The sequence below is a fragment of the Lissotriton vulgaris genome, chromosome 1_1, assembly GCF_964263255.1.
Source record: "Lissotriton vulgaris chromosome 1_1, aLisVul1.2, whole genome shotgun sequence".
Lineage (NCBI taxonomy): Eukaryota > Metazoa > Chordata > Amphibia > Caudata > Salamandridae > Lissotriton > Lissotriton vulgaris.
The window spans coordinates 1,443,635,094-1,443,707,182 of record NC_141685.1 but is presented as its reverse complement, the minus strand read 5'-3'; positions in this window follow the sequence as shown (position 1 = coordinate 1,443,707,182).

The following is a 72,089-nucleotide window of genomic DNA, read 5'->3' as shown; positions in this document are numbered from 1 at the left end:
TCGGTAGGATTGAGAGGCAAGAGGAGAGAAAAACAAAGGGGGAATTTAATGAAAGGGGGCAAGGTAGACTCTTCTTGACCCCCTAGGAATGATGTTGGGGTTATTAAAGGGTCCCGTGGGGCAAATAAATTTTTTTTAAAAAAAATTAGATTTTTTGTGGTAGAAGCGCTTCCCGGTCGCGAAATGGGAATTCTCCATTTTGTGTTTCGTTTTAATTAAATTACAAAATGGAGGAAAAACAATGTGAGAAGTCGGTATAAGGGGGTACGGGAGACGTATCCTGACCCCGTATGTTTTCTGAGGGTGGCTGAGGATGCTCATATATGTTGATACTTGTCTTCCAGCGGCTGCGTGACGTCTGTTAACGTTCGATTCGAAGAAAATCAGGAAGTGTTGACCGCCATTTTGACACTTCGAGTAAATATATTGTTAAAAATAATTGTTATAAATTAATCCGTATTGATAAACATTGTCTGCGCCATCTTGCTTTTTTTCCAATGCCACACTTTTGTCGTGCACGGCAGCCATTTTAGATGCCTTGACCAGACCCACTCTCTGCACGCCGCCGATCCTCAGCATGGCTCCCCACCCTCGCAAGCATCTCCCCCATGCACTGGTCACCCCCGCTCTCTCTCTCATGCATGGGCCATAAACCTCCCCCCATCTGCGCTGTTCTTCCCTGAGAATCACACCCCGTGCCCGCCCGACACCTCCCTTTCACCCTATTCACTACCACACCCTCTGACACTCCTCTTCCTCTGTGTCCGATTGTCCAGGCTGGTCCCAGGCTATCACCTAGCCCTGCGGAAGTAGTTTATGGCCCCAACTGTAAAGAATCACCCCTCTTCAAAGGAGTTACAGTAGATCAAGGCCCCCACCCCATGAGATCCATCACACCACACGCGTTCCTACTATCTGATAACGATCCTGTATTGTGATTGGGGAGGGGATTCTCACTGTGAGGGTGTGTGGGACCGAGCCTGAAGCGGAAGATTCCAGGGATGCCTTTTTGTACATCAAAGTCTTCACAATTATGTGTCACATTAAAAATATATAGCACTCCAACAAAGTAGTAGGATTATAACACTTTAATAACTTATAAATATATACAACGCTCCAACAAAGTAAACACGTTAAAATAAAAATTTAAAACAAAGAAACAATGGGCTGCTGTGAGATGGCGTCAGTAGCGGTCTGTTGTGCGAATAGTCCGAAGGCAGCACAACGCGCTGAGATCTGGACGGCACCCAGGTTATGTCCTTTACTTGCCGCACTGGTCTTGGCATCCTACAATGCTGCGCCGAAAAACGGTGTGGGGCGCCCCATGGGGGGGGGGTGGCGGCGTGAACGGGCCTCCCCAGGTGGAGGCTCCTCTGCTGCAATGGGGTGCCCCTTTAGCGTTTCAGTTGCCATTCAGCGGTTTTCCGCCCGCTTTTGCTGCACTGTGACTCATCCGCCATTCAGCGGTTTACCGCCCGCTCTTGCGGCTACAGCGTCTCGCCCACCATCCAGTTGAGTTGCGCCCGCTCTTGCGGCTACAGCGTCTCGCTCACCATCTAGTTGAATTGCGCCCACTCTTGCGGTGCAGCGATAGGCGGCTGCCACAGGACTCTTAAAATGGCGGCCGGCTCTTCGGATTTGGGCCTGGTCCACTAAAATGGCCCTGGGACACCTTGGAACTCGGATGCTTGTCTTCTAGGGCTTGGGCCCCATTCTCGAAAGTGTCCCCTCAGCCTTGAAGATTCTACAAAAGTCTTGGGGGCCCCCGACTCCCGCAGGCTTCCGGTGGGGAGCGGCTGCCATGATTGCTTGCGGAATGGCCACGACGGAGCTACGAGATGGTGGTGCTCTCATGCTGACGCCAGCTTCAGTCTGAAACATCCAGAAACACTGTAGACTATCAATTCGATGACTTCCGGTGGAGCCTCAACGTGACCCGGTAGGGAAGAACTTGCCCTCCCCTCTTTTGACTGATGGTTCTTGTTGCCTGTCCCCTCTGTTGTCATCTAAAGGAACCTTTTTGGATTACCGAGTGAGAAAAAAAAAGGTGGGGCTTTCATCGTTTTGGAAAAAAAATGTTTTAATCCAATGAAAAGTGTTATTTTTAGGTCATATGATCAAGCATTTCATCATTAGGAAACCAAAAGTAAAATGAACCAACAAAAAGTTTTATAAACAAGTCACATGACCTGTTATGCGGCTTTGGGTTATAAAAAGCCTACAAAATCCGTTGGCCTGTGAGGCGGCGTCAGTAGCGGACCAATGTGCGAATAGGCCGAAGGCAGCACAACGCGCTGAAATCCGGATGGCACTGAGGTGGTGTCCAGCAAGTTGCCGCACTGGTGTGGCCATCCTACAATGCTGCGCCGAAACACAGCGTGGGGTGCCCGGGGGGGGGGGAGGCGGCGCAAACTGGCCTCTCTTGCCTCCCCTGGTGGAGGCACCTGATGTGCAGTGGGGCGCCCCATATCGTTTCACTCGCCGTCCAGCAGAGTTGCGCCCGCAATTGCTGCTACAGTAGGCCGAAGGCAGCACAACGCACCGAGATCCGGATGGCACCGAGGTGGTGTCCAGCAAGTTTCACTTGTGTGGCCATCCTACAATGCTGCGCTGAAAGACGGCGTGGGGTGCCCGGGGGGGGGAGGCGGCGTAAACGGGCCTCTCCTGCCTCCCCAGGTGAAGGCACCTCATCTGCAGTGGGGCGCCTCTTAGCGTTTCACTCGCCTTCCAGCTGAGTACTGCCCGCTCTTGCGGCACAGTGCCTCACCCTCCATCCAGCTGAGTTCCGCCCGCTCTTGCGGTAGTGACTCGAACGCGCCGAGATCCGGATGGCACCGAGGTGGTGTCCAGCAAGTTTCACTGGTGTGGCCATCCTACAATGCTGCGCCGAAAGACGGCGTGGGGTGCCCGGGGGGGGGGAGGGGGAAGGCGGCGCAAACGGGCCTCTCCCTCCTCCCCAGGTGGAGGCACCTCATCTGCAGTGGGGCGCCTCTTAGCGTTTCACTCGCCTTCCAGCTGAGTTCTGCCCGCTCTTGCGGTACAGTGACTCACCCGCCATCTAGCTGAATTGCGGCTACTCTTGTGGTGCAGCGATAGCCGGCTGCAACAGGACTCTCAAAATGGTGGCCAGCTCTTTGGATTTGGGCCTGGTCCACTAAAATGGCCCTGTGACACCTTGGAACTCGGACGCTTGCCTGCTAGTGCATGGGCCCCATTCACGAAAGCATCCCCTCTTTTGACTGATTGTTCTTGTTGCCTATTTCTTCTGTTGTCATTTAACGGAACCTTTTTGAACTGCCGAAAGGGGTTCTGGTCCGACCGCTGGTTGGTGGAGACATTTTGACTATTTCCTGGACCTGCCCGGCCTCGCCCAAAATGGCGCAGGTATAAATGGGACTCGTAACTCCTTGTTGTGTACTGGTTGCCCAACCTTGATATCACGAGATACGTATGCAGTTTTGAAGCACATGGCGGGCGGGGACGAGAATTGATTGAACATTTGGACATCCCTATTGATATTAAGTTCTGATGTGTTATTGATTACTGTACTATTGAAAGTTCGAATTAACGTCGCCCATGGTACTTGCCCGCAAATGTATATCTAGATAATTTTATTGTAACTGGCCCTGTCGTACTTTAATTATAAAATGTACGTCCACCGATTCCGCAAATGTTAGACACCTTAGTTCTTGCAACCTAATGGGTCGCCCGTTACGTTCTTCTACAGTGTAAATGTCCCCTCATCATATACGATTCCAGTTTGCTCCGTGGCCGGCCCACGTGGTTATAGGCCTGTATTTGTATACTGACATTTTCACAATAAAGGTTTTTAAAACAAAACATGGTAGTAGTACCTTTTTTGGTAAAGTTTTGAATAATAGCCACTGTTTTCGAATCAGTAAAAGGCAAGTGAAATAAAGCAGTCCAATCACATGACGGTTAAAAGGTATAATACGCAGGAACGCAGTAAGGATAAATGGTCAAGGGCTGTTGTGTTTTCCACTCCTGCAACATAAAGTGATCGATAAGAATCCTTTGCTTTACAAGTCAGAGTGAGAAAAAAAAGGTGGAGCTTTCATCATTTGGGAAAAAAAAATATTCGAAAGCAATGAAAAGTGTTATTTTTAGGTCATATGACCAAGCCTTTCATCATTAGAATAACAAAAGTAAAATGAACCAATGAAAAGTTTTATTAACAAGTCACATGACCTGTTATGCTTACGTTACGCGCTGCGCGCCGCACTCTGGATCGTTTCCGGGAAGCTGCGCCTCGCGCACCGGAGCACTTCCGGGTGCGCTAACGCGGCGCGTCATATGACGCATTACGCGACAACGCAGGTCCAGAATATAGTCAAAATGTCTCCACCAACCAGCGGTCGGAACACAACCTGTTTCAGCATTCCAAAAAGTTCTGTTAAATGACAAGAGAAGGGACAGGCAACAAGAACTATCAATCAAAGAGGGGAGGGCAAGTTCTTCTCTACCAGGTCACGTTGGGGCTCCACCGGAACTGATGGAATTGGTAGTCTACAGTGTTTCTGGATGTTTCAGACTGAAGCTGGCGTTAGCATGAGAGCACCACCATCTCGTGGCTACGTTGTGGCCATTCCGCGAGCAATCATGGCAGTCGCTCCCCACCGGTAGTCTACGGGAGTCGGGGTCCCGGTGACTGTTGTAGAATCTTCAAGGCTGAGGGGACTCTTTTGGGAATGGGGCCCATGCCCTAGCAGTCAAGCGTCCGAGTTCCACGGTTGCCCAGAGCCATCTTTGCAGGCCAGGCCCAAGTCTGTGGAGCCAACCGCCATTTCGTGAGCTCCGTAGCAGCCGCCTGTCGCTGTACCGCAAGATTGGTTGCAATTCCGTTGGATGGCGGGTGAGACGTTGTAATAGCAAGAGCAGGCGCAATTCAGCTGGCCGAGCAAGGCACTGTGTCGCAAGAGCGGGCGCAAGTCAGCTGGTCGAGTGAAGCGCTGGGGTGTAGCTGAGAAACCTCCACCTGGGGAGGTGGGGGAGGCTCTTTCGCGCCGCCTCTCCTTCTACTGCACCCCACGCCGTCTCCTAGCGCAGGTATATGTGATGGTCGGACCAGGGCACCGCAGGACGTGTCTTCAGGTCAAACGGATTGTGGGACAAGGTGTGGAGCAGGCGCAATTATCTTGGGGGCCTCCGTCAAGCGGTTCAGGGAGGCACCGCATCACATTGTTTTCCAATGCAGTCAGGTCCACAAACAGCCCCCACTTACTTTGAGAATAGTGAAGCTGCAGCAGGTGCAAATAAGCTTCAGACAGTGTTACAAGCGCTGCTCCGAACCCTCAACTATGGCACCCAACATCCAGGACTTATGCCATTTGTGCAAGGCAGTGACATCGAAGCATCTCAGGGACCAAGCAACATACCATATCCAGAGTCCTTCCCACAACCTCAGCCTTCCTTCTTACCTAGTTATTGTTCTTTCACTCCCACTCCAGGCTTTTAGTCTGTGGATGGAAAACCATGAACCTACACTCACCTATGAAAATCTTACTATTGATGGTTTATTTTGAGTCCAAAATACAAAGGCTTGTTTGGATCGATGTTGCAGCAGGCTGCCATGTAAATAGTTATTTAATAAAACGTTTTACCCTGTTACTTTGCTGGTGTGTTGTATATATTTATAATATTTGCATAGTGTTTGTCGTTATTTTTGATGGGGTGGGCGGCGGAGCCGAGCTGTCTTGCAGCCATCAGGGTGTCGAGCTCAGTTCATCTCACTAGTTTCGTATTTGTCATGAGGGGTTGTTCATAATGTTTCTGTTTTAGCGAGGTCAAAAAGAGATCCCATTAGTGGCCTACTGATTTTGCTTGATTCCTTTTGTTTTTTAACGATTTTTCACTATCTGCAAAGACTAAACAGAGTATTGCGACTCTGTGCTTGTTTGTAAATAGAGAATGAACCAAAGAGAACCAATTCCAAAACAATAAATGCTAGGATAACAATCAATCAAATGGAGAGGGAATCTGGCACGACGGATTACAACGGGGGCAAAGGCCTGTGTTACCTACCCTTCACTATCTGCAAAGAGAGAATATTCCTAAAAGAAAAGAGGAGGGGGGGGCAGCGTTCAAAGCACATCAGCGTGCATAAATACGAAAATGTTTTTACCTACCAAGTACTTGACATTTTACAGCTTTTGATATTTGCTATTAAAAAACCATTGAAATTCACTGAAAAAACCATAGGTTATAGACCATATATAGTTAGGAATTAGCATTTACAAAACCTTGAAAATTCACTGAAAAAACCATAGGTTATAGACCATATATAGTTAGGGATTAGCATTTACAAAACCTTAATTTACTCGCACAAAACCATTGAAATTCGCATATATAGTTAGTTGCACTAACTATATATCGCGCACCCGCAATCCACTGCTGATGATGTCACATATTACATCATTCATGACATGGTCAGTGACATCACTGATGACATCACTGATGACATCTCAAATGACATCACTGATGACATCACTGATGACAACATCCAGTGACTGTATGTTTCTGTAAAGTTAAAATATGTCTTACATATTGAAGAATGAGTGGATGTATAAGTGTCTGGATGAAGGATTTAGTAGGTGCATGACTGACTGTATGAGTGAGTGATTTAATGTGTCTCACTGAGTGCATGGGTTAGTGACTAAACTGTCTTAATTTGTGCATTATTATGTCTGTTCTGTAAACTGCTGCATGTGTTGATCAGTAGCTATATGAGTAACTATATGGGTTATTGATTGGTTGTCCAAGTATTTGTATGGGAGACTGAGTGTGTGTGTGGGTGGCTGGGAGGTGTGTGACTCTGTGCATAGATGTGTGAGTAGTTGATTCACTATATGTATGGGTTCAAAAGTGCATGTGGAAACAGCTGTATGGGCGGTTGACTGTCTGCATGAGTGTATTGCTGAGTGAATGGATTTGTAAAACACAGTACATGTGAGAGTTGACATATATAAATAACTGTGCATAAGAGCCAGTGAATGTGTTAGTGGCTGTATGGATCATTGTGAACATGTATCAGGGATTGTATAAGAAAGTAAATATGTGTTAGTATATGTTTGAATAAGTAAGGTGTGTATAACTGTATAGTTGAGAAAATGGAGGTGTGATTGATTCTTTGCATGACTGACTAGGTGTGTGAGTAACTCCATGGATAAGTGACAGTCTGTGAGTGTCTGTTTATACTGAATGTATCTAAGGTTATATTAGAGTCTGAAGATGTTCATTGTATTATCACATAAATGATATCATCAGTGATGTGATCAGTAATGTCAAATGAGATGTCATCAGTGATGTCATCAGTGATATCATTTGAAATGTCATCAGTGATGTCATCAGCGATGTCATTTGATATGTCATCAGTGATGTCATCAGTGATGTCATCAGTGATGTCACTGACCATGTCATGAATGATGTAATATGTGACATCATCAGCAGTGGATTGCGGGTGCGCGATATATAGTTAGTGCAACTAACTATATATGCGAATTTCAATGGTTTTGTGCGAGTAAATTAAGGTTTTGTAAATGCTAATCCCTAACTATATATGGTCTATAATCTATGGTTTTTTCAGTGAATTTTCAAGGTTTTGTAAATGCTAATTCCTAACCACATATGGTCTATAACCTATGGTTTTTTCAGTGAATATATATATATATATATATATATATATATATATATATATATATATATATATATATATATACACATACCCACCTGGTTGGGCCGCTACTGCTACGAAGATCTCAGGCTGCCACAGGGCACATGCACACAGCGTCGCTGAGTCTCCCTTGAGGTTGGGGTGCACGACCACAGGCACTCCACATGAAGGTCTCAGGCTGCACGATGAACACGCATGCAGAGTCTCTGAGACTCACTTTAACTGCGGGTGCACGTTAACAAGGCAATCCTCACGAAGGTGTCATGCTGCACAAAGCACACGCACACATTGTCCTTGAGACTCACTTGAATTCCGGGTGCATGATACAAGGGAATCCTCATGAAAGTCTCACACTGCACAAAGCACATGCACACAGTGTTGTTGAGACTCACTTGGATCCTGGCAGCATGATAACAAGGCAATCCTAGCGCCATGAAGCCTTCGGGCGTACGAGCGCTCAATAAATTCAAACTAACATTAACATTAACATCCTCATGAAGGTCTCAAGCTGCACAAAGCACAAGCTCACAGCGCCGTTGAGACTCATTTGGATTCCGGTGCACACAATAACTGGACAATCCTCACAAAAGGTTCAGGCTCTAAAAAGTACAGGCACACAACATCGCTGATCTTCGCTTGGACTCCAGGTACCCACGGTCACAGGGCACGTCTTACGAGAGTCTCAGGCTGCACAAAGCACACACATGCAGACTCGCTGAGACTCTCTTGGAAACTTTTGTGTTTCTAAGTTTCCGCAACCGGGAGCCAGCTCATCAAGGGCCCTTGGGGATAAGTTACTTCAGGACACAGTACAGCAAAGTTCTTTCAAGCAAGGGGACTCAGCGCACAGCAAAGTCCCTTCAGGCTTTACTTGGTTAAAACAGCAAACTGCAGGCGAGTTCCAGAACACACAGCTAGGGTCAGTCCTTTCCTTCAGTCTCTTCAGTTGTTTCTTCCTTGGCAAAGGTTCCTCTTGACCATGAAGTAGCTCCAGTCTTGTTCAATCTTGATCAAGCCCTTCTCCAAAGTTCAGGGGCTCCAGCTCTCCTAGTTACATCCCTCAATGTCTTTGAAGTCTTTGTGTTCAGGGGGCACGGACCCCTGTTCAACTCAGTTCTGGGTGCCTCCCTGCCAGTGACACCTCCTTCCTTTGATTAGTGGGGGTCTGGATTCTTAATCACTCAGCAAGAGATGGGACAATTGTTTTATAGCAGCAACCCAGGCCTCTTCGCCTCTAGGGGCTACTCCTCCCCCTACACTCCAGATGCAGGTCAGCCTGTTGCTGTCCCACCTCCTCTCTTGGGTCAAGACATTCCCCAGATCCTATCACTTTCAAATCCAGATAGTCAATCCACAACCAGGCAGAGACACACAGAAATGTTAGAGCACAAAAACCCAGCCACTTCTAAAAGAGTGGCTTGCAAACACACAATGCAAAAACCGCCTTCATAGAAAGATGTGTTATTACATTGTGAGTTCAGGCATACTAAACTTCACCTTTCCATCTTAAGCCTTTGGGAAGATAGGCTAGAAAACATATTACACAGTCTTACCATTCTATCCTATGGGCAAGATGGCCTTTCAACAGTGAAAAACGAAATGGAGATTATTTCACTATCAGGACATGTTACACTCCTTAGTACCTGCCCTACCTTTCACATGCACTGCACCCTGCCCAGGGGGTACTCTCGACCTACCATAGGGGTGTCTGATGTTCATAGAAAGGGAAGGGTAAGGTCTGGCAAGTGAGTGCACTTGTCAGAACAACATGGCAGTTTAACAAACTGTGCGCAGGCACTACAATGGCAGGTCAGAGTTCTCTTTTTGAGGGTACTTTTGTGGGCGGCACAATTAGTGCTGCAGGCCCACTAGTAGCATTTGCATTACCAGCCCTGGCACACATAGTGCACTTTACTAGGGACTTTATAAGTAAGGCAAACATGCAAACATACCAATCATGGACAACCAATTGCCATTACACTTTATACAGGGAGCAATTGCACTTTGACACTGTTTAGCAGTGGCAAAGTGTCCAAAGCATCTAAGTTGCCAACACCATGTCAGAACAAAGGTCTAGGGGGAAAGCAAAAAGATTTAGGAATTTTAGCCAAAAAGGGCCAAGTCCTACAGCCATGCGCAGCAGGGGCTGGCCAGATAGCCTGGACTTCAACCAAGGTCTGTGCCCAACACACCCATAGCTAGCTAACCCCAACTAAGCCACTTCCATCCAACTACCCACTGAGGATGCCCTTCGGTTGAGTATTACAACAAGTAAAATTGAAACCATAAGAAAGGAAAGATAAGATGCCATCCATTGTTGATGTCTATATGATATTAACCTATTATGAAAAAATAGTTGCACTTTGAAGCATGGGCACTAGTTAGATGCAGCAAAGCTGGTGAAGAATGTTTTTGTCTTAGGATTCATAGTTTTTTTATAATGGGCATTTATATTTAGCTCCATAGATCAAATCAATTTATGTATTTATCTTGAAGTCCTGAAGAGGTTTTGGTACAAGGAACAGGACACTCTGGATGGCTGTTTTTCTGGGAAATTGTAGCAAACAAAAGAGTAATGGTATATATTTAGAACTTGCCCTGGTCAACTGTAGATTATATATACATTGTATGTTATTTGCGAAAACTGGAGTTTAAGTGTGACATTAAACATTGAGATACTGTAATCCTACTTTCTTTATATTCTTATCGTAGGACTCTCCTATGTGTATTCCTTGTGTTTCTCATATTCTTCCTCCATTCCATTCTTTTCGCATGTGATAGCAAAGCACAATTTGATTTTATTTTAATGTTCAAAAATGTCTTCTGTGTATATCTCTGTCTGTTATGGTTTGAAATATTAATATTGTGCACTCACTGCCTCCACTTTTATTTTTTACAACATATTGTTTTGTGGTCTGCTATAGTGCAAAAGTAGATCTGTTTAAGTCACTCAATCTCACTTCATCTCCACTTTACAACTCTGCGTTCAGTAGGGCTGGAGCAGCAGATTTGTACTTATTCTTCTGGGAGGCATGGTCTAATGTGCAGCCAAGAATGCAACAATGTTTTGAGCTCCACGGACTTCTCAATATGCAGACACTCATCCTAAAGGTGTTCCAGTGAAATGCGCTGGATCATGAATGCCTGAAACTCCCTACCAACTGACGAACCAGTGTGTAGATGTGAGTTCCTCTCCACGGAAAGTCCAAGTTGGGACAGCAACTCCAGCTGCTAACACAAAACCAAGAGATGGCATTCTTATGCTAAGTTAAATTACTAGTAAGTCGGTCCCATAGATATGTGGCACTGGCTAAATGGAGAGTGGCATGGCATTGGTACGGGGTGACAGTCTTAAGTAAAGAAAAGTGGTCATGAGACCGGATTCATTGTAACAACAGATCCGAGGTATACACCTCCCTTCAACCTATAACCTCTAGACCCAAAGATATATAGGGTCCCCTGACTGCATATCTCATACGCTTAGATGCGAACAACTCTGAAGATCAAGAAGTATTGACAACCAAAGATAGGGTGCATGAAGTAGAGTAGTCTGATAGACGAATGATGGAATCTTGTCCATGACACCCTCAATTGATAGTCACACCTGTAAGATATTAATTGCTATGTCCTAAGACAGAAAAATTGCTGGATATTGCATATCTGTTGCATCGTGATGTACCATTTGCAATTGATGTTGTATTTGTATCAATATTTACTTGTATTGTGATGTGCTGTTATAATCTCAAGAATGTTTTTTTTCATTATTTTTTTAAAAGAACTTGTTTAAGTTGTATAATATGCTCATTGATGTGCTGGCCATGACACATTCAAATAAAGGTCCTATTTCTTGTCAACATCATTAATTAATATGTTCAGTTCTGGTTCTCTGAACCTAAATGTCCTCTGCTGCCATGCTGACATCCAGCTGACAACTTGGGGAGGGGCAGAGCAGAGGACAATATCTTTTTTTACTTGGTGTTTCAGTTGTGATAAAGGACTGTGCATGTTCCTTCTGAATTATTAATCTCCTTTTCATCCTTAGATGTTTTATAGTATGTATTTTAATGGTGGTTCCTCAGTTCCTGTAAGCATTGTCTTCCTCATTTATATGTTCATGCAACCACCCTTTCTTTGAGTCTTTTCAGTGATCCCATTAATAATGGACCAATCACATGCTATATTCGTTTTTATGTACACAGATGTGTTGAGTGTATATTACTTGTTATAGCTGTGTTTGAAGATCGCTGTCTTTTGCTGAATGTAGATATTTCCATAGATAATGGACTAGATACGTGTTAAATTCGTTTTTTAGCAATGGACTATTCATGTGCCAAACTTGGTTATACACAGATATATTGTGTGTACACACCTTGATGTAGATACCTCCATAATTAATTGATTACGTGTTTAATTTGTTTATAAACACAGATCTCAACTGTGTATACACCTTGATGCATTCAATGTCATGCATGCTTCTGTGGGTTTTTTTTTACATTACACCCTATATAGCAAAAAAATGTGGCTTCCCGGAACAGTACTGTGCAGTTTAAAGGCACTACAGTAACATATGGCAAGGAAAGCATCATCGCCAAGTAGAAAAAAAAGGAGTTTTATATTTTAATAGGGCACCCTAAAGTCTGCCTTGTAAGCCCATAAAGCAAGGTGCCTGAGATATACATAAACGTAGCACATCATATATTTTTAAAATGTGACCTCACAGTGACTAACGACTCACCATTTTAAATGTCACCCTTCCACAACCGAAACTCTTTTCCACCTTTATACTGCCTCCCTTTACGACATTATCTTGTCATTTTATTTCTTCTACTTCGTTTGTGCACATGAGATCCAAATCTTTTTCTCAGCCACCTGTCAATGGAGAGCTCTCCATTTTATAACCTCTTCCAAAACAATTCATGATCAGCCTCAATAAACTCTGCACCTCACACAACCGGATCCAAATTCCCATAAATCTAATTTTCCCCTTTTCCCTTGAAAGATCGCCAGGATGTTTGCCCTACAACATGGTGAAAGTTGTTCATATCCACTTCAGGGTTACAGATGAGCTACGAAATGTAGACCTAAAGAACCACCATGCAGCAATAGACCATAAAGAGCACAAAAACGTATTTGGCTTTAGGTACAGGACTGATAGTAACAGATTCTGGTCACGTGCTACAGCAACACAATTATTTGAATTCAAATTGTTGCTGCTTAAGTGCTCTTGGCTAGGCGCTGGGGATATGATCCCTTGTTACAAGGCCTGTCATTTAAATAGCTGCCGAACATTACTCTTCGTGACTATTTACCTTCATAAAAACTGAAGTGCTACACACAGCAAAGGACTCAGCCGCTGCTGCATTATTTACTATTCTGCACAGCAATTTCAGAATGTGTCTTTTTCAAATGTGCAATTTTCCTGCGACACATGAGCAATGATATAAAACGATACAAGATCTGTAGTGCAAAGGGAGAGCAGAGAGTGCAAACACAAGTAAAGGCTAGATACAAATGTATTTATTATTGAAGTTAGACTTTGGAATGTGGACAGTGCAGTTTTTGGATGTGGTTAAGGTTTTCCATATACACCACAGCTAAAGTTTCCAGACTCAAGATACTCAGGGAACGATTTATTAATTTTAGTGGAATGCAATCCAGCAAATGAAAGTAGCTGTACTTCGTTGCACAAGGGAAAGAAACCAGATCAGAGCCATATTTAAAATAAAATTTAAAAAAAACTGCTGCTGCTCTCATCCCCTTACTAATTTCAAAATCAAGGGAAACCCAAGGATCATTAGGGACCAAGGGTAATACGTAATAAAGAAACAGTGGTCCCTAATAATTCAAATTTTGAAAACAATATTCGTAGAAAAATAATATTTCCCATGAAAGTTCCAATTACTATAAACAATTCAATTTATTTCCAAAATAAAAACTATCAAAACAACGTTAAGAAATGTAGTCCCGCCAGGTGAAGTCCAAAACAGGTGTTGAAAGAGGACAAAAAGATGCAACATACAGGCAAAAGGCAAGGTGTGAACAACAATTACGTAAGAAAATAGCGTCACTTATTTAGAAAACAGTTCACTTCTGCACCCAAAAAGGACATTTATTCATAATCTAGTGAGTCAGAGTGCGTGTAGATGGCGTTTCGAACCTTTATCAATATGGGATCATCATCAGGACAAATAATCATATGCCTGAGACCGAACTAAATAGTACAATTATACATTAAACACCTGTAATGTTGAAAAGGGGGGCGAAAGAGGAGGGATAGAAAAAAGATAATTATTAAATGAAGCCACTCCATCCAGGAGTAATTACCAGACAGGACGAACTGTGGCAAATGCAAGGACATAAAGATCATGCAAAAATTAATGTGACAATTAATACAAAGTACATGTGGAAGGCTATGCTTGAACTGAACATGTCCAGTGACAGGTCCGTGAAAGGTGGTGGCAATTATAAATATTGTGAGCAGGATCAATGCATTTTTTAATCCCCCTTGATGGAGCACAAACAGTGTGCGAAGTGCCATGTAAAATGTTTGCACCATAGTGCAACATATGTGAGTTATGTTTAGTATGTGATTTCTACTGGAAAAGGTATGAGGGTGGGAAGCATAGCGCGTTCTCAAAATGCCTTATTTGTAATTGGACCTCTTTTTTTTAATTACTATTTTTCAAATAGGCTCTGTGATTCTCCAAAGATTATTTCTCCGAAATGTTTAACCCATTGAGAATAGAAGCTTTTCTTTTAAATATTATAATTGATTATTTCATAAATGACCTAACTATCAAGATGGCTCAGTGAGATAAATGCATTTCTGGTTACAAATTCAATACTGAGGCAAGAGCAAATTAGACTTCTAATCTAGGTGTAGGAATTTCGGTTACTGGTTGACGTAGGTGAAACCCTACTCAAGCAGCAACTACAGTTTTTGTCAAGGTGAAACACAAGCCAACTCCAAATTTACCTGTGCAATCAGGCTTAACTTAGAGGCAGTTTGTAAAGTACACATACAGCACTTCAAACAGTAATAAAGTGAATACAAAACACAAGAAAAATTCCACACTAATTTAGAAAAATGGAGTAACATTTATTAAAATAATTGAGACCAAAATGACAAAGATACAAACAGCAGAACTGCAGAAATGCAATTTTAAAGATTTAGGTGTAGATATTGCTTAAAGCACAAAGCAGCAACTGTTTATCTGGTCGCACTGGACCGGAGCAAAGTCACAAGTTCAGGCCGACCTCAATAGATCGCAGGCTGTGTACAGGACCAAGGTAAGCATGCAAAACAAAGTACCTTATATCCCTGGTGCACATTCTGTGTGGCATGTCTTTGCGAGAATTGGGGACATCTTACTTCGATTTTGATGAAGCTGTGCAATGAAGCTTTGCAACGCTGTGTCAGTACCAGTGAACTTGGCAGGGCTTTGCATTACTCTGTATTGGTTCCGATGAAGCTTGCAGCTGTGTGGTGAGGCTTTGTGGGTCTTTGTGTACTTCTGCTTTGGTTCTAGTGAGCTGTACAGTGAAACTTGGGGCTTTGCATCGCTCTGCATTGGTGCCATTGAAGCTGGCAGCTGTGTGGCAATGCTTTGAGGGAATTTGTGTTGCTTGGTGTCAATTCTGATGAGGCTGGCAGCTATGCAGCAAGCATTTGCAAGGCATTGTGTTGCTTCCCGTTGGTTCTGATGGGGACCACAGCTGATTTGGCAGAGCACCTTTATCCCCACTTCCAAGGGTTAAGGACATGGGAGGCATCACTTGGGGGATTGGGACTATCAGCAGGCGGAGTTCAGGTGCAGGTACAAGACGGTTGGAGTCTTCTGTCCTGAGGCTCAGATGAGTAGGTCAGCCAACTATCCCTTGGAGTCAATCTGGAGGTCATGGGGTCATGATATAGGGCCAGCCCTTTTCACTCAGGCAGCAGGGGAGCAGAGTAATAGTGCTGCAGAGTAGCAGTCCTTCTTGCAGGAGAGCAGTACAGCAGTCATTCTTCTGAGCCTTGCACTGGTCCAGATGAGTACTGAAGGGCTGGGTCTGAGGATCCAATATTTAAACTTTGTGTACGTTTTGAAATAGGCAAACCTTTTAAAGATTTCCACCCCAAAAGTGTTTGGAACCTCATTTCTACCTCACCTGGCCCCAGCTTGTCTGGCGGCATAATAAGGGTGTGAGAGTTGGTAGGTGACAGCTCTTCCCCTTAACAAGGGATGGCCAATCCTGCCAATGCATATTCTAAATGCAGTAAAGTGCTTAGAAGCAAGTAGCACTAAAAAGCTTACTTTAGGTTGTGCTGGACTGGGGCAAAGTCAAAGTTCGGGCCTACTACAATGGAGTGCCAGCTCCCTACAGGACCCACGCAGGTTCTGGTGAACAAAGTACCTTTCATGGTCGCAAACAGCAAGATGTGTTAATTTCTCCATGCAGTAAAGGTGATGCATCAGGTCCAAAGATGGCTCTAAGAATACAGGGAAATGGAGCCATGCGCTGGATTCTACCACTCAGTCTAGGGGATAGGACAATCTCACAGAGCTACATCATCGGTGATACGCTGTCTGATATCATTGATCTCTGGAGGCAAAGTGCTGGTTCCTATACAATACACAGATTTTACTTCCGTAACCAAGTCGATGCACTGGTTCTGCTACATTCAGACAGGAGATACATTGAAATCCATGTTGCAATTATCTGCGCAACTTACAGTGTTCAATACACAGGAGCAGGGGTAGAGACTTTGATATCCTTGTATCTCAAGCAATAGGTGACAAGCCAACAAGGACTTGGAGATCACTTGGAGTGAAGGCAAAGTCCAGCACACCTTCAGTAGAGTCAGAGAGCGGTAGGCAGCAGGGCAACACATAGAAAAGTAGTCTAGTCCATTTGAGTCATTTAAGCAGCACAGCTGTTCTTCCGGCAGAGCTTAGTTACAAGCCCCCTCTACTGGCACCCCCAGACCCCCCTTTTCCCAGTCCCCCCTCCTTGGTCCCTTACTCGGCCCTGGTCCAAGCTCCCCTGGGAGAAATGGACCCAGGAACTGAGGAAACATATACCCCGACACACCACATGCCGCTGACCATGTACCAAAACATCTGCACCTGGTTAGATGTATCACTCAACACCGTCCTTCCCAAAGCTTGGATCACAAAAAAAACTGGCGCCACCAGATCGCCTTGGTACACAGCCGAACTACGCACCCTGAAACAGAGATGTAAAGTCCTAGTAAGGAGATGGAGGAAAGATTTCTCAGCTGAAAGCAAGCGTACTTATAGGGAAACCATACATAAATACAAGGAGAAAATAAGGAAAGCCCAGTCAAGCTACTATGAGGAAAAGATCAAACGGGTTGCCAACTCCCCTAAAGAGACCTTCTCCATTATAAACAGACTACTCAAATGCCCAGTAACACCCGCCCCGGCGGACCCCCCTGGTACCCAGTGCGAAGACCAGGCCGAGTTCTTTGAAAAGAAAATACAGAACATTCTAAAAACCATTCCCCCCCCATTGTTCTGCCTGCGTCTCCCCCCACAGCCCCCCCCCCACAGCTGACAGCCTGTTGGAACAGTTTCCCTCTTTATCACTAGAGTTGCTACGCTCACTCCTGCCCACAGTAAAGAGTGGTTCACCCAGTGACCCCGTGCCCATGCACATCCTAGCCAAAGTTGGCCCCACCGTTGGTCCCTCAATCGCTGACACCATCAATGCCTCCCTCGTCTCAGGAGTAGTTTCCCCCTTGTGGTCAGGACCCTCCTCAAGAAACCCCACCTCGATCCAACTGACCTGGGCAACTACCGCCCGATCTCACTCCTCCCGGGAATTTAAAAAATCGCCGAGAAATATGTGAACCATATTCTCTCTTCATTCCTGGAAACCGGTAACTGCTAACACCCCTCACAGACAGGCTTCCGCCCCGGTCAGAGCACAGAGACTGCCTTGTTGGCAGTCGTGGAGGAAAGCCGGACACTTCTAGATGCAGGAGGTGCAGTGGCCATCATCCTCCTGGACCTAAGCGCAGCCTTCGACCTGGTGAATCACCAAGTCCTGATTCATCAGCTGGGCAGGCTGGGCATTGCTGGCACACGCCTTGAACTGGTTTCGCTCCTTCTTGGAAGGCCGCACATTCCAAGTCATCGAAAATGTCAGGAGCTCCAAACTAAAGCAAAGAGTCGTGGATACCAAACAGAAATCAACACATGCAGAAGCTATTGTGGACAGGCATGAGGCTCAGATAGTGAGTATGTAGACCAAACTCGAGGACATGGAAAATCGGCAACGTCAACAGAGTCTCAGACTTTTCGGGATTGCCGAAGGGGCCGAAGGAGCCGATCCAAGGGCATATGTGGTACAATTATTCCAGAAGGCATTCCCTGATCTTTCCGACTGGGACTGGGACTGGGATTCTCAGATCCAACGGGCCCAGAGACTGCCGCTGATACAAAGAAATAAGGGGGGTCAATACCCTTGGCCTCTTCTGATTAATCTAGGAAATTTCCTATTGCGACTGGCTATTTCATTAAAAGCAAGACCTAATACTCCAGTCACAATAGAATCTGTCACATTTTTCAGACTTGAGCAAAGCCACAATGGAAAGGTGCTGGAAATTGCACCAATGTATCGATCCATTAAAGGCTCTTGGCAGGCAAATCTTTTTGCAAGAACGTGCACGGCTAAAAGTCTTCAAGAATGATTGTATATATTTTTTTTCTTACGAAAAAGAAGCCAAACAATTTGCAAATAAATGGCAAACTGAAAAATGCGAATTAAGAGACAATCATTTTTTTTGTCAATCACTGGAACTGGATTAAAAAAAAAAGATACCTGGGGTGCTGACCCTGATAATTGACTTGTGAAAATACACTTGCTTTCTTTTCTCTTTCTTTTTCTTTTCTTGTTCCTCTTCTGCTCTCTGAGACGTGGCAATTTTGAAATTGTATTGCTTATATTTTTCTTTTGTCTAGGCAGAATAACTTGCGTAGTTTAGACGCTGGTTTGATTAATTATGAAATTGAAGTATACATTTTTTTTTCTTGTTTCTTCTTTGGCAGTGCAACGTGTGTTGAATAGGCGCAGGTCTGATCCCCATAGCTGTGACTCTGTTTGGCTGCCCAAGACAGCGGCAGCTGGGTTCAAAGAGGAGGTCTCCTCATGGGGAAACGGGGTGGTTTGTAGGGGGTGGATCAAGTGAGGGTAGAGGGTGGGTTTTAGGGAGGGACAGGAGTAAGCGGTGGAAAAAAGCAGCATGAGGATAACTAGCATAAAGAAAATAATTAGCAAGATTTTTTCGTATCAATTGTGTAAGGGTTGGAAACGAAATTACATAAGATGTATAGGTTGAGATGTTTGGCGTGGAAGGTGGCCGGCTTGAAATGCAGGAATAAAAGAAGATTAATTTTGGAAGAGCTAAAGATGTAAAACCCACAAATAGCTCTAATATCGGAGACTCATATTGAATATAAAGATCGTAATCTGGTTAAACAACTGGGTTACAATGTCCTTGTTTGTACTGATTTAAATGCATCAATACGAGGAGTAGCCATCCTTAAACAAAGACAATTTAGAGCAGATATCAGTAAAACCTCTGTTGATATGGCAGGGAGATGGGCGATAACTCCGTTGATACACGAAGGCTGCAAATACACGTTCTGTGGCATATATGGTTCAAATATAGACGAACCATCAATTTTTGATCAAGTCAATATGGAACTGCTGGGTTGGGAGGGAGAGCACATAATAATGGGGGATTTTATTTGTATTATGAGCTATGATATCGATACCACCAGACGGAGGTCATTTCAGAGAATGCGAAAGACACAAGCTGCTATTATGGATCTTGCCTGTATACATGCTGTAAAAGATGCTTGGGGGGTATTATACCCAAACATACCTGGTAATGCTTATTATTCACCGGCACATAAATTAGGTTCGCGCATAGACATGGCCTGGGTATCGGACAGGATTCTCGAGTTAAGCACTATGGCAATCTGCCCAAGAGTTACCTCCGATCATAATCCTATTCTCCTTTCCTTCAATATTACTGCAGAGAGACAAGGTCCCAGGTCTTTTTCATTTCCTCGATATTTACTTTTAAATGCAGATTTTTTGCGACAAATAAAGGAACATCTGAAAGAATTTATCAATATAAATATTGATTCTGTCTCATTAATAGTTGTATGGGACTTGTAAGGCTAGCATACGGGGTTTTGCACAACAATTTATATGGAGACAGAATAGGGAACGTAAGAAAGAAAATGAGAAAATTATTGCCAACATAACTGCAATTGAGAATCAATTAGCTGAAGCACTTCTCTCGGGGTCAGCACAGATAACAGACTGATAGACCTTAAATCTGCTTTGAAAAATACTTTTAGGGAAAAAAGTGTTGCCAAACTCAAAAAGTATCAACTGTCACAGTACGAAAGCGGAGATAAGATAGGCAAGATTCTGGCATATAAAGTTGCAGAGGATAGGGCCAAAACTGCTATAAAAGAAATCAAGGGGCCCAATCATCAGGTTTTTAACAACTTTAGGCTGATCTTGCAACAATTTGTTAATTATTATCAAGAACTTTACACCCCTGAGAAACAGGTAACCAAAGATGAGATACTTAGCTATATCAATGGGAGTATAATTAGAAAAATGGGAGATGAATTCTCGTATTTATTAACAAACGATATTACAAGCGCAGAAATCAGAATTGCTATCAATTCACTGCCATCTGGCAAAGCAACAGGGGAGGATTCGATACCTCTGGAACTATATAAAACATGCATGGAAGAGTTAATCCCACTATTTAGCCGTTCTATAGGGGTAGGAAAAAAGGCCCCTAAATCTTGGAACTCTACTCAAATTAGTTTTTTTTTTACACAAGCCAGCTGACGAGTGTGGGTCTTATAGGCCCATTTCAGTCATAAATAACAACGCTAAAATATTCGCCAACATTTTGGCGACACGATTGGCACCAATAATGTCAAGCTTGGTTTCACCTCAACAACATGGGTTCATCCCAAAGAGGGATACTACATCTCATATTAATATGGCTGTGAAGGCGTTTGATGTTGCTCAGATCGAATGAACCCCACTCGGTATCATATTATTAGACGCTGAAAAAGCATTCGACCGAGTGCGGTGGGACTTCCTATGGGCGACGCTATCAGCATTTGGTTTTAAAGGACAATTTCTGAGCTGGATTCAGGTCTTATACGACAACCCGACTGCCAAAATTAGCTATGCAGGGATGTATTCTTCTACATTCTCAATACTTCAAGGCACACGACAATGGTGCCCTCTCTCACCCTTGCATTTTGCGTTAACTATGGAGCCATTTTTACCAGCTCTACAGAAACAATCCCGGATAGCCCTTTTACATTTATCTCAAACTCTCTTAAAATTACAGCCTATGCGGATGATATCGCAATATACTCGAAGGTCCCTGAAGCCATGAAAGGAATTATAGAGGAGGCTCAAAGGTTTGGGGCTGTCTCTGGATACAGACTAAACACCAACAAGACCCAAATTCTAATGAATTGTAAACCTTTGGCCTCTATACAGGGAGTGTTCAATGCTGCTATCTATCTAGCGGTCAGAATTTCTGCACAATAAACAAAATATTTGCATTAAACTATGAGACACTTTTAAAGGAAACTGCTATCTCACTTAAAAAAATGGCATAAGGTGCCGCTAGGTATTTGTGGTCGAATAAACCTAATAAAAATGAAGATCTTGCCCAAATACCTTTATCTATTCCGCTCTATCCCTCTACGGGTGGACAACCTTTACTTTGAACGGCTAGATGGGATTCTTAGCAGCTTCATCTGGGGGTACAAAAAAGCTCGCCGAGCAATTGCCTTATTAAAACTTCCATTTAACCATAGAGGTCTTGATTTTCCAGATTTTAAACTGTATTTTTGGTCAACCTTTTTTAGCCGTTTCCGTAGTTTACTAAATCCAAATAACAGCCTTTTTTTCATAAATTTATATTGGGCGAAGATTCAAATAGGTTTTTCTTTCGACTTAATGACCCAAACTACTTTAAGCGGTTTAAGTTCAAAACGGCACGTGATACTGTAATTATTTGGCGTGCATGTCTTACCTACTGTAAAACATCAATTTATCACTGCAGACTGCCCCTGTGGGGCAACCCAGGTCTTCCAGAAATTTTTCACGACAAAGCCTGTAAAGATCTACACAACCTGGGTATAAAAACTCTGGGGGATATATACGACCATAATGGTTTTACAACATTTCAAACACTGAAGGTCGTTTACAATCTTACAGAAGGTGCGCCCCTCAAGTATTATCAGATGCGCAATTATTTCACACGTAGGCTAAATCTTACAGTCATTGCCGACTCTGATATCCGGAACTGTTTATACGCTGAAAAGGTTAAATCACTAATCAGTGTTGGATATAAAAGTCTTAATGGCCTTAAAAATGATGATTGTGTGAAACTAGCAGAGAAGTGGAACAAAAAGTTGGATACTGATGTTACAGCAACTATCATCTCCTCAGCTCTTAGTAGTATAAGTAGATCAGTGCACTCTTCTAGTCTTAGGTTGCAACAGTATAGAATCATATGCCAGCTATATTATACCGCTAAACTAAATGGTCGTCAAACCATAATAACAGTGATCGTACAAAATGCTCAAAATGTGACCATAGGGCTGCAGATCTGAAACACATGTTCTTCCTGTGTCCATTACTCAAAAAATTCTGGGAAGGAGTTAATAAAGTCTTATCTCAGAAAATCGGTCGACCTGTTACACTTACAGTTTCAGCTGCCGCCAGCTAAAATGCATTCCTTTATTTATAGGGAAGTGTCATCCCTCTGGACCTTTAATAAATCAATACTACAAGAATATAGTACAGTCCTTGTATAGGAGTACTACTCTAGGTAAGAAAATAAAATGCATACAACCATGGAATTAGTCAGTTAATTATAGTAAGGGTTAATATAGAAGATAGATATAAAACATTACTAGTATTTTTCCGTCTTCTCTTTCTATCTTTTGCCTATTCTTGTGCCCAGAAGCTGATAGGTTTTTGTTACGATAAGAGTCATATGGAAATTGATGAAATTCGAATGAGTAAATGTATCATGAAAAAAGAATAATCAAACACAATACTATTTCTCTGATTCTGTGATTGTGAAATTTGTCTTTATCATTGTTAAATCACATTGAGATGTATCATGTTGAAAAGGTAAAAGTTTGAACAATGTGAATATATTGCCATGAAGTGAATCTCCCTGTCAGCACACACCAAACATAATAGGGCTTATTCTAGAGTTTTTAGGTATACGCATAGGTGTCTGATAATTAGTTATAAAAAGCGGTATATCATAAATTTTAAAATACCTTTCTTACCAATAGAATTCTGTGAACAAACATGAAACTAGTACAGTTATATCATTTGACGATAGGAAATTAATATATTAAAACATTGTTATGATCTTTTTTACAGAAATTGATGGTAAAGTCCTGATGAAGGCATATTCTTAATGTCGAAACGCGTCGACTGGATGCCATCTTACCTTTTTAAACTTTTTGTGAATACACATGTATCACCATATTGTTATTTTATCAAGTCTGACTAAATTGCACTGAATTTTATTATTCAACTTTTAATTATATTAAAAATGTATTTTTTCTAAACTGCACTAGTTTGTTTGTTTAATCTATTGTGTAATTCATTGTATGCCTGGGAGCGTTACTTCACACATACTGTTTACCCTGTCCCAGGATATTAATCCTTATCAGGGGGTCCTTGTTACTAACATAGTATTACCCACGGTTTTCCGTGTGGGACCGTTTTTGTTACTCGTATATTATCCTACCGCTACCCTATACCTATGCATTAGTGTTTTTCTTCTATTACTTCTAACTTTACTTTTCCTACTGGTTTTATTATTAAAACTCTTGCCCCAGATCCCAAATGGCCCACATGGAAACCTTTGGTTTTTCTGACGAGGATTTCGCTACCTTGGTTGGTACTACTGTACCATCTGGTTCAAACTTCATGTCCAAACCACAAAGTAATAGTGACTTAGTTAAGCTATCAAATTTGAAAAAGAAACTAATAAGGATTGAGGCACACGGCGAGTTTATGTTAAATTACTTGAAAGCTGCTATCATTCCACTGGGACTACGGGTTAGGAATATCCCGGGGTTATTTGTAGACATAAAAACTTTTCTGCACAAGTGGAGCATGATAGCCAGTAGGTGTTCTAGGGACCTTATGATACTTATTATCTCCACCTCTAAAGAGTTGGCCTCGGAGATAAAAAAAGAAATAGAAGAACTAGAAAATAAAATTAAAACATCCACAGTAATAACAGATGCTGAGAAGCAACTAGAATCCCTAAACAAAGATATTATGTCCTTTGCTGAATATCTGACTAAGAGGAAGCAAGAAAAATTTACTAAGGATAAAAGATTCTACACCTTAGAGCGAGCATATCCCTATTTAGGAGAAAACTTCTATAAACCAGAAAGTCAACAAGGGGAAGGAAGTTATAACCAACAGAGAATAAACAATTTCTCCGACTCCTCGGACCCTGAATCTGACAATGAACAAAATTACCAGGAGGATGGACATTACAATCCTCAAAATGGCCGCAGAAATATGCGCCAACCTTTTTTAGGGTATCGAGGAGGGAAACGGGGATGGCAGAGAGTTCGCTTTCAGCCATCATCCCGAGGACAACACCAGACATATCAACACCCTATGGAATCTCAACCCCAACACTACCTGGAAACTCGCAGCAGGCAATATCAGAGGCAGTGGATGTGATCCCTATCTTCAATCTTTCAAAGCATAACCTAGAAGCCTCAGATATATCCTTACTTTCAAAGGGCTTAACCTTTGTCCCACATGCCAATGTAAACCTATTTGAACTGTTTCAAGACATACATTCCTTTTTCAGAAAAATAAGACTACAGAAATTTTTCATGGACAAAATAGAAATAGATCAGGATAACACCACTAATAATATTGTGGCCCTCCCGTCAACATTCACACCATCACTGGACCAACTTGGCCCGGAGGTGGCTATGTTTGAAAAAGTTGTTTTAGCAAAATTAGATCAAGCTCTGAGATATGTTCCCAAACCAAAGTATAATATCTCCAAAGAGGAACATAATTCTTTGCTGAACTTGAAGAATAATAAATCCCTGATAATAAAAAGCAGCGATAAGGTAGGCGGTATTGTCCTCATTGACTCTGATGCATATGAAGCAAATATGCTGAATATGCTAAATGACTCTATGTTCTATAAAGAAGTTACCAACAACCCAATAGATAAGGTAGTTAAAAAGATTCAGAAGATAACGAAGAGAGCATTAGACAGGAACATTATAACCAGAAAGGAACATGAGTTCCTAAATAAATCGCAGGGTAAAGTAGCATGTATTTATGGCCTCCCAAAAATGCACAAAAATCAACAGGACCCACCCTACCGACCCATAGTCTCGACTATAGGCACTCCGACGGAAGCCCTTTCAAAATATGTGGACAATATATTGAGACCTTACATCTCACTATCTCCATCTTATATTAAAGATACTGGAGAAATGATTGCAAAGGTGGAAAATCTTAAATTTAATGAAAATAATGACCTATTGGTTACACTTGATGTGGAAGCGCTATATAGCAATATCCCACAGAAAGGAGCTTTGGATGCCACAATGTGGTTTATAGACTTACACCAGATACCCTGTAACAAACAGTTTGTTTATGAATGCCTATTAATAGTATTGCAGGAAAATGTCTTCCAGTTTGGAGACAATTTATATCAACAAATAAAGGGCGTGAGCATGGGGGCAGCCATGGCTCCGTCCATAGCAAATATATATGTGGCTTTGTTTGAGGCATGCAATATATACAATGAGATGGCCCCCTTCTATGAGTCTGTTTCCCACTGGTACAGGTTCATTGATGATATTTTTTTCATCTGGACCAGTGGGGAACAGACTCTGGGAGAATTCCTGGCATGGATCAACCTTGCAGATGAAAATCTTCATTTCACTGCCCACGTCAACACCACCAAAGTTGAGTTCCTGGATATATATATCAGAAATGCAAATGACAAACTAGAAGTGGATTTATACTCCAAGCCCACATCAAGAAACACCCTGCTTCATTTCTCGAGTTATCACCCTAGGACTCAGAAAGATGGGATTCCCTTCTCCCAGTTCCTTAGGGTGAGACGAAATTGTACAAATATCAAAGACTACGATATACAATCAGAAAGGATGAAGCAGAAATTCCTCGATAGAGGATACCCACATCGCTTAGTTCGTGATGCCTACAAGAGGGCCCGATACTATGACCGGGATGCACTCTTAGGTTCGAAAAAAGAAGCGCAGGAACCAAAATTAGTGTGTGTCACACGACATTCAACACTAAATGCAACTATTAGGCAGGTAGTGAATGCCAACTGGCACCTACTAAACATAGAACCATCCAAACCTAAGCTGAAGAAACCAATGTACGCACATCGGAGAAATAAGAACTTAAAAGACCTTGTGGTCAGATCTAGATATATCGGCACCTCTGAAAGACCTCCATTCGTACAAAAATCAATACATGGTTCGAACCCAGTGAAAGGTACCTCAAGATGTGGGTCCTGCCACTCTTGTGATGGTATAATACCAGGGCAGACATTTCAACTGAATGGATACAATATCACAGCTAATGAACTGTGGACGTGCAACACAAGTAATGTAATCTATCTGCTCACATGCCCTTGTAATTTAGGATATGTGGGCGAAACCTCGAGGACAATTAGAACACGGCTAACCGAACACAGGTCAGCTATCAAAACTAAAAAAGTGGCAGCCCCACTTGTTGCACACTTCATGGATTTTCACCATGCCCCATCGGACATACGGTGGCGCATTTTGGAAAAAATTCACATACCTAGCACAAAGGGAGGAGAGAAGATACGAAAAAAATGTGAAGTTTTTTGGATTTTCTCCCTTAAAACCTTTAGCCATGGCCTTAACAATGATTTGCCCTGGGAAAATGCAATTTTATGATACCTCCAATAATTACGGATGCACTAGAACCTGTGGCTCAACTCTTTCAGCCAAAATAAATGAAGTAGTCCCAGGAATAATCAAGGCCTGATGTACCCAAAAAGAATAGGCGTAGTTACCCTGGATGCCTATCCAAATCCCACTATCAGAGATGAAACATACATTGTAACTAATATTAGGGTGTCACCAGCAATTTGTTATGGAAATTAAAGGTCTTAACCACATTGAAATGCTCGTCATTCTTTAGGTGGTAATTTGAGGATAAAACCATAAACAAATAGTTAAATACACACTTGTGATCTCCTTGGTCTCAATTATTGTGGAACATATTGTCTTGAGGTTGAACAATAATGGGAAGCACAATGAGGATTCGAACCGATTAGATTAAATAAAAAATATGCGGAAATACTCTCTGTTCCTTTAAAAAAATTTAGCTCTCACGTGAACCAATAATATCGGCCCCCTTTAAAAGGACCGCGAGGTCAACTAATCAGGGCTGCCGTTCCTGAAAGCTGACTCGCTGGAAGAGAAACTTTTATCGACAATACCCTCGCCTGTCCCGGTAAGACATCATGTCTGTTGCGCCACCTTAGATTGAGAGTATATTTGGTATATGCGCAAAACTTAAAATCTGCTCCTTTCCTGCTAGGAGTAACGTGCGTACGGCGCTAAACAGTAAAAAAGCGAAGGTGACGCCACCGCAGTATACTGCAAACTGTGACTACGAGGGGAGAACGGATTTAAAAAGAACCAGCGTCCTTTTGCTAAAATAAAGGTAAACAGGCTCCAAATACGGAACGCTTTGAAAGCGAGAGGGGTTCTTAACACGGAGGGCTCTAAATACGGAACGCGTTTTGTAGACAGAGGGGCTCTTAACACGGAGCATTCTTTAAGCGTAAGCGTCTTGTTAATTAGGCAGGCTGTCAAATTTCAGTCCCACGCTAATAGCAATAACGGTCATATGAAGAACAGGTGTGGCGCTGCAAAACAGCGGTGGAAAGCTTCCACCTTAAAACAAAAATGGCGCAAATGTTGAAAAGAAAAAGGTTTTAAACCCATTGCCCTCTCTCTTTGTTATCAGGAGCAATAAGCAAAACGGCAGTCTAACTGAGCAGTAGACACTACGCCTATAAGAAATATACACATATAAATGGTTAAATACCACATCATGAGGAATAAGTGGCAACTTTAAGAAACAGCGCTTAAATAATCCCTGGTAAGCATAAACATTAGCTGTATCTAGCCTGTAAAAATTAAGGAAGCTTCATTGAGAATATAAGTTCTTTTCTTTGCATTTTTGTTTTATAATATTAGGTTTCTATCTGTTTAAAACTATAGTAGTCGTGCCATACCGAAAAACAGACCCCAGATGAGGAACGTACCATAACTCTTTAGGGGTAAGTTATTATAATCATGTCCACCCCCATACATTACATAAGTATTCAGCTGCCACCAGCTAAAATGCATTCCTTTATTTATAGGGAAGTGTCATCCCTCTGGACCTTTAATAAATCAATACTACAAGAATATAGTACAGTCCTTGTATAGGAGTACTACTCTAGGTAAGAAAATAAAATGCATACAACCATGGAATTAGTCAGTTAATTATAGTAAGGGTTAATATAGAAGATAGATATAAAACATTACTAGTATTTTTCCGTCTTCTCTTTCTATCTTTTGCCTATTCTTGTGCCCAGAAGCTGATAGGTTTTTGTTACAATAAGAGTCATATGGAAATTGATGAAATTCGAATGAGTAAATGTATCATGAAAAAAGAATAATCAAACACAATACTATTTCTCTGATTCTGTGATTGTGAAATTTGTCTTTATCATTGTTAAATCACATTGAGATGTATCATGTTGAAAAGGTATAAGTTTGAACAATGTGAATATATTGCCATGAAGTGAATCTCCCTGTCAGCACACACCAAACATAATAGGGCTTATTCTAGAGTTTTTAGGTATACGCATAGGTGTCTGATAATTAGTTATAAAAAGCGGTATATCATAAATTTTAAAATACCTTTCTTACCAATAGAATTCTGTGAACAAACATGAAACTAGTACAGTTATATCATTTGACGATAGGAAATTAATATATTAAAACATTGTTATGATGGATCACTGAAATAATATCGACTGACAAAATATCGACTTGCCAAAATATCGTGGACAAAATATCGACAGTCAAAATATCGAGTTTGTATCTACAAACAGGTAAGTACAAAAATATTGAGTACAAAATATCGTTAACAAAAATATAGATGTAAAAAATATCGACTTTATTAAAAACAGTGTTAAATTAAATTAATATTAAATTTTAATTACTAAAATATACTTAAAACGACTTAAATTAAATTATAATAATTAAATAATAAATGAAAATAATAAAAATAATTTTTTTAAATCTTATTTGTCGACCCTGAACCCTAAAAATACCCCTTTACCCAAAAACCCAAAACTGACCCTGAACCCTAAAAATACCCCTTTACCCAAAAACCCAAAACTGACCCTGAACCCTAAAAATACCCCTTTACCCAAAAACTGAAAACTGACCCTGAACCCTAAAAATGCCCCTTTACCCAAAAACTGAAAACTGACCCTGAACCCTAAAAATACCCCTTTACCCAAAAACTGAAAACTGACCCTGAACCCTAAAAATACCCCTTTACCCATGAACTGAAAACTGACCCTGAACTCTAAAAATACCCCTTTACCCATGAACTGAAAACTGACCCTGAACCCTAAAAATACCCCTTTACCCATGAACTGAAAACTGACCCTGAACCCTAAAAATACCCCTTTACCCATGAACTGAAAACTGACCCTGAACCCTAAAAATACCCCTTTACCCATGAACTGAAAGCTGACCCTGAACCCTAAAAATACCCCTTTACCCATGAACTGAAAACTGACCCTGAACCCTAAAAATACCCCTTTCCCCATGAACTGAAAACTGACCCTGAACCCTAACAATGCTCCTTTACCCAAGATTTAACAATATTACTTAATTACCAATTAATTATTAATTAACAATAACAATAAAATAAATATATTAGAACATTAGGTGTAATTATTTTAATAATTAATATTATTATTTGAAAATTAATTACTTAAAAATAACACAAAATTATATATATTAAAAATGTACTCTAATTAATGTAATTAACTAATTACAATTAATTAATTAACAATTATTTACTAATACAAAATATATTCAAAATTATATTAATTAATTAACTAATTAATATTAATTAATTATCAAATAATTATTAATTAAAAATATTAACACACATATATTAATTAATTAATTATTATTAAATTACTTCCCACCCTATTCCCCTATAAACCCACAACCCGCTACAGAATTACATTACGCAATCATTAACAAAACAAAATTCATGTAATAAAATATTTTATAACATTAATACACACTATTCACACATATTATTACATAAAAATACACTATAAAATATTATATATTATTAAAAAATCGATATTTTTGCTATCTATATTTTATACAGTCGATATTACTTCACTTACCTGAAAAACGATATTTTTGTAGTCGATATTATGTCCAGTCGATATTTTGTCCAGTCTATATTTAAAACTCGATATTATGTCCAGTCGATATTTTGGAGTCGATATTTTGTCTCTATACCGTTATGATCTTTTTTACAGAAATTGATGGTAAAGTCCTGATGAAGGCATATTCTTAATGTCGAAACGCGTCGACTGGATGCCATCTTACCTTTTTAAACTTTTTGTGAATACACATGTATCACCATATTGTTATTTTATCAAGTCTGACTAAATTGCACTGAATTTTATTATTCAACTTTTAATTATATTAAAAATGTATTTTTTCTAAACTGCACTAGTTTGTTTGTTTAATCTATTGTGTAATTCATTGTATGCCTGGGAGCGTTACTTCACACATACTGTTTACCCTGTCCCAGGATATTAATCCTTATCAGGGGGTCCTTGTTACTAACATAATACACTTACAGTTTCAGACATATTAGTGGGAGGGTTTAATCGGAATATCTGGCAGACTGATTTAATAACAATTCTAATTGCTTGTGCTAGATTGGCAATAGCCCGGGTTTGGATATTGCAGAGCCCACCAACAGTTTTAGAATGGTGGAGTCTGGTCGAGGACACATATGATATGGAATATGCCCTGGCCAAAACAAGGGGGATAGTATCAATGGGGTAACTGGAGGAAATTCGGAGACCGATAATATGAACTTTTCCTTCTCTTATGCTATATTTGAAACTTTTAATCTTGCCTATTTATTTCTATGGAAAAACTCTCATCTATTCTTTTTTTTTCCTTTAAGTATGATTACATTTATATAACTGGATTCTCTATTTTCTCATGCAGTCAATAAAAACCATTAAAAAAAAAATACAAAACCAACATAAATTATTAACATTTCGACCATCTCTGTGTTTCATTAAATATATATCTTCTGCTTTTAGATCCTAGTCCTAGCTGCCCATTTAGTACAGCATTTTCATGTCACAACGTGCTTCTGGTTTACAAGGTGCTCACATTTCTATAGGAGGCGCTTTCTCTCCTGGCGGAAGTTTCTACAAAGTTAAACAAGCATTAAGTTACTCATGGGATAAACAAACAAAGGTGCAATACCTCGATCCTGAAAGAAGGGCATGTTAAGTCTGTAGTCTTTCTAATCTAATGCCACCTGTATATAGGAGCCTGGAAGGTAAAAATCCCATCTTTACCATGTGAGAGGTGTCACTCAGAGGCAGAAAATACAACTTTTTTTAACAACATCTCATTCAGCCATAGGAAAACGTCCCCGGGGCACTCTGGAGTGGGGTTTAATTACAAGCCTCAAAATAATGTCTATCAGCACTAAAGTTACCCAATCCATTACTGTGGAAGTCATCTATTCCCGGGCACAAGGCAGCATTTGTTTCAAGCAAAGAAATGGCTCAGAGAAACACTGCCAGTAACATAAACTGTGCTTCCAAAGAATCTGCAATGCAAACAATACTAGGGGGTCCTTTGTATTAATCCACATAGATCCCGCCCCTATGCTAAACTCCAAGTAGCCTTTCTTGCAGCAGGGAATCGTCGCTCCGCTCTTTCAGGTCCTTTGGCCCCAGGCACTTGGTGTCGCCTGTAATGGCACCCTCACCCGTCAGAATAGAAGCACACTTCAACAAGAATCTACATGCACTTGGCTGTTCAGCAACATCACAGAATGACTAGAGCGTCAGACTTTGAAGCTGGGGAACTTGGTTTGAGCCTGGCTGGAGGCTCAAACATCCTGTGATTCCCAGCAAATCCCTCAATCTGCTCATGCCTAAAACTAATGTGTCTGTGTGTAATGCAACTAGTGCTTGCATAATGTGCTCTGATACCTTCCGGTCTAGTTACTGCTATATAAAAAAGCAACAACAAAAAAGGCGCTCTTAGGGTTTTTCCATGGAAAAGCATTGTTTATTAAAATCCACCAGAGAGAACCAATGGGAATTGGTGGGTGTAACAAAAGCCCACTGAAGAGATACACCAGGTCTTGCAGACAGCACAAGCACTGTTGAGGCTCGACCTAAAAAAGGAAGGTTTTGGTCTGGCAAAAAGTTTACTTTGCCAGATCAAAATGGCTGTTTAAATCTGCACAAACAGGGTGCTATGGCAGGGTTGAGACATGCTTAAAAGGCTACTTAAGTGGATGGCACAATCAGTTCTCCCCGCCCACTAGTATCATATATTTTAATGGTCCTGGGTACATTTAGTATCACTTTATTAGGGACCTATAAACAAATTAAATGAGCCGATTGAGTGGAAGCCAATGCTACAATGTTTTAGGGAGAGAGACCCTGTTTTAGGAAGAAAGGGCAAGCACTTTAGCACTGGTTAGCAGTCATAAGGCCAACATAAACAGAGTGAGCAAACAGGAGGATTAAAGGCAAAAAGTTGGAGGAAAACAACATCTTTGATGTCAAGTCCAACATTAGGGGGGCAAGTACGATATCGTTGAGAAAAGCACTGAATCAGATTCGGTATTGCAAAATCCCATTCGGAACCCTTCTTTCCGACCAAATCGTACACATTTCCAGACAAACGATTAAGATGCCCGGAAACCGTTTGGGCAGTCCGAATCCGTTCGGAAAGGCATTCAGATAGACCGAGTCTTTCTGAGCCAAATCATACTGCTCTATGGACGATTATGATGACCGATTCGGACAGCGATTTCAATACGGTCTGCCCAACACAAAACGGCTGTCGGAATCTGTCTTTGGGGGCCTGTTGTGGTCCCCCCTTCACCCTGAGGTGTCCCACTGGGGCCCATGGAGGTACCCAAGGGACCCCTCTTCCCAAGCCTGCACAATATGGCACGCACCATGGGGTGCCCAACGCAGGGTGCAAGGTTTTCCAACCCCACCCCCCCTTTTTTCAATGGGAGCCTGTGTTCTAGTTCATAACACAGGCTCCCATTGAAGTCAGTGCGAGTCCAACGGAACAATGTTGGAAGCATCATAATGACCCCTAGGTAACTAGAGTACTTTTACAATTCACAACTTTTATTAACAGCACTTGGAGATGGGAAAACCTGAAGTATGCATCGCTATGCACAAACACATATTATTTTTATTATTATGTAACACAAGAAAGCTCAGCAGCAATTTATGAGGTAACGTTACTTGGCATTGCTGTTTAATGTTCTCAATATTAAAAATGTCAAACGACTTACAAAAGGTGTTTTTCTAAGACTAAAGTTCTTTTGTTCATCATGTTTTTTTATTCATAAACTTCTTTTACCATGGTTCTTTGATGTCGCTCTCATTCTTTCTACTCTTGGACAATTGTAATCACGACGCAGGCAGGTTTGCTCATCTTGGGCCTTATTTATGAAGGCCTTGCGCCGCCGGTGCGTCACTTTTAAAATGGGAAAAAGTGACGCACCGGTAGCGCAAGGCCTTCATAAATAAGGCCCCTGGGGCCTTATTTATTAAGGCCTTGCGCCGCCGGTGCGTCACTTTTTCCCATTTTAAAAGTGGCGCACCGGCGGCGCAAGGCCTTCATAAATAAGGCCCCTTGTCTTTTTGTTAAATTCCGTAAATCTCAGATCAGAAGCCTGGCATCGCAGGGACGTCACGTTAAGTGTAGTGAGCTCTGTGCTCATATCAAAAACTAGTGGCACGTGCTGCAATATGACAAACATGTCTCGTACAAACATGTCCTGCTGAAAAAAAAACAACGGCAAGGGCTTAGTCATTACTCACGAGGACATCTCCTCTTGTTCAAGCCCTTGGGCCTGTTATGAAGTAAAACACAGACATCAAAATAATACGTAAGCGGTGACACCTTCTTAGCAACAGCCGTACGCCAAGAACTGAAGGTTTGGAGCATTTCCTTTGAAGAGAACATTTCCTCCCAAAATGGCAGAACCGACATCATCGTTAATAATTAAGAAATAGCTTTGCCGTTTATAATACCAATCTTAAATATCAAATGCAAGAAGCAATGACCTTTTCAAGGAGCAGAAATCAATAAGTTGCTATTCGGGGTTTTAGTCACAATAATTTGAGTTATGGTCAACCTTTGCGCAGATATATGCCTGGCATTTGACTCGAGTAGAGCTGAAATTGCACTTTTGAATAAGAATTTAAGGAGCATGTTCATCACGTGACCAATGGAACTTAACATTATATTATGAGACACCAGTACTTGATGTCATGCTTAAGCTTGCACGAGCAGATATCTAATAGGAGTCATCCATCTTGGAACATCAGCACCCGCCGAGCTCTAAAATGCACGGCACTGCTCAGGCCAAGGGTATCCAGTTACCAAAACGACAGGGGTAGGGAAAGTAACGACAGAGCAGGTAAGGAGGAGGGGAGGTAAGGTAGCGCTTCACTTCGTCTCCAAAAACATAACAGGCTGAGCCCTTCTACCACCCACTACTGTCTTAAATCTTCTGGTTACAGGCAGGAAGGGTAAAGTGTATACACTACAGAAAGAAAGCAGGCCTCCAAGGTTGCCATTCTGTGGGCAGGTTTAAAACGACGATTGAATACAGCATGAGGTATTGTTAACAATGAACTTTGGTTTTCCCCCAGTTGAGTTAATACTGCGTCACTGCGAGTTCCGCAGGGTGAAATTTGTGATTAGATAGTGCCACCACAGTTCCAAACCTCAAATGTTGAACTGTAGCTTTTTTGGGCCAAATGCGTGGTCTCAGGTCTCTTTGGCAAAATATGGGCCAGTAAAAATAAATAGTCGGTGCAATATTACCGCACAAACTGCAATCTCCCGTTTGTGCCGATTTGGGAGTATGGCATTCCTCACAATGAAAGAATAAAACTAATTTGCATTCCCTTCCTGCCACTGCCTTCATGAACCTGAGAGCGGGGTAATAGTACTCTATGGGCCAAGAAAAGGCAAATCATGTGCCGTAAGGCATCTATCAGGCAAATGTAAGTAATTCCAGTATCCTAATCATAGGGGAAAAAAAGCTATCGGCATGTAACACACGTGAATTTTTTAAGTTCACAGAAAGGAGTAAGGGCTGCTGTTTACATTAATATTTTACAGTAGGTCAGTGGTAGTTAAATAAAAAATGGCCCATACTACCCTTTATCGAGTTTCCCTACCTCGTTCAGGTAAGGGAGAGAAAAAAAATGGCAAGAAAAAAATGGCTAAAGTTTGTTTTTCACAAAACAAGCACCCGAATCTCCAAGAAATCTACGAGGCAGTGGTGTGCAGGGGCGCAGATAGCAGTTGTGCAGCAGGTGCCGTGGAACTGGGGCTAAAGGACGTGATTGCAGACTAGTTCTGTTTTCTATTGCAAAACCAGGGAATGGCTCGCATTTCCTTTGCTTACAGTATTTCCCACGGCCATTGGATTTGTGCTATACACATTTTGGTAATTCAAGACAATAAACAACGCAGTGTTCCTGTAAACAAAAGCACCACAGGTGAAAGCTATCCAGACGAATAGCCAATGGGTAAGAAGTGCTATCCTTAATTTATTATTGGGTGAGTGTCCTGTAGGCGGAATAATTTCTAGACATAGGCCACATGAGCAGTGACCTATTGGGACCCCTACTGGCGGTAGCGTTCATCAGCATATTATAAGCAGCATATGGCACATGGAAGCCAAATAAAGGGTGGTGGAGTATAAAAATGTATGCCGTCCAAAGTATTAAAAATATTTTTTGCAAAACTTCCAGAGGGTTGGTTTAAGTTTTTTTTGTCTAGATTTTGCTTAGAAAAGAACTAATATTTTGCAGGGCAGTCAGCAACTGCAGCCAAAAGAAATGGTGTAAACACATGTCCATATAAAGCCACTCAATCAATAAGGGAATTGTAAGCGTCCTACTCACCCTTTTGGTTACGTGAAAGTTGATTCTGTCGTTGAGGTATTTGGGTCTGTTGTTATGTAGGCATTTGTAGGCATGAGTGAGGATTTTGAAAGTGACTCTTTTCTCAACATTGAGTCTGTGGACACTTCGTAGGTTTTGGCTGATGTGTTTGTGTTGGGGGCTGCCGAGGACGAGTCTGGCGGCCATGTTCAGTATTGTCCGGAGTTTGCGGAGTAGGGATTTTGTTGATGCCGGCATAGAGTGCGTTTCCATAGTCCAGTCTGCTGGTGATGAATGCTTGAGTGATTGTCTTCCTTGACTCAGGGGGGATCCACTTGAAGGTTTTGCGGAGGATGCAGAGGGTGTTGAAGCAGCTGAAGGTGAAGGTGTTGACCTGTCTGTTCTTGGTGAGTGATGAGTCGAGTATGCTGAGGTTCTTGGCATGGTGTGAGGGGGTCTGTGAGCCTCCAAGGGAAGTCGGCCACTAGGTGCTTTCCCATGCAGAAGGGGTGGGACCGAGGACAAGGAGCTCTGTCTTCTCCAGTTGAGCTTCAGGCAGCTGTTGGAAACCCAGACTGCGACCTCTTGCATTCCTTTCTGGAAGTTGAGTTTGGCAGTGGTGGGGTCTTTCTTCCGGTGAGGAATGAGAGGATCCAGTACAGGGCTGTTCCTTGTATGCCTGCATCGTGCAGTCTGCTGAATAGTGTGCGGTGGAAGACGGTGTTGATGGCCACTGATAGGTCGAGTAGGATGAGGGCTGTTGAGTGGCCTTGGTCCAGGAGGTTGCGGATGTTGTCTGTGGTGGCAAATAGGGCAGTCTCTCTTCAATGAATCGTGTGAGTGTCCTGCTGACTATTTTCTCTGCAACTTTGGCTGCAAAGGGGAGGAATGAGATGGGCTTATAGTTCTTGAGGTCGGGGGGGGGGGGGTCAGCTGTGGGCTTCTTGAGCAAGAGTCTGACTTTTGTGCACTTCCAGACAGTTCTGTGAAGGTGCCTGTTTTGAAGGTGGTGTTGATAGTGCATTGTAGTTCGGGTGCTATGGCGGCTGCGGCTCTGTGGTAGATGTAGACTCAGCAAGAAAGATTTTCACTTTTTTGCTACTTCCTCCTATGTTGGTATGAAGGATTTGTAATTTGCAATTGAAATGCATGTGCTGCTTCTTTTCATCAATTTTAAATATCTAGAAGAAGATAATAATGAGAGTTCTGAGTGTTAACAGGCGGGACTTTATGAGTGACAACATGTAAAAATAAGAAAAACCACGAGCAGTCAAGGAGAACTGTATGTAACGATTAAGCAATAATCTGTTTGGGTATGCGGTCCTTCAGGTGCCAGATGCATTCAAAGAAGATGGCTGCCAACTCCTCACAAAGACTGCTGCAGCCTCATTACAGTCCTGTACTACAGACATGTGAAACAGGAGCCCATATTACTATCGATGCCCGGGCTGCTGGCGCAAGCCGCCTCTTAGTTCCCATTCCGAATAGTTACCAAATAAAGAGACGGGCGCTGGGAGCAGGGATCACAAGAACAGGATTTATTACTCATGAGGAGAGCCTGTCACTTCGGACACGAAACACAGTGTCTTTCGGGAGGTGCTCTAACAAGTGTTCTGAGACATCGCCTTTTATACCTTACAAGGCACTCCTTATTACAATAATGACATTGTGAAACAAGGAAAAGACATTCCCGTAATCCTCGTGTCAATCCCACCCCACATGTAACCACAATGGAGACCCTTGAACTGCCGATAAGAGGAGGGGCAATCACGCAGCTGAGTGTTCCGCTGATTATTAGGATGTGTGCCCCTGATCGTATCCCAAGGGGTGGGGAAGCCAGGATCAAAAGTGGGTCCTTTGAAGAGGAGTGACTCCATGCAATAAGGGGCAGTAAACAGTATCTCCCGGCTTAGGCGATGGCCTCGGACCTGTGTGGACAGTCAACCGTGGAGGGAGGATTTACCAACAGAGGGGTTATTCATGAGGGGAAAAGAATTGTTGATCAGGCGCGGTCGTGACTCCCAAGGACAGAGTCGCACAGAGAGAGAGAGGTCTTATTGACTCGTGCATGAGAGAGCGGGGGCAGTCAGTACAGCTGGGGAGGGTTATGTCAGCTGAGGCGAAGGATGCCTCTTCAAGAGGAAATGGGGGGGTTTTGCGTGGGTCAAGCAGGAGGGTTGCCTTTCAGAGCAGGGTCGCGCAGAGGGAGAGGGTTTCATGGTCTATGCATGTGAGAGGGGGGGGGGTGTTCAAATACGCGTAGAAGGGAAGCCGGTGATTCCAATGAGCGGGCAAAAGGCCATGGTGCCTAAAATGGCTATCAGGTGCATGTGGGCACGGGCTTTTACCGGCGGAGTGGTGCGGTTAACGTACAGGGAAGGGAATGGGAAAAGACAAATGAACGCCGCTTATGTACATCAATTTCGTGATTTTCCACAGTCGCCGCTTTTTACATAACAAAGTTCATTTCCTAATTGATGGGTGTACATATAAACAGGTGTGGTTGAAGAATTAGCATTTGTCAATACTAACATATGGCATATAATCATGGACAGTTGATGTGATTGGCAGAATGCAGCACATAGGAAATTGCATTTGTTGAGTTCCTAACGTTCAAACGTACTACATAGCATAAATGCTTCTGACTTTCTCAAAAAATGTGACCAATGAACATTTTGACCAAGCAGTTGAGGGCGGAATTCAGTCCAATACATAAGATCTCTACGTCACAGTGTCTTTTTAGCAGTGAGCCATCACTGGTAGGCTCTCGTCCGTATCTTTTCGTTGGCGCTGTTGAGCACCGGCGGTGGAGCTATAGGTCCAGCTCGGATCTATCCTTACGCGTTGCAGGGTGCGGTCAGTCCTCTGCTGTTAGACCAGAGTCCTGTTCCCTAACCAATCCCTTTGGTGGTGCCTTATGCTCGGCACCTATATTTCCGTGGCACAACCCTATTTCCACCTAAATGCTGTTCTTCCTTTTGGCAAGAAGTCACGTGAAAAAGAGGGTGTGTGGTTCAATAGTCGATAGGAGAGAGGACGGAGTGGGGTCAAATTTCCTGGGACACACCAAAAAGGGACCAAGGGAGCAAACGATAACAAGCAAGCAGGCCCATCAGTCGGGCTTGAAAAGGGGGACGGAGGCTTCAGGCACACGTGGGTTAGCGGACAGAGAGCTTCAGGACAGCCCTTCATCCTTTCGTTTATCGCGTTTGAGAGTGCTGCCTCGTCCCGTATTTTGTTGCGCTGCGGCTCCACCTTTGGTCGAGGTCACATGTGTCTCATGATCTGCAGCCAGGCTGTGCGTCACGTCCGACCCTCCTCCTCCGGTGATCGTATATCTTTGAATGGGTAAAAACAAGTTTTAGAGAACTGACAGGAGAAGAGATTTTTACATTTGAAATCCACTCGCAATCCTAACACCTGGGTGTTATGCTCATTGGTCATAGTCAGAAGTCTATTATCATGAAGTAAGCATGTGGGTATTTCTACTGTGTTCGTACTAAGCCTAATCGGCGTTCATTCATGACAAATATGGACAGAAGTCAGACTCTTATCACTTCCGTATTTCATCAAAAACTCCAAAATTGGATAAATATTCAGGGGAGACTCGTCCTTCTAACCCGAGCCTTAATAGTCTTACATTTCCCTTTAGAGCTGGCTAACTCTTTCAAACAGAGCGGGGGTGCAATCATTGATACATCGAGGACAGCAGTTGGGGTCAATCAAGTGGGGCGGGGACGCTTCGGGCATTCGCGCTTGGGTGAAAAGGGGCGGGGCAATCTGGGCATTAGGGGTCAATCTAGACGTTGGCGCTTATCTCTGATGAACTGAAAAATAGGGTGCCATTGACATATAGTTCCCCTATAAAAGGCCAGATTGGGGGACCTTAGTCGTCTTACCTGTCCTTTCTTTCTTAGGCAATTCGAGTTCATTCATTTTGCAGAAAGGAGAGGTAGTAGTATGGCGAGATACAATCATTTTAGTTTCTGTCAATTTCGCTGAACACCTTCGCGTTCAATAAGTATCCAATCAGACTGGTGCCAGCGAGGCACAATTTTACCACAAAAAGGAAGATGGAACAGGGGGACTCTCGTAGAGAGTGAGAGTCGTCCGCAGTCTAAACGAGCCATTCGGTACACGTATGACATGTAGGGAGAGAGAGAGAGGGAGAGAGAGAGAGAGAGATATAGATAGGGGGAGAGAGAGAAAGAGAGAGAGAGAGAGAGAGAGAGAGAGGCGTGTACGAAAATAGGTCATTTAATGCGCTCACAACACAGAACAGCAGGGGTCAGGTAAAAAGAGACGCGAACAGAGGGGAGACATAAACCCATACAGTACATACGCACAAACTCAGACGAAGGAAGACAGTACATGTATTACGTACAAAGATATTTACGACAAAACATAGAACAGTTATTGGCCAAAGAAAAAAAAAATCTCTTTTTGCATGCTGCGCATCTTAAATATCTTATTTATCTACGGGCTGAGCTCTTTTTACCTTTTTCCTCCTTTTTCCTCTCGCTTGCTATCTTTTCGAGCGTTCTCGTTGCTAATACTTACACCTTGGCCAGTTGGTCAGGAATTAACCTGGTTGTGCTACTACTCACGGTGGGATCTTTGAGTAATTTTTCCTTTTCTCCCTTTGGCGGAAGGGTTCTCCAGGCTGAGGCAATGGAGGGCATTAATCGGGAGAACAGTCGGACAGCTTAGCTATATCTATAAAAGTGCGAGAAGGAGGTGGTACATTTTTGAACATAAACATCATTCCTACTTTTCCAGACGGGTGGTGCCTAGGTAAACCTTACCCCGGAACTTTTCCTTGTCCTTTCCCTATCTAGTAAAACGTCATAGTTGCACTATCTGGCGTGCTGGTTCGAGTCAAATTCTGTCATACAGTACTAACCCGTCAAGTTTCTATGTCAGTCCATCCTCCCAGTTGCTACTTTCTAAGGAGGCACAGTCATATCTAAGTCTACGCCTTTCAAGGCTTCGTTAGCATAAGTACTATGCTCAGATCCCCTTTTTCTCCTTCTGTCGGTCGTTCGACCATCGCTCTTCCATACTTCAACCGATGTTCCGACGTGACCTGCAGAAGGGAGGAGAAAGAAGGGGGTGGGGGCAGCATTCAAAACACATCAGCGCGCAATAGTCCGAAAAATGTTTTTACCTACCACATACTCGACCTATCTCCACGGGGTGCATTCTCTACCATCTCGGCGTTTAAGCCCAGAGGGACCAATAGTGTTAGATAGATAATCATCGATGGTCTGCGTATCTACATGAATCACTTGATCGTGACCTTTTAGGTCGTGTGCAAGGGTGGTGGTCAGGTGGTATTTCTGTGGTGTCGCTTAAGGGCGTCTAAAAACACTTTTCCGGCTGCCTGTGACACATAATGTAGCTGCTAAATATCGGGCCTTTTTACCCTTCAACCTTAATAAAGCTGCTCATTTTTTGCTTATATTGGAGACAGTAGTAACACATTCAAAAACTCATTAATGCAACCACTACAATTATACTTTCCTTTTCAAAATACCTTTAATTAATAATGTTGGCGCACAAATACGGGCCTACAACCCAGTGGGCCGGCCACGGAGCAGACTGGAACCGTGCATAAGAGGAACGAAGTCGGTGATCATTTATTTCATAAAGTGCAGCAGTGCAATAAAATCGTATCGAACTTTCCTACAGGGCGAGTATGATGTATGTCAAGAATTCAAGCTTTCAATAATATTACCTCATTGTCTACCTATTTACTCAAGGCCTAACGTTTATCAATTCATTGTCCAAATGCTCAATCAGTGCTTATTTCATACCAATTCATTGCTTCCAAACATAATTAGTACCCACCCTAAATCAGTTCACTGTCTCAACACATAATCAATATCCATCTTATATCGCTTTCTTTTCCAAGCACATAATCACTATCCATCTTATCGACTTTCATTGTCCAAAAAATGCATACATATCTCGGAGCATCAATGTTTGAGCAATCCGGGTGAACAAGGAGTTTGAAAGTTTCATTTTTGTATCGGCGCCATTTTGGGTGAGGTCAGGCAGGTCCCAGTATAGTCAGAATGCCTCCACTGACTCGTGGTTGGATCAGAACCTCTTTTGGCAGTTCAAAAAAGTTTTTCGCAATGGGGTAACAGACTAGCGATATGAACTATCAGTCAAAAGTGGGGAGGGAGGCAATAATCTTTCCTACCGGGTCATTCTGGTGTTCCACCGGAACTGGACAAATCTGTATCCTTGCAGGATTTTAGTCATTTCCAAACTGAGGCTGGCGCCGGCAGGAGTGCACCGGCGTCTCGTGGCTCCATCGGAGGACAGGGCGGGGGCACCTCGTGGAGAGGTCGGCCCCCCCGGCTCTTTTAGAATCTTCAAGGTTGAGGAGTACAGGGCGTGTGCCCGTCCCGGGCAAGGAAACCCGCTTTTTGATATGGACCCTCTTCAAGCAGGAGCGTTGGGGTGTCGCTGGAAGCCTCCACCTGGAGGGAGGTGGGGGAGGCTCGTTCGCGCCGCCTCCCCCTTCCAGCGACCCCGCGCCGTTCTTCGGCTCCAGCGCTTTGGTACAGCCGTGCCAGGCAATGAAGATGGGGGGGGTCGGAGACAGCAAGACATCCCCCCCTTGTCATGTGGCGGGACTACCTGCAACTCAAGCGTTGTCATGTGGCGGGACTACCTGTCACTCTCAGGGGTTGCCGCTGGCGGGGCTACCTGCAACTATCCAGGGCCGTTCAGGACATAAGTGAAAAGAAAGAAGTGTTGTTGCAGCCATTATAGCTGAAAGAAGCGCTGCCGACCTCGCCTTGGCTTCGGACTTTGATGTTGGCTGGATCAGGCAAGCGAAAGAAGGGGGGGGGGTCGGTGGCTGAGGCAAGACATCCCCCCCCCCCGGGGCCCGCAGGGCAGAAGGAAGGAAGGGAATGGGGAGACCATCACGACCTCCGGGCCGTCCGCCCCACAGTCCCCCCCTCCGACGGCGGCCAGCCAGGCCCTGCTCTGCACGCGCCAAGGCCTCGCCTTCCGGATGGGCGTAACCGCGGGCCTGTTGCACGCCGGGAGCTTCCGGAATGGGGGTAGGTGTCTATGGATTTGTATCTATTTCATGTTACCGTTATTTGGGCGTGGTGGGCAATGAGGCAGACATATTTGAAGCAGGAATAGGCAGCGGAGCCTAGCTACCTCGTGGCTGTCTTGCTGTCAAGCTTTCGCCATTTTATATTTCTTATTATGAACTATTCCTAATGTTTCTTATTTTTAGTGAAGTCGAAAGCTCATCAGGGGGTTACTGACTTAGCCCGATTTCTTTTATTTTTCCTTCCTTTCCTTAGCGTGTTTCAAGCTAAAGTTTCTGTTAACAGGGTACGGTGATCACTTCATATTTTTATATGTCTTTTTTTTATTAGGGGTACTCCTGGACGGACCAGATGAGTTACCTCCAATAAATGGTCCGGGGTGGAACTAGATTATCAATCAGTGGGGAACACATGTCCCTTCATTAGGGTATCATCCTGGACGGACCAAATGATGTACCTCCAATTACTAGGGTAGCCTCCTGCATGGACCAGATGGGCTACCTCCAATAAATGGTCAATGAGTGGGGAGCATATGTCCCTCCATTAGGGTAGCCTCCTGGGCGGACTAGGTGAGCTACCCCCAATAAATAGTCAATCAGTGGGGAGTGGGTAGGCCTGACGAATCATAAAGGGGCATAACCTACCCTTTACTATTTGCAAAGACTAGACAGAATATTTCTATTCCACGTTGTTTGCAAACAGAAAATACCTCAAACAAACAATTCCTTGGACAACAATGTCCAGTCAATCAATCAATCAGTCGGGAGAAAAACAGGCATGACAAATTACAACGGGGACAAACGTCTGCATTACCTGCCCTTCGCTATCTGCAAAGGGAGACAGAATATTCCTATTCGTCTCTGTTTGTGGACAGGGAAGATCTCAAAGAGCAACAATCGATTATTAATCGATATCAAACAATCAGTGGGGAGAAAGGTAGGCCTGACGAATCATAAAGGGGCATAACCTACCCTTCTCCATCTGCAAAGAGAGACGAACGTTCCTATTCGCCGCTGTTTGCAAACAGAGAATGTCTCGTTCTCAAGAAGAGAACCAATATTTCAAGTAGCCACCAAAGCTAAATGAACCAATAACAACAATATCAGTATTTAAATACCGATTCCAATACAATCAATCAATCAATCAGATGGATAAAACCACCCTACCAATCAGGCGTAAAAACACCCTACTTAATCTTACCCGGACCGGACCATGCGGATAGTTCTTCGTCTTCCCCCTCCAGCGCCCGATCGTTCTCTTACTCTATGCAGCATTCCTGTGGGATTCCAGTCAGGACAGTAGGTCACTCGAGAGAGGTCCGTTCAGAATCGGTGAAGTTCATTCAATCGGCAGCCGGACGAGGGCCCTCTCAAGGCAGGTATACTCCGATCATTTAGATGTTCACCTCATCGTCTGGATCTCTCTTACTGGACCTTATGTCACTGATGGGCCCCGCGTTGGGACGCCAATTGTGAAACAGGAGCCCATATTACTATCGATGCCCGGGCTGCTGGTGCAAGTCGCCTCTTAGTTCCCATTCCGAATAGTTACCAAATAAAGAGACGGGCGCTGGGAGCAGGGATCACAAGAACAGGATTTATTACTCATGAGGAGAGCCTGTCATTTCGGACACGAAACACAGTGTCTTTCGGGAGGTGCTCTAACAAGTGTTCTGAGACATCGCCTTTTATACCTTACAAGGCACTCCTTATTACAATAATGACATTGTGAAACAAGGAAAAGACATTCCCGTAATCCTCGTGTCAATCCCACCCCACATGTAACCACAATGGAGACCCTTGAACTGCCGATAAGAGGAGGGGCAATCACGCAGCTGAGTGTTCCGCTGATTATTAGGATGTGTGCGCCTGATCGTATCCCAAGGGGTGGGGAAGCCAGGATCAATAGTGGGTCCTTTGAAGAGGAGTGACTCCATGCAATAAGGGGCAGTAAACAGTATCTCCCGGCTTAGGCGATGGCCTCGGACCTGTGTGGACAGTCAACCGTGGAGGGAGGATTTACCAACAGAGTGGTTATTCATGAGGGGAAAGGAATTGTTGATCAGGCGCGGTCGTGACTCCCAAGGACAGAGTCGCACAGAGAGAGAGAGGTCTTATTGACTCGTGCATGAGAGAGCGGGGGCAGTCAGGTACAGCTGGGGAGGGTTATGTCAGCTGAGGCGAAGGATGCCTCTTCAAGAGGAAATGGGGGGGTTTTGCGTGGGTCAAGCAGGAGGGTTGCCTTTCAGAGCAGGGTCGCGCAGAGGGAGAGGGTTTCATGGTCTATGCATGTGAGAGGGGGGGGGGTGTTCAAATACGCGTAGAAGGGAAGCCGGTGATTCCAATGAGCGGGCAAAAGGCCATGGTGCCTAAAATGGCTATCAGGTGCATGTGGGCACGGGCTTTTACCGGCGGAGTGGTGCGGTTAACGTACAGGGAAGGGAATGGGAAAAGACAAATGAACGCCGCTTATGTACATCAATTTCGTGATTTTCCACAGACAGACCAGTCTCCAGAGGAAATAGAAGTCGTATTGGGGGGGAAGAAAGAAAGAGAGAGAGAGAGAGATATCCTCTGCTTAGCCTGGAGACCCTCAGCATAGCTGTGTCTCTGGCGGGTTGCCTTCAGTGGTGGTGTGGCGAGTGTTAGTGTGTGTTACTACATATGTAAAGTAGATGTTAGAACTACTGAGAGCTAAACTGTAGTTTCATACCGATCTTCCCTAATTAACATACTCCTACTTACTTATTAATTCCCTCTTTGTAGCAGGTCGGTGGGGTCCTTAAGTTTCAGCATGGGGTTTGCACAGTAAATATTTCCAATCAAAGGAAAGGTGCTGTGATTATTCCTAGAGTTCCATGGAATCCATTTCCTGACCTTTTCTAGGAACCCCCAAACTCATTTTTGGAATAAAATCTATTATTAAAGTAAGACAAAACAACTTTACACAATAACAATGTTTTAATCAATTGAGCAAATCAGCCAGTCTCAAAACTAGACCAAAGTCTGAAGTTCAAAGTTCTGGATTACAGGCAGTAGTATAAATTCTGCAAAATGTGCAAAGAGACACAGGTTAGAAATTCCTACATGATGCAAACAGCAGGCTTTCTAGATACAATACTGCCAAACACGTAATTTTGTACACGTCGATGTTTAGCAGAAGCCCCCTCTTGTGGGTTAGTTCATAAAATAAAGGTGAGATAATATAAAAATAAAATTTTGGTTTTCTCCATAGCGACTGATTATTTGCATCAATGGGCCCAACCCAACCTATCAGACCGTAATATATTCCTCTGCAAAGGCAGAATCCACAATTGTTTAGAGTGCTCTATGACAGTGTAAAAATTGTTTCTACTGTTGGCCTCTCGTTGTGCTAGCTTCACAGATAGAAATGTGGTGGCTTTTTCTGTGATATCTGTTCTATTTTTGAGGCCCTGTCAAGTTTGAATCTGCAAAGAAGTATAATCCATTTATGTATTTACAAATAGCTAGGTCGACCATACAACATTGTATGTGTGTTTCCTAAAATTAATGTGCACTGTGACCTATGTATTTCTGTAGAACCAATACATATCTTTTTCAAAACGTCCATGAATTAGTCTAGGTCAGTTCGCTACTTACATAGATTTTAAACTACCCCTAACCTGAAATGTTTGTATTGGGATTTGAGATTTTATACTTGTGTGTATCTGTATATAAAATGTATTCCTATTATTTTCATACATCACATTCCAGGTGTTTGCTCTAGTTTATAAATCAAGGACTTACATTAAATCCTTAAAACACTGTTATTCAACATAACGCTCGAAAATCAAAATATGTGTCAGCAAATTGTTTAGAAGGCAAGGCAAAGGATATTCAAACAAATCCTAAAAATCACAAAAAAATATATTTTTTCACTATAATGTGGAATAAGGTCCGTAATTTTGTAAAATCTGTAATTCACTGAGTAACTCATCTTGTGTCTTTCCAGAGGAATTTCAAAGTCCGAGTACAATCTCCCTTGTCAGTGTGTAATGTAATTTACTTCATAGTCCATGCACACATTATCATTGTGCCTATGCAGGTGTCTGTTGGTAAACAGTTTTCTTTATTTTTCATTTTAATCCCTTGTTAAAAAGGGGGGTCTCTAGTTGGGAGAGGTATACACCTTTGTCCAAGTAGGGACCCTTGCTTCTAGTCAGGGTAAGGGGGATAAACACTTTAGATAACCCCTGCTCACCCCCTTGGTAGCTGGCACAAACAGACAGGCTTATTCCAACTGGCAATGTGTAAAGTATTTGTACTCAAAACACACAGTGAAAACACCACGAATGGACATCACACTAGTTCAGAAAAATTGTTTGAAAGATAGAGAGTAGGTTAGACCCGCTGTGAGTGAATTTTTAATTAGTTGAGAGAAACTGGGCATTTGAATACACAAACATGATTATAAAAGTCGAGTTTTGTGAGGGATGAATAATATTCCCAATTGTAAGCGCACTGTATCGAAGTGATAGTAACATTGTGATTTGAAATTTTGTGAAAATATTGAAAAATAAGTGATTGTAAATGTGTGTTTTATTGTTTATTTATTGACAGTTTTCCCTGACGAAGAACCCATGCGTGGGTTGGAAATGAATTGGACAAGAAATAAACTGCTCAAACAAAGAACCATGCTTCAGCATGTGTTTTGGGGAGAGAGGTTCTTATGGCCCACCAAAGCATAAGAAACTTAGTAAATTTGCATTTCCTTGCTTGGGGATAAATCAAGGAGGATAATCTAACGAGATAAAAGGAATAAAATAGAGAGTTACAGACTGGTTAAAAATGTTGAAAAACAAATACTTGAGAAGAGAATGATGCAAAAGCAATGTAAACAAAGGCTGTCGCCACTGGAGTGGGGCTAAAAAGAAGCTCCACAATCTGGATGTTCATGTTCGTCACATGCTGGTGGGTTTGGCATGTCTAGCAGTGAGCACGCCGCACGAGAAGAAGATTGAGATTAATAGAGTTCAAAAACATTTGATGAAAAACAGTTGTGCAACCCATTATTTCTTTAAAACGTCCACAGCAAGTGAAATTCCTCCCACCCCTCTAAATGCAGCCAGGTCTATTCAGCTCAACTATGAGTCACCTAGGAAAGGTAGGACACGTCAACCCCCCTTGTAGCTGTTGACAGTGAATGTACATCCCCAACTCCTGACACTCCGACACGAGGCACTTAATACCCAAAACAGCAGAGGCACACAGAATGGTTAAACATGAACATGCCGACTGGCTAAAAGTGACATTTTCAAACACACACGTTAAAAACCATCTTTCAAAGAAGGTGTGGTATTAACTATCTGGTCCCACTGGAAAGTTACACGTGTAAGATGTTGCAACCTAACTCCTATGTTAGCCTATGGTACAGATATCCTTTTAATAGTGAAAGAGTAAATAGGCAGTATTTCACTATCAGGACATGTAAAACACACTAGCACATCCTAACTTTTAAATACACTGCACCCTGGCTATGGGGGTACCTTGGGCCTACCTAATTGTGCCGTACATGTAAAAAAGAAATGGCGGGTCCTGGCAATTGGATGCACTTGCCAGGTCGACATGGGGGTTTATAACTGCCCACAGATACTTCAGTGGCATGTCTGTGATGCCTTTATGGGACTACTCATGCAGGTGGCCCCATCAGCGCTGCAGGCCCACTAGTAGCATTTGATTAACAGGCCCTGGCACATTCAGTATTCTTTACCAGGGACTTACCAGTAAATGAAATAGACCAATAATGGATATCCAATTATAATAACACTTTCCCTAGGGAGCACTTGCACTTTGACATGGATTAGCACTAACAAAGTGCCTAAAGCATCTAAGCCAGCAAAAACAAAATCCATCATTGCATCAATATTACAGGTGGTAGATGCAAAAAGTCTGTGGAAAAAATGCCAAGAATGCCCACTCTAACACCCCTTTAGTGTGGGTGTAGGCCAATGGGCGACACCAGCACACCCTCCCCAGTGAGTGTACTTGTTATTGACGGTTACTCTGTAGTTATTCAAGCAATCCTCTGGTGCTTACGCTAGAGGATTCCTTTTTTAAACAAAATGGCTGGGTCGTCGTGGAATCACTACCATGTCAGTCGCTTCCCCCCTCCAACCCATATGCGACATTGCTGCCCCATGAGACTTGTGGACATTTTGCAACCAACTATTGAAGATTACTTTAAATTCTCTCCAAAGAGTAAAAAGGAACCGGCCGTGGCCTGGTGCCAATGGAGTGAGTAGCTCTCACCGCAAGCTCCCTTGGGCCAGCTGCCATCTCCGATAATACTGATCCTCCATGAGGAGCACGGCACCCCACGGCACACGCCCACAACTGAGACCGATGATGGGGCGTACAGGAGGTGGTGCCTTCCCCGCAGCTGCAAACCGCAGAAACTCGATTGCAGCAAGTGCGGCCGAGTGCCGAGTTAAGATAGCTGCGCCTAGCGGGAACTGAGGGAGACGAGATAAACACTGGCTGCATGCCGCATGCTACGAGGCTTGAGCGCTGGAGCGCCTCTTCTTCCGCCCCTGCAGGAAGCGGCCCCACGGGCCGGTGGACCCCGGAGAAGCTCTCAGTACACCAGCGTCCGAGAGACCAGATGCACCTCCAGCGGAGGTGAACGGTGGTAAGATGGCTGCACGGGTGACAATTGCCGAGCCAGCGCCACCTTGACTGACGCAGCTCCGCCTGAGCCCTAGAGTGATGCCCCCCTCCTGCTCATGCAGAAGCAACCAGAGAAGCGTGGGCCTGCCAGAAAAATTGAAAGCCGCAGCATTACGGACTATCTCGAAAAATGGCTCAGGACGTCAACGGACTGTCAAAATTTTTCACCCTGGAAAGAGCGCACCATAGCCCAGTGAAACTGCCCCTGCCAGGAACCCCACCAAGAGTGGTGATAGCAAAACTCCTACACTACAGGAACAGAGATCACATTCTGACCCAGGCACGCATCAATGGCAACACACAGGTGCACAATTCCGTGGTGCGCATCTTCCTAGACTTTTCGCGGGAAGTGCAGCCACGGCGGAGTTCCTACCGGGATGTGAAACAAAGGTTGCAGCAACTGGATCACAAATACACAATGCAACATGCTGCGAGTTGTGACAACTGGGGGCACGGAGTGCTTCAGAACCCCTCAAGAAGTGTCCGACTGGTTGAACCAGAATGGTGCGTAGCAGTCTCAGAACACAGCAAACGGGGGACGACGGGACGATGACCCACTGCTTGCTCACCTACTACCATGCTCTCACTCATACATTGTTCCCTAAAAGGCTTTTTAATTGTTAGTTTTAACAGCATAGTGCAACTTTATCAGTATTTCTTCATGATAGACCCTTTTTGCTTTCCAGATTTTTTTCTTATATGTTTTTGCCAGGTTTGCCAATAGTTTATTTTGAGATCTTGTTCTTTTTTGGCCAAATTGGGTTGCAGCCGCCAATTGTTTTGGTGGGGGTGGAGGACTGCTAGTGAGGAACGTAGACCGGGCCAAATTACCACAATTGGATTTCCAACTGAAATTTCTGAGAGCCAGTTCTTTAGTTTCTGCAAAGGCCAAGAACTTTGATTGGTTGTCTGCATGCCATATCATTCTTCTTAAGTTAAATGCAGTTGGCAATTGGTCAAGATTTCAGTTCTTCTGTAGGTATTCAGTTGATTAAGCTAATTATATTTTTGGGGGATTATGGTTGCACTCTACTTGAACAGCAACATGGTACCCCTCAATTTCAAGTGTTAATCGCTTAGAGACAATAGTGCAGTTGGTCATCGAATTTGTCTGGAATTTTAAAAAGTTGGTACACCTACTTTTTTTGGTTGATGTTCTTCCTGTAACAGTATAAGCTCATATTTTTGAAAATGATAACAGCAACTCTGACATATCATTGTTTAGCTTATACGAAAAGGACCTATTGACCATGTGCATGTTGAAATCCCCTGAAATGATTAGGCCCATATTAGGGTATTGATGTATCAAAAGTATCGATCACTTCCCAGATAGTACTAAGCTGTGTTATTTTGACTGACATTTTTGTGCTGAGATATACATTTTATAAGATTATTGGCAATTGAAGGAATATTTTAATACATTGTAGCTATGTGAGTTGAAAGTCAATTTCCTCATGCTTTGTGCATAGTCCTGAAGCAAAGTATGTAGACAACATGCCTTTTGCCCAATCAAAGGTGGATGAGCGTGTTGCAGTGGTAAAATATTCCTCATAAGCAATAATCACTTCCTTGTCTATTTTCAATGTTTCTTGGAACATAAGAATTTTTAACTTCTGTAAGAAGTTTATTGTTTCTTGGTCTTGTAGCAGTCTTGAAAGGCCATGTAAAATCCAAGAACTAATATCCATAGTGTTTAGCATACTATCCTAAATTCCAGTTTACATAGCTTATATTTTTCTGAAGAGCTTGCCTCTATAGTGTTTTGATCATAGCTCAGCAGTAGAGAAAAGTTTGCTGACTTTGATGGATTATTCATGAAATCTGATATTTCTGTTTCACCTTGTTCCTGCGAAGTAGATGTAATCTCAATACATTTTTTACCGGGATCATAATCATTTTTAGATCTTGATCAATTCTTCCTATAACTGGAATCGGACTAAAAGGGTCTATTTCTCTTCCTTTCTTTAGGTCATTAGGGATTTGAATTTCAAGTATTTTGTATGCATGATCGGTGCAGTACTCTGGTTTAGATGACCCTTTGTGTGAATTTGGGGACATTGATGGCCTAGGCTGGTCTCAGTAGCGGATGTTGGATTGATCACAGGGTACTTTAAATTTAGGCCAGAATCTTGATCTATAGTATTACCGTAGTTTTCGATGCTACTGTTTTTAGATTCTCTTTCATTGGATGGGACTTTTGATTGAGCCGTAATTGGCAAATTAGATACAGTTGATAATCCTTTCTGAGCTTTCAATACTTCTCCCATAATAGATTTCTCATTTGGTAGAGCCGCCAGAGTTAAGTTGCAGGGAGCATGTACTTGTGCTTACACAAATATTGTGGCAGGACTTACACTAGTGACATTAAATATTGTTGTAGTTTTGATCAGATTTGCTTTTGTAACAGGTTCCTTTTTACTTTTTTTTAACCATATTTTATTGGCATTGAGTCAGTACATAAACTCACATTGTTGCAATCTGACAATCTTCTCCACATTTGTAATTGTTGCTCTTTAAACATCTGTGGTTAGAGAGCAGTACTATACCCATAAACTAAAAAGTCCCCCCTCCCCTCTTGAGTTGCTTTAAAACAATTAGGATGTGACCTCTGCTTATCAGCAGCTACCTATGTAGGTGGGTCTCAAAGGTCGTGCAGTGTAGTGCCAGAATGCTGGGGTCAGTTTAGGCCTGCTGGTCCTCTTGACCAATTTCCGGGTCTGCGTCTACTGCTTTAAGAGTGCCCAGCATCACTAGTGTCCTCCCGTCCAGATGCTATTAGCTCATCCACCAGGGTGGCCGAAGCTCTAGCTTTGTCCATCATGCCTATTCCCCAGCTGGTCTCTCAAAATAATGTTCTGTTTTCTGTTCCTGCCATCTCTCTAGCTCTCTTTTCTAGGTGGTAATCTGTGGTCCTCTTGGGTCCTTCCAGTTCCTAGCTATTTCCCTCTAGGCTAGGACATAGGCACGGTCGTGAAACTTCCCTGTCACCTTATTCTTGGCTGTATGAGGAAACCACCCCAATAGGAAATGTTACGGTGTGTGTGGAAGCTCTTTGTGAACTAGGTCACGTATGCACTGCTGTATGTCCTCCCAGAACGTCTGCAATAGCGGGCAGTCCCAGAACATATGGTGTATTTGTGCCTCCCTGTTCCTGTATCTCGGGCAGGCCACTGACTCCAAACCAAAGTATTTCCTTATTCGGGTTGGCGTCAGATAGGGTCTGTAGCCTATCTGACGCCAACTATCCAGCCATATTAGGATGGTCTGGGGGAATGCCTTTCCGTGGCGGCAATGCAATGCAATGCTGCCACGAAAAGGCATGCAGTTCCTGCTTTGGGGGCCACTTGCGGGCCCCCAGGGTGAAGGGGGTAGGGGGTGCACATGGAGGGTACCTATGGTATCCCCGTGCATTTGCATGCACAATGCGGCAGGCACCGCGCGGTGCCTGCTGCTTTGTGCATGCAAATGCACAGCATGCATTTTTAACTTTGCGGCGGGCCCCAAAGCAGGAACCGTATGCCTTTTTATGGCGGCATTGCCGCCACGGAAAGGCATTCCCCCAGGCCATCCTAATATGACTGGCAGTGTCTGATAGACACCGCCATCATATCAGGCCTTTTCCCCGCAGTAGCAAGGCGACCGTGGTGGAAAAGAGGTGGACGGTATTCCCCCCGCCAAGGTCCCCCCTGCCATTGTAATATGGCGGGGGAAGAAAGGTGGGCGGATGGGCAAGGATGGCGGATGAATCGCCACCGCCTGCATGGCGGTGGCGATCCGTCCGCCATCCTAATGGACTCCTTGGTGTGGAAACCTTATGTGGAAAAAAATTATGAAGCCTTAAGCGATAAATAGAAAAAATAGCAAAAAAAGGGCTCAGAATGGCAGTGGGGAGACAGGCCCAGCAGTTAAGGGGCTAAAGGTTCATGGGGAAGCAGGGTTCTCAATGCAGCCTGCGATCATGCAGCAAGAAGGCCTCACCACAGGCAGGATCAAGGTAAAGGAGCGAATCTCAGTTGCAGAGCAGGAAACTTTTGTTAAAGGAAGAAAAACTGACACCTGTAGAAGACACCTGTAAAGCAAAACAGGTAAGTTTAGACAATAACAGCCACTCTTGGTCGGGTGCATGCAGCTTTTTTAAACAGCAGCATCCCCATATTGAATTTCCATCAGCTAAACAATAATTTCAAATCAAGATGATGATGATAGTGCCATTATAGCAAAATAGTCTAATTAGGAGTAGTCCCTCATTTCCAGTGGGCATAGTTACCCGTAGGATCTAGCTGCTCAATTTCTGAACAGAAATAGATATAACTTAAGGAATTGAATGTGGCAAATACAACTTCTGTGCTTATTCCCTGTTCTGGACCCTCACAGCCCAACTTGAAATTGGATGTTTTTTCTGACTTCCAGATCAGCGGATAATGGTATTCCAAGTCACCAAAATTACCTGACTAAATAACAAGTCCCTTGTATTAAGTGTCGAAGGACTGACCCAAGCTGCAAAAATAATTAGGGGTCCATTAGGATGTTGGGCGGTGGCACCACTGCTGTGCTGGCGGGGTGGAAAAATGTATTTCTCTGCCCTCGAGCAGCAGGAAACAACTCCGCTATAATAGTATTGCAAAACATAGGTCAATTCCCATCTGCCATGGTGCAACGCGCACCGCCATCAAAGTGTGCCCACCAATGCGGCGGTATTGGCCAATGGAGACTCACTGCCGTGCGGAATGACGTCTGCCCCGCTCCACAAATTAGGATGGCTCAAACAAGCAGATGCACCGCAGCGGAAACACCGCCCAACCAGAGACGGTGGAAACTCGACAGTGGAGCGCGATACCAGAGTCCCGGTCCACACCACCCGGTCACAACTGCCATGGACCCAGCTCTACATGTGTTCCCGGTGCTGTACCTGCTACATCACTACCAACTCATGGGCCGCCCCGGACGGCGCCGCAGGTACGCAACTACACAAATACAACACACAACACACGGGCACACACAGGGTGCTAATCTTCAACAAACACCCTGCTGGGGGCAACAACACATCCACAAGGGCACCCACACATGACCCACATGCCACCAAGTCACCCCTCTGCATCCTGGACACACATCAACTGCGAGATTGCAGCAATGTCCCGGTCACATCCCCTCAGCAGTGAATACATGTGCACAATGTATTGGCAGGGCCAGTCCAAGGCATGGACAGGGCACAAAGACCCCAGGGAAACACCTCCACCCACCACACATGAACACACCCCATGAAGGCACAGGCCAGGTGCACATCCTGTGCACTCCCATGCACAGCAACAAGTCAGGTCAATCCACACCCTGCACCACACAACAAACAACCAGGGAGACAGCCACTACAGGAGTGGCTGCATAGGAACACACAACACACAACACAGTGCCAGGAAACACACAAACCACAACACCACCACACCAGACATGGAAACAAACATGAATACAAGCACCAAAGTAACACATACAAGGAACAAACATACAAATGGACACACAGACTGCATACCCACACATACATACCACACACACACACAGACACCCAAAATGTCCACAGCAATGGAGCACAACAAATCAGAAATCCAAAGTGGGATGCACACAAATGGAAGGTGATTGAGACACACAACAAGCATGTTCACATCTCATCCAAGACCAGTAACACAAAACACCCCCCTAAGCCCATCAAACCACACATGGCTGCTACAGTCAGTGAAGTCAAACCACAGCCAACACACTGCAACAACACAGGGAGACAGCAAGGCATACCAAGTAAAGGCACAAGTTACGAAGGAAGGCCTGGAAGTCTAACTGTGAACAGCCACACATGCATACAACAACCCCACTGGAGTACACCTGCAGCACAACACACAGGGCTCATATACATACTCCATTACTGACAAAGACCAGGAGGAATTTACATACACACCCCCCTCACAACAGCAGCACACAACACCAGTGCCACACACACTGAAGGCTGCCAATACTTGCCAGTACATTCACACACAAACAAAAACACACCCTGGGTTTAGCCACAAACATAACACACACGGGGATGCCAGAACAGATGTCTGCCTTAAAACAACACACAAACACGAAACACACACAGAACCTCATCATAAACAGACATACCCTGTCAGCCAAACTGTGGAAAGGCATTGGGAGCTCAGACACAACAGGAGTGCATCACCCAGGACCAAAACACACACAATATACCACCCATCAGACAAGAAGTGCACCATCACAGAATAACACTGCCACAGCAAACAAACTACAGATGCACATGAAATAAAAACTGAGCAAACACTGCAGGACATCAGGGGATGCACATCAGGCAATGCCAAGGCCACATATACACTGCACTGTATGCACCACAAGCAGTGTGTGCACACCAAGCATAACAGTCACACACAGACATGACTGACATAACCTCAACACACACAACAAAATTCAGCACAGCACAAACACAACAGCACACCCAGGAAGTGAAGCAATACCACAGCCAACACACATACATCCAATACAAAAACAACTGATGCACAACTCTGGGATACAAGAGCAGAAGCATCTTGACCAGAGCACTGGGCAGCACACACAGCTGAAGTGTTGAGCAATCCTGACTGATAAATAGCACTAGAACATCAAATAAAACCATTGGGGCAATGTCCAGAGTGGAACATTTCTCTTGGCCCAAGAACTGAAAAACAAAGCACAGTGTCACAAATTAAGTGATGGGGAGGCACACACACATGTAAACCAACGGTACAGCTGACATCTAAGTGAACTGTCTTGCATGTCACTAGTCGACATGTAATGGGTGTACCATACACAAATAGATGGAGTACAGACTCACAGTGGGTAGGCATAAGTGGCACACTTAGGGGATGTCATTACACCACACACCATGCCATACAGGAGGATAAAAGGCACCATGTGCCTGCAATGCATGAGAAGCACAACCACAACCACAATGACAGGGTGGAGCTGCAGGGCTGCACAGTCTACACAAACAGACTCAAGACACATGGATGATCAAACAAACGCAATACCGATGCACCAGTCACTAAAACAACATGTAGGAGCCGGACAGAACAGCACAGATACACCAAACACTGCACAGTGCACAACAGACAACTCACACATGTGCATACAACCACATCCACAGGGCTGAACAATCCAAACAACAGGCACACAACTCCTCTGTGACACGTGTGTGTCGTTCACAATCCAGGGGCACACACACATCCACACCCCCTACAAAGGCACACCCTTCTCACTACACACCTCTTGACTGCCCAAGAGCACACATCTCATGTAGGCCATGGGACCAGGATTAGGGCCCATCACAAGATCACCATACCCATACCCAGCTGGGCACACATAAAGGAATAATACACATACATGATGACATTGCCCAGCCTGCATGCAAACGTGTGCACAGTATCACACCCCTTACTGGCAGTGTCCCCCAACCTGACATGTGAACAATGTAGCAAACAATAGCTAACCATGAAAAGAGAACTGCATGACAGTTAAATATGACACCACAGATAACACAAGTATCAGTGTGTGAATGGACTGAAGTCCCTGTCATCCCTGTTAAAAAATGTGATGTGAGTAAAGAGCTTGGCAATGTTGAAGTAACACATAGTACTAGGAAAAATGGCCCCAGTAGATACTATTAAACAACAACAATACTTGCATGGTTGTACACATAAAGAAATACTGTTACTCAAAAGACGAGAGATGTTATTTAATCACACCCTCATTTCAAAACACATATGTAAAAGCATTTCATAAATGTGTAAACAGTGTGCACAGAAAAGGAAGAAGGAAGTGGGTAAAGTATGTGATTGGTGAAGGATAACAGTAGTTTAGATGATTCAAAAAAGGGTTGGTATAGTCACAAAATTCACAGTTGACGTCCAAAATGCTTATTATTAAGCCTCCTAAGATTTTTAAACAATTGCTAGCAATGCCCATATACTTGAACACAGTATAAATAATCAGTTGTTTATGGGCTGGGATTTGAGACACTGTCGACGTTTCGGTCCCTGTTCAATGTAGGTTCATCCGGACCTAACTGTGGGTTCTTCCTCAGGACACGATACGTGGGGGTGGAGAATGAAAGGTACCTAGGGTACAAGAAACTGCGTCAAAACCACAATTTGGATGACATTGAAGAAGAGTATGGGATAAAAAGTGACAAATATTTACTATAGGGGAGGCCCTGCATATAAGGCCGGTACATGGAAGTGTCGGGCTTGTGGGCTCCGGGGGAGAAGAAAGCGTTCTACCTGCACCTGAAAGAATAAGGTAAGGCAAGAATGACCCATATGTCCATACCGTGACATTCGGGATGCTGGACAAAAAGGTGTCAGCATTCTGTGCCGTTTGTACAAACATTTATACTTACAGTGTGGAGTAACCGAATAAGCTCCCTCAAGGTCAGCAGTTCCCTTAAATGCCTGGCCACTAAATTAAAATATGGGGGGGGGCGGAGAGAGTATAATAGATACTATTAACTAGATGCCAATGAGCGACTAGCGCTAAAACAATAAATTTGTGTCTAGAATTACCTGCGTGTTAATGAAAGTATTAGGTAGCTGCACGAGGGGACTTAATCTGGAGAGAGAGAAAAGGAAAGAACCGTCACTTCCCATCCTATTATGGAACAATTTGCTTGGGGCTATTGCACAGAAAACATTCACCGCTCCTCGGCGGTCCCGTTACTGAATCTGGCTGCCCCTTGCCTAATTCTGAAACAACAAAAAAGCCCATGGAAAATTTCAGGTGAGGAGATCCTGAACACCAATGGTTAAAAAAGCGTTTTGAAAAGGAAAACCGCAGCCTCTAAAGGTATAGGTCTTACCGCAAGGTCGGGCGCCTGGATGTCAATGATAATCAAGGAACCGAAGTTCAGTAATTCACTGCGCTTTAAAGCGCGAGCGTGTCTGCATAGGCTCTCGCAGATGCAAAATGCCGCTGACAACTCGCCGCTGTGGCCCGAGCGCCAGCATAGACAGAGAGGATAGACCTCTGTCTTTGGTACCTGCTCTGTTATTACACCTTATTGGGAGTGTGAAAATAATAGCGGTTGCAGAACGTGCGTACTTAATAATTACATATTTGTAAAAATAAAAAAAGCCTGTTTTGATAATAAGACACCTATTGTGTACTTCTTATATAATGAAACATTATACCAGATGTGAGTGTTGATGAAAGGAAAGAATGGTTTGCTTCACACACATGTCTTCTGCATATTTTACAGAGAAGTATTGCACACGATGTGAGTGTTAATGAGAGGCACATCAAGGACAAATCTACTCATATATAATATCATTGTTAAAGCATGTTGCTTCGGAACCATTATCCCCATGAAAGGTCAGCTTAATTTAGAAAAAGAGAGAAAACAACCAGGATGTAGTTTAAACCACTAAGCATATCATGTAATGGCCAACAGTTCGATTGACCAATATATTAGGTCACATGGAAAAACTAGTGGTTATTTGTGTATACACATAAATAGTCCATGTTATACTTCTGTAAAGAACAAGGATATCTGATGTATGTTACATTGGTTATATCAGGTGTCATAGACCATAGTCATACAGTCAAAGGGAAAATGATAATACAATTATACCCCATATTTGTAGAATATTTCAGAGAGGGAATGAGTCAAGACAAAGCTCAAAAATTCTGACATAGCCCCCCAAGTAGCTGTATGGTAATCAGGGGTGAGGCAGGCTAGCTGGGCATCACTGGCATCCTGCTCATTGAGTTCATTACTGATGGAGTCAAAACAGTTCATCCATTTACTCTTTCTGAGGGTCAGGATGGATCCTATGTTTCCTCCCCTTGGGCCCAGGGTCACCTTTTCAAGGACAATCCATTTGAGATCCTCTGCTCAATGTCTGGCGTTCTTAAAATGTTTATCCAGGGCTGCACCTTGGATATCACATCTTATTCTACTGCAATGTTGCAGGATACGTGCCTTGATTTTTTAGTGCGCCTGGCGCACATAAATCAGATTACAGGGGCAAGTGATGCAGTAGATCACATTACTGGTGTTGCAGTTGGTCAATGCCTTCAAGTCAATGCCATGCTGTTTGTACACAAAATGCTTGGTCTGTACAGTCATCTTGCAGGCCTTACATTGGCCGCATTTGAAATGTCCAATTATGGCCGGTAGGTTCCATAGGGATTGTAGAGTTGGTGGTTTTGGACTGTACAGAAAAGAGCAAAGGACGTGATCCCTTATGCTATTTTCTCTCTTAAATTAATGCATCGGTGGTGTTGGTTATTCAATATCATCCGATATCAATCCCCAATGCTTGTTTCTGATTTTTCTGATGGTGCTGCTCTGGGTTCTATAGGTTGTTACACAGATCATTCTTTGAGGATGGTCATTTTTCTTATCTTGTACAGTAAGTAGGACTTCACGAGGACCATACCATGCCCTCTTTTGGGCTTTCTTGATCAAACGTTTTGGGTATCCTCTTTCCAGAAGACTTGTACTCAGATCATCCAATTCCTTTATATAGTCATCCATTTTGGTGCAATTCCTGCGGATCCGCAGGAATTGACCTATTGGCAGATTGTCCCTTAGACCACGTGGGTGATGCCTGTTGTATCGTAATAGGGAATTACACTCTGCTGGTTTCTGATACAAGGTTGTGGATAGTTTGTTATTTTCATTGTAGATTTTGACGTCTAGGAAATCAATACATTGCTTATCAGATTTCAATGTGAATTGGATGTCTTGGATTTGCTGTTGGAGAACCGGGCCTTTTGGGCCTGGCGGCGCAGGGCACGCCTTAAATCCCCGAGTTCACCTGCCTTGTCGAACAGAGACACGAGAGCGTGGAAACCAGGTTTATTAGCTGCAGCCAAGCACAGTTATACCAGAAGTTACACGCAAGGTGGGTTCTGAGGAGACTGCCACTTCAATCCATGGTGCACAATCTTTTATAGGGAACACATTCATGGAGTTTACTCCTTACACACACAAAACGAACCAATAGAAAAAGTTGGAAAACAAGCTATCAGGTGTCTCAAATACGCCCCTCTCTCAGACTCTGTGTGTTACCCCTCCCAACAAATTAATCAGTACTAGTACCAACAATCTAATTTTCAGGTGGCAGGACGTATTTGTGTGCCTCAAAGGATAGTTGTGTAACAGGAGAATACAAGGAGAGAATAGCGAAGGCCAGTCGGATAAGATAATGTAGGGAAAGAATAGAAGAAGGCAAATAGTCAGCCTAGACGGGGATCCGTCAACCCACACATGGATTAACGAACTCGGCCAGACCCTGACATCGGTTTCGTAAACAAGGGCAAAGGAGTTACTCTTTAACAGAAAAGACACATAGCAGCTGAGAAAAGCAAAAACACTCCGTCTGCCGTGCTGCCTGAGTGAGAGCAACACAAAATGGCGGCGACACACAAAATGGTGGCTAAATACGGGACGAAGTCAGAAATCGAAGAACCTCAGACCCTCCTTTTGCCCTTACTCAGGCAAAACATCAGGGACTCAAGTTAGTCTGAGTCGATGTCAATGGCCATGAGGTCATCGAGCTGTTGCTGCAGCATCATTCTAATATTCTCTGTTTTCTGTGACACAGGCTTTGGGACGCACACAGTGGCACAAAGACCACAGATGGCAGGTCCACACTGCACACAGAGACAACAAGAGAAAATGATAGCCAAGACCATTCCAAGGAAAGTTAGTATCTTCCATCCCCATGTGGACAGTAGTCCCCAAAACCATCCCATCACAGACCAATCTCCTGTGTCCTGATGTATAGACTCGGAGATGATATGTAATTTGGAGATAGCTTGGTATACCATAGGGGCATTATCAGGAATGTAAATGCAGCAACTAGACCCGATCAATTTACAGACTTCTCCACGATCTACAAGGACAATGTCTAGAACCATTCAATTCTGCAAAGTCATAAGGCGGTCCGCCTGAAGTTCGGCTGTCAGATTACTTAAGGCTCCAGAAGTTACATTTATGGTAGCCTCAACAACACAAACTAGTTGTCTGATGCCTCTTCTATTGGCTATTGGGCCCCAGAAAGGAAGCACCCCTTTAATAAAGTCACCTCCTTCTTGTCCTGCGGTGTCTTTCGAATCAATAGGTCCCCTGTCATATCTTTTCCTATAATGACCTGAAGGAGCAGTATATGTCGGAGGAAGAAGAAGAGCCACATAGCAAGTTCCTGAAAAATAGGTAGGAAGATACGTATAGGCTCTATCATGGCAAATAAAATATGTGCCTTGTGATGGCACCAATTTGAGTAAATCTGAGGTGTATATAGACATAAGTATTGGAACAGATACTCTTCTCCTGTTGATTTTTAACATTCCGACCATTAATTTGTCGACAGAAATTACCTCGATGAGGTACAGTCCAAATTGGTGGGGATCTCCTTCGCCTAGCCTTTTCTGTAAAGCCAGTAACATAATGGGTTACATTCCAGCCATCATATGCTCTTTTCTCATCCACAGGACTCTTACTAATCTCAGCAATTCTAGCCATAGCCACTATTCCCTTTATGAAAGAACTGTGACTAAAATCTGCTCCACCACCATATGGACTATCAGGAGGATACCGTAATTGGTTCTGATAAACATTAGAGAGCATAGCCAAGTAAGCCCAAGCGGAGCCTTCATAATAAAACGGAAGGACTAGATAATGCATCCCTCTCTCTGTATTATGGGGCATAAGCCCACACACACATCAATCAGTGGTGTTCCTTACCAGTTGATGCTGATGCAATAACTGAATAAAGGAATTATTAAAGTATTCTGTTCTCCTAATCTGCTCATGTTCTGGGAGTGTATGAAACCGATGTGGGGAGGCAGTAGTAGGAAAAGATAAAGAAGTAGGAACAGGTGCTTGCTGCCTAGTATAAACGGTACAAAAGGGGGTGGTGATGGACGAAGCATCTGAATCAATCAAACACTCACACCCAGTCAAAAGATCTGGGTTTAATCCATCACCGTTCTTTAGCCCACTCTGCCACCCCAGTTCAGACATGGCTATATGCAAATCAGTCTGACCCTGTGCCTCATGGGAACAGTCCAGCCCGAACTGCCAAGCCATGTCTTCCCTGGACCGGAAACAAGCTTCCGAGGACCAGTTTCTGGCATTCCAGCCATCTTCAGCCCGGCTTGCTTGAATCCAGTGGCAAAGTGAGCAAGGAACTTACGTCTGAGCATACCCTGCCACACTTATGGCGCCCAAAAGCGATACAAAAGGGGGTGGTAATGGACGGAGCTTCTGAATCAATCAAACACTCACACCCAGTAAAAAGATCTGGGTTTAATCCACCACCGTTCATTAGCCCATTCTGCCACCCCAGTTCAGACATGGCTATATGCAAATCAGTCTGACCCTGTGCCTCATGGGAACAGTCCAGCCCAAAACTGCCAAGCCATGTCTTTCCTAGACTGGAAACAAGGTAGTAGCCTCCTCTAAATTTACTTCAACTCAGCTGTGATTTTTTTTCAAGAATCTAAATCAGATCTGAGATGAACTTGATGGATGGGATGGATGGGATGAACGAAAAGCGAAAGTGAAAGAAGGATGTAAGTAAGGGTGGAAGGACGAGCAAGTTAAAAGTAATGATGACTGACAAAGAAGAATGATATGTGTTTGATTGGTGCCCGAGGTGGCTGGGAAGGAATATGATGCATGGCTGGGTGAAGGATGAAGCAAGGATGGGTGGAAGGAGAACAGCCTGGGTGGGTGAAACAGAAACTGTATGTGTGCGCAATATATCCTTTGGTTGAAATTCAAATGCAAGTCAAGCACGGATGTATGGCTTGCGGTTTCCCAAATAAAATGAAAAGGTTGTTTTCCCGTGAGAAAACGTACGGTTTGTCCAGATGAGAGACATGAAGAAGAATGATTGACATATTGTTTGAATGGATGGATGCCTGGATCATGGTACTATCTCACTCTTAGATAGCATATGTGTATCTAGAGAGAGTAGACGGTCACTGGATGAACTAAGTGTTACTTTGAAGAGCATGTAACACCGCACCCGCACGTCCGTCCCAGTGTAGGAAAGGCAAGGAAAAGAAGTTTTAAATTAATTTTGTCCAAATACTACCATGAATAGTAGCAGTAGTTTGTATTGCAACTTGCAAGCACAGCATATATCCGGCTATTACGATGGCCATTCACTACCTCGGTTAATAAGTTTAGTAGAACTCGGTCATTCATGTGTGGATGTATCACTGTTAACTCAATAAAAAGTAAAGCACCTAAAGTCATCCCATATGTAAGCAAATACATACCATGTGCAGTGATAGATAATCAGATTATTTATCTTCTTCATTTTCCTTTTCTAGTATTCATTGGCACTGTAGGGTGAACGTTAAATTAATTAAGCAGTAGCCCTTGTAACAGAATATTCTCAGTGCCACCTGTAATAGAAAAGTAAGAGCATCACCACTTGCATGTACTGGACTGGTGCAGTAACGCAAGTCTGTCTCACTCATCATGGCAGGCATTACACAGCAGTATCAAAAAAAGGTTGCACCTCCTTTCACTCAGGGTGTCCTACCTCGAGCAGGAGCTGCTCAACACCAAAACCCTGCTCGAGACCCTCCGCAAGGAGCATGCCGACCTGGCCCGAAAAGTCAACAGCAGCCTGCAGTAGGAGGAGATTGTCCCTTGCCCCTTTTTTAAAGACTTCTGGGGGTGGGAATTGGGAGTTGGGTTTTTTGGGCTTTTCACGGACATTCGTTGGGGTTAGGGAGTGGGGGTGGGTTGGGTCTTGAGGGAGATTATTTATGTTAGGGATATAAATATACTTTAAACTTTATCTTAGCATACATGTTTTTTTTACTGCTTTTGAGGCTGGTGTGTGGGGGTTTAACAGTAATTTTGTTTTCCTGAAACTCAAGTGGCATCTTGATTCAAGTTGTGTAAGTAATTGCCCAAATGTTTTCAAAACTAAGTGCCTCTCACAGAGTAAGTGAATTCAATAGTCCTAGGACTTTACTAGTACTGCTGTCAGTCTCTCGTCTCTCCTAATACTGCATTATACTACCTCCCCCCAAATGCTTATCTTACCTGAAATTTGTGTTTGGAAATAGGGCTAGGCACAGGGCTGGCTGCACGGGAAATGGCGATTCAGGTTGGCAATCCTGGGCGGATGAAATGTCATCATTGCGGTGGTACTAGTGGTGTTACACAGTGGTAGTTGCAGCATCTGAAAAAAAAGAAAATTAAACCTTGTTTGTCCTTACCGTAGCATTAGAACGGTACAATAGAGAATATAGCAGGTGACAGTACACTAGAACAGTGCCACAATGTAGCCTAACAAATGGTAAAGTATTGAAAGTATACCTAGTACTTGCGTTGAATTTCTTTGACATTGACTACTACTACAAGAAATAGTACTGAAGGTGAAGGACACAGCAGTGTAATAATTTGCCATGTCTAGGAGGAGGATGTTCTTGATGACCAATCAAGTTGATGGCGCACATGAAAATCTGCTTTCATTTGCCAATAGTGACTCTGTGTCAAGCTGAGTAAGAATATATCCTCAGATTCCTTCACCAGCCTGTTGCTATGACCTTATCCTCCCCAGCATGTGTGTGGAATTATTGCTGTCATTTAGTCACACATCAATCAAAACCACACAGCCCGGGGAAAGAGGGTTAGGGTTTAGAAAATGGATGGGAATGGGAGTTTTTGGGAAAGTTTTGTTGAGAGAAGAAAAAAAAAGCATAGCATGGACAAACAATAATTGAAGATAAACAAATCTTTGGGTACAAAGCTATCCATAAATCTTTTAAGTGACATAAAGGAAGTGCATGCACTACTGCATGCATGGTTACTGAAAAGTAAGTAGTACTTTCGACAACCGTGAATGAAAGAATGCTACAGTACAGGGCTGCTGTAATATGTCATGTGTTTTCACTTGCCTATCTCTGCATTCAGAGAAACACTTCTTACATTAAATTAGGTTTAAAAAATATCAGAAGTAAAACCTATGCAATGGCTGTAGGGATGAATTTAGAAGCAGAGATCAAAGAAATGCAGAGTCACACTCTTAGAAGTTCACAGCAATAACATTACTTAAAAGATAATTAGAAAATAACGGATACTGTATCTGTATGTTGTTGTAGTTGTCCTGTTGAATTTGGTAAGTTGCATGCATCCAACCATTCCTCTTATTAGCGGGACTCCTCCATTCCATCTGACGCTCTGTCCATCAATGTTGGTGACCAGAAGACACCCTGTCCACTGCCTGCCTGGCGGATGCTGAATTGCGGCTCGCTAATGTGAAGCCTGACTTCGTCCTTTTTTTCTCATTGCACAGGCTGAAACCCGGCTTGTAATTATTGATGGAAAAACAGGAAGTGATATTAGAACACCACTGACAAATAAATATAAGGTATGTACGCTGTGTAGTGCAAAAAGTCAGACTTTGAGTTTCCTAATAGACAGTACAATATTTTTGAAAGTGTGTACTCTGTCTGAGTCTCCTTTTGAAGGATAAATAAGTATGGGCGAATTAATTTAGCGGATCTTTCCCCTCAAGCTAGGTGTACTGTAAACTGTGTTTTAGAACAAAATTAGACCTTCCCAGCAGTGCTCCCAGACCCTTACTAAACCCAGTCGCAAAAATGTAGAAGACCCCCAATCAGATCTCCAAAAACGAGGCCTAGTAGAAAATGGTGACAAAACGTACTTTGAAAGTAAAGTAGGCCCAAATCCCCCCTTACCCACCATGGATTGTATTCAAACCACTTGCAAGCAAGCAAAAGTATCCATACCCAGCATTGCTCAAAGACTCGCAACCCCCCCCCCCCCCACAAACACCAGGAACCCCACAAACAGCCCCAGAAAACGGTAGAGGGAGCGAAATCTCAGAAAATGCAAAACTTTTTCCCCAGGGATTGTCTCCAAAACACTTTCTTTCGGGTATTAGACCTTCCCAGCAATGGCCCCAGAACTATCAACCCGGAATTCAGTCCAAATGCGCTCTGCAGCTAGGCCCTAACTCCCCTTTTCCACCATGGATTTCCTGAAAAACAAATGCAATCAACATTAGACTGTGCCAGCAGTGCTTCCAGTCCCCAAAACCCACCCCCAACAACCTAAAAGCCCGCGAAACAGCACCCCAAAGACAGGCAAGTGAGCAAAAATGCAAAAACGTTTTCACCATGGATTTGGTCCAAAACACTTGATTCCAATATTACACCTTCCGAGCTATGCCCCCAGACCCCTGCAGCCACCCACAAAAAAGCAGAACACCCCCAAACAGGCATAAAGCAAAAATGGGCCTACCTTCAATTCAGTCCAAATACGCTGTGCAGCTAGGCCCTAACTCCCCTTTTCCACCATGGATTTCTTGAAAAACAAATGCAATCAACATTAGACTGTGCCAGCAGTGCTCCCAGACCCCAAAACCCACCCCCAACAACCTAAAAGCCCGCCAAACAGCACCCCAAAGACAGGCAAGTGAGCAGAAACGCAAAAACTTTTTCACCATGGATTTGGTCCAAAACACTTGATTCCAATATTACACCTTCCGAGCTATGCCCCCAGACTCCTGCAGCCACCCGCAAAAAAGCAGAACACCCCCAAACAGGCGAAAAGCAAAAATAGGCCTACCTTCAATTCAGTCCAAATACGCTGTGCAGCTAGGCCCTAACTCCCCTTTTCCACTATGGATTTCCTGAAAAACAAATGCAATCAACATTAGACTGTGCCAGCAGTGCTCCCAGACCCCAAAACCCACCCCAACACCTAAAAACCCACCAAACAGCACCCCAAAGACAGGCAAGTGATCAAAAGCGCAAAATCTTTTTCTGCTCCGATTTTCTCCAAACCACTTTTATACGGTGTTAGACCTTCACAGCCATGCCCCAGACTCGTCAACTCACCCACAAAGAAGTAGAACACCCCCACAAGTGCAGAGTCTTTCTTCATTAGGCGTAATCTAGCCATCTGCTTTGAGGGAAATAGTCTGGAGGAGGAGGACAGAGGAGCATGTTCTTGTGAACTTGTGAACCTGAGGAATGCAGACTGCGGCACCTTCAAATCAATAAGCAAATAAGTGAAGACAGTTCTGCTGATGGGCTTGTTTTTGTGATTAGGTGATTAAAGTTTTTTTTTATATAGATTTTGCAAAACAAAGACAGACACACAGGAATAAAAGTGAATAAGGACGAAAAAGAAAGTTAGTGATACATTGACTCATTTTCAGGGCTCGGTGTCAGGGAAGAAGAGCTCGTCCTCAAACTCTGCGAATTCAGACGGGAGTAGGTCAGTTAACAGAGAAGAACTTCCCTCATCTAAGTTGGTGTCCTCCTTGTCTTCTTCCTGCGTGCATTCTCGTATTTTGTAATCTGGTGGTATGAGGTGCTGATTCATCTTGATCATTGTTAACCTCTCCACATTTTTGGGCGAGAGGCGGGTCCTTTTGGAAGTTACAATGCCACCAGCAGCACTGAAAACACATTCAGAAGACATGCTTGCGAGTGGGCAAGACAAGTAATTTATAGCCTGGTTGGTGATCTCTGGCCACCCATCTCTTTTCCCATGCCAATACGCCAATCGGTCATCATTAACATAGACCTCTGTTGAGTCATTCAGATAGTCCTGCACCATCGACTCAAGGTTCTCCAGGGTTCCTCCAATTTGCTTACTTTTTTCCTTGACCTTTTGAGAAGCAAACCCAAGCTGACTTAGCCAATCCTCTTCTTCACACAATGTTACTGTTGTGTCTGGTGCAGATGATACGGTTGCTGGTGTCTTTAACGGCTGAGAGGGAAAATCACTCACTTCTGCCACAGCCACTGATGCAGAAGTGGATTTTTTTGACTCCTGATGGCCTGCTGATGCTGATGTACTGCCTTTTCCTTCAATTTCCTGCCGTTCTCTTTCAAACCGACTGGCTGGCACAGCTAGCCAATGTTTGTACTTTGTAACATCTGCGTCATCAAAAGGAAAGAATACTCTGCCTGCCACTGCCTTTTTGTACTGTGGATCCAGTATAGTAGCACAAATGTAATGCTGTTCTGTGTGGATCTTTTGAAGATGTTCCTCGCAAAGTAGGCGCTTTAATAACTTCTCCGCCAACTCAAATGCTTCTTGCTTTCCATCTTTTTGAAATGTAGAAGACACCGCCTTCAGTTGATGCTCTAGCATGCGCAACAATGGGATAGCTTTTCCCAAATTACAGTCCTCCCTGCTGACTGCACGCGTGAAGACCTCAAAAGGATGAAGCATGTCTGTCAGGCTTTTAACTAGCTTCCATTGCTCCACCTGTACCCTCAGGTCCTTCATAGGTGTACCAAGTGTAAAGAAATACTGATCGACTACCGCATACTGCTCATACAGACGCTCAAGCATGTAGAAGGTTGAGTTCCAACGTGTTACCACTCCTTGATGAGTGCTTTCACTGGCAGTTTACGTTCATGTTGCAGGCACCTCAGCTGCTTCCGGGTATTAAAAGAATGGTTGAAATGTGTGCACATTCTTCGGCAGGTGGTCAGTAACTCGCACACTGTTCTTTCTTCACTCAAGAATTTTTTAACAACCAGGTTTATACAGTGCGCCAAACACGACACACTGAAATACTTACCCTTATCCATGGCCTTAACTACATTCGCGCCATTATCCGTGGAAACATAACCAATCATGCGTTTTCTTGGGGACAGCCATTAAAAGACCTTTGTGTTAAACTCATGCAAAATGTTTTCTCCTGTATGACTTTTCTCCATGGCAAACATAGCTAGTGTTGCATGTTTCCGAGCAGCTTTAAAAGCTTTGTCCGGGTCAACACCTGCATTTAGCTTTGCTTTAACCCCTGAAAAAGAGACCCAGTGTGCAGTGATGCACATGTAATCAACGGCTTGGCAACTGGTCCACATGTCTGTTGTAAGATGTATAGTGTGAACAGCACTCTTCTGCAAAGCTTCCCCAATCACCTCCAGCACATCTTCATGTAGTGCTGGAACCGCAACTCTGGCAAAATAGAACCGGCTAGGAACCTTCCATTTAGGGCAGAGCGTTGCCACTAATTCAAGAAAACCCACCCCTTCCACAAAAGAAAAAGGGAGAAGGTCCAGCGCTAGCATTTTAGCCAGCTTAGTCTTAAACAGACGCCGTTGGGTGGTTGCGTTCAAATGGCACTTCTGAAAACAACATGCTTCTAATGGTGGGCTGGACCATTTTATGGGATGATGATGACTTCTTCGACCCAGTTACGCTCGGTGATGATGAACTTTTTCGCATTGGTGTCTCACTCTCACTCTCTCCCACACTCTTAGTGTGGCTCATATATCTTGCAGGGGGTGTGCTGTTTACAGGGGTACTGTGTGTAAGTGAAGAAATGTTTGACGCTTCTTCCTCCTCGTCATCATCAGATGAAACATCAACGGATACAATTTGTTGAATTGCAATTCGGGCTGCCTTGATCTCCTTTAGGTGCGCATGCCATTTGACAGTGTGATGTTTCTCAAGATGACCTCTCTGGCCTCCGGTACCATAGTTGGTACCAAGCTTACCACGACTAACTCGAAGCTTACAAATGGTACAAATGGCTATGTTTTTCCTTGTTGGGCTAACACTAAAGAATTCTCAAACTGCGGACTTCAAATGTCTGTGGGGGCGGAGGAGGCGATACTGGGAATGCTAATGCCAGATGAAGTGGAGGATGTGTGTTGCCGAAATTTACTACGTTGTGCACTTACAGCACCACTAATTGAGGAAATGGAGGTCGAGATAGATGAAGGTCCCTTCTGGCGAGAAAATATGGAAGCAGTAGGTGGTGGTGTACTAGTTAACTGCATTGGTGGTGGTCCCATTCCACGTCGCCAACATCAAGCTCAGCAGCATTTCGGGATAGGGTAAAAATGTCTGTTTGCTGCATGCCTGCTGAGCTTGGAGTGACGTGTATGATGACTGCATCGTCGTCGTGAGTGTCTTCATCAGCAGGAGTATACGCCATTTCTTGTTCAGCGTCATTATCACACTCCATAACTATGAGACTTTCGGGGACCTTCCTTTTACACTTAGCTACCTTTGTCAGATCATGGTGTGCCTCACTCTTAGACGGCCGTGGTGGTTCCCAATTTTCATCCATATCATCAGAAGGAAGGGGGCTTGAAGAAGATGTAGACACCATCCTTGATCTTTTCCTTGCTAAGGATCTGTAAGACAATGAATGATCAGGAGGAGTGGCTTCCTCAAATGATACCTTGGCTTGAATGTCGATTTCCTGATGTGCCCCATCTTCGGGAGGAACAACTATTGTGGGCACTTGTGCTGCTCCATGCACCTCTGCTTGCGCATCGCCTTGCGCCGCCTCTCTTCCACATGTACTTGGGCTTGTACTTGCACATGTGGTTGTCGTTGCGGCTGTGGTTGTTGAACACTCGTCAGATGAGTTACAACAACCTGTGTTGATTGAGGGATGCTGCTACTTTCTTGCGATGAGCCAACATCACTGGTCGATGGTGATTGAACAACTATAGTGGCTGCCTCTGCAGCACTCAAGGGCTTGGACTTAAGTTGGCGTGGTGGTGGGGGCACTGAGCCCAATGGAGCGGAGGCGCTGCTCCCAGCTTGGTCCCCAGCAGACCCCGCTGCTGCTGCAGGCGTACTTTTTTTCCCACAAAAAATGCGGCGGTAGGAACACCAGTCTCCTTGGTAAGTGGCGCCACTTGCTTCTTCTGCTCCTTACTGGCAACTTTCTTGCTTGAGGAGCTACGGACAACTTTTTTTGGGGCCATCTTCTTCAGATGTCAGAACAGCAGGCCGCAGTTGCACAAGTTGCAGAGTTGTCTGTGGCCACACGTGACGTTGTGCAGCACACACCACAGCAGGACTTGTTCCTGGCACTGATGAGGAACGATGCGGCTGATGGTTCGTCTTTCTGCACCTAAAAGCAAACGAAGCCGGAGGAACATCAGTTAAATAAATGTTGCATATGTAGCACTTCAATTAAGAGTTTGCAAGGAAGCATTTTTATTATACCCTCCCCCCAAAATGGAAAGACCAATAAAATGCACCACTGACAGAGTACCCCTGGGCATAATGGATGAAAGCATGGCAGACTGGGTGCAGGCCTATGGCACAACAAAGCACACTGCCTGGCTTCAAAATGGCCCCTAGACCCCCAGCCACATGGCCGGGCCCTGCCTGTACCAGTCCTCAAAATGGCCCCCACCCACATGGTCATGCCCCATCA